General features: G+C 42.6%; 2 protein-coding genes across 3 annotated transcripts; one reads left to right on the top strand and one right to left on the bottom strand.

Annotated features, from left to right (window-relative positions):
• The first annotated feature begins 232 nt into the window (after positions 1–232).
• LOC311067565 (transmembrane protein 100) lies at positions 233–895 on the top strand. The gene has a single exon (XM_084089508.1). The coding sequence runs from the start codon at positions 332–334 to the stop codon at positions 764–766; it is 435 nt and encodes a 144-aa protein (XP_083945634.1). The 5' UTR covers positions 233–331; the 3' UTR covers positions 767–895.
• Positions 896–6472: 5577 nt separating this feature from the next.
• Positions 6473–29644, bottom strand: LOC311067510 (uncharacterized protein). 2 transcript variants are annotated; one of them, XM_084089422.1, is made up of 4 exons: positions 29560–29644; positions 8032–8052; positions 7380–7864; positions 6473–7275 (listed from the first exon to the last, which is right to left on the bottom strand). In XM_084089422.1, exons 2-4 carry the CDS (start codon positions 8049–8051, stop codon positions 6764–6766), a joined length of 1017 nt encoding a protein of 338 aa, XP_083945548.1. In that variant the 5' UTR covers position 8052; positions 29560–29644; the 3' UTR covers positions 6473–6763. The 2 variants fall into 2 exon arrangements, with proteins under 2 accessions (XP_083945548.1, XP_083945547.1); XM_084089421.1 differs by lacking the exon at positions 29560–29644 and adding an exon at positions 10813–10938 and having other exon boundaries at positions 6489–7275.
• Between the last annotated feature and the right edge of the window lie 28319 nt (positions 29645–57963).

Genomic DNA, 57963 nt, shown 5'->3' on the forward strand with positions numbered 1-57963 from the left:
CTACATTTTCATACATGGATATTGATTCACTTAATAGTAGTCTTTCTATAATGTATAACTTTATTTGTTGTCATCACAATGTCATTTTCTATGCATAGGCTATTATGCTGATGTATATTGTGCTTTTGTATCATTTATAGGGAGTATAGAAATGACTGACACAACCCTATGAGGAAAGATAAGGACAACCACAGAAGAAGCACAGTGGACAACTGCTTCCTAAAATATTTATTGTGTTAAAATCATCAATATTTAAGGAGTTTATAAAAAGCATACATCAACAGAAGAGGCAGGCAACTTCGGAAAGATATTACTTTTGTGGAGCACATTAATGATGGCAACATCCGAGGACCTTTCAGCCCAGCCTAACCCGTCCCAAACCGTGAAATATGATCCAAAGTCTCAAACTGTCACGTTACCAAACGGGTTGGTTTCTGTGGCTGGTGTCACGGTGGTGACGGGGGGAGCGGAGCTGTCCTGTGGCACCTGTATGTTGGCCTTTGGGGTTTGGGGCACTCTGGTTGGTTTGAGTATTGTGTCATTGGGTTTATGGGACCATTTGGAGTACAAGAACAGTGGTCCGTCACACCTTCTGGCTCTTGGATTGGTACTGCTGCTTACCAGTTTGAGTCTGGTAGCCGTGATCTTTGTCCTCCGTTTCTTAATGAAAAAGAGAAGAATGATGGCCAGAAGAGAGAGGGCTGAAGCAAATTTAGTGTTGGTTAATGATTATGCGGAGATTGTTTTAAAAAGAGTCACGGTGTAAAAGAGCAGTGAAGAGAAAAAATACATAGCAGTTTTGTTCTCGTTGAATGAGTCAGACTCCCTGCTGCTTCATCCTTCTTTTTCTCCATCACTGTTTGCTTAATCATGTAGGAATGTCACAGGAAATTCATTGGGTTCACTGCAACAGGAAACACTTGGCTATGTCCTGTGTGATTTCAGAACGCTCAAGAGACTTTTCTTTATGCATTCGTGTGTATTTATTAAAAACAGTTTATTTACCACTCTTATTAGACTTACATTTTTAATTTAAGTTTGAATTCATATTATTCCACAGCTTTTTAACTTTTAAACCTAAGCCCTTGAAACCATTTTTGTACTTATTTTGATATATCAATATATTACATAAACTACATTTTCTTCACTGCCAAATGCTGTCAATAAAATGACAAGAGGCCCAAATTAATCACATTTGCATAGTTTAGCAAATATACAGTATGGGGTATCTAAAATTGTTAACAGCTTGTGTGATTGAGAAAACCCACTGCCTTTCTACATATGCATGCACTGTATGTGTTATTTGGGTCATTTATTAATGTTTTTCTGAAAGCACAAGGTGGATTTTATAAACAATGTTCTACTACAAAAAAGGCATTACAGATTTTTTTCAAGCCTGTTGTTAAGTGTTATTTTGTTTAACATTGTTATTCTTACTACTAATAATTTTACTTTATACCATGTGCCAGTGCTATTTTAAATGAATTGTAAATTAAATGAACGAATTGTAACAATGAAATGGTTGAACAGACTTAAAAGATTTTTTTTCTTGCTCTAAAGTATCATTAGGGAGGAAAATTTACAGTAACAGACAAACTTGTGTAACTGCATGTTAAAACATCTTTGAAACTTTACAAATGAATTGTTCAGTGTAAAAACGGTAATATCTGTCTCCATCTGCTGGTCACTTGTATTATTCTTTGCAGTGATTTACTTCATACTGTAAAACGTTATACTGCCTCTCATAAATATGTATATTTACTGAAATAATCAAGATATTATTCTTTTTTATATCATGATGATGATATGTATTATTAGCAGTAGTGGTGATAAATGATTATTGGTATATTATATAATAGTATTATCATTAATGTTTTTAGCACTAATACTAGTGCGAAAATGAACAATGTTACATAAATATGTTATACAATGTAGAAAAAACATTGAAAAAACATTAATCAAAGAAAGCTAATATGCTAAAATATTGGCTACTTTAATCACGCACAGCTTTGCACTGACGTTGGCAAGTCCTTAACTTTTCTCATTTCATGTTCAAATGATCCATCTGTGTGCAATCGGTTGAAGACAAAAATGAGAAGCTGTAAAAACAAAACAAAAGATGATCTATTTGGTTGCAGCAGACGAAGCTCCACTTACAGTTACAGCAATATTAAAAAAGCATGCCTGAAAACTATCATGACTGTCATCTATTTGTCTAATGTGCTGCTCCTAGTGGACACTTACCAAACTACAAATGTATTACCAAACATTACATTTTAAATAAACGTTTTAATAATCCATCAAAGAAAACTTTAGAATGACAATGGCACTCTTTCAAATTATAAAGCCTTTATTATCGGATGGCTACATACAAAAACATCTAAACACTTTTCGGCGTTTCGGCCAATGCTCTCCTCAGCAGCACAACAAACTCAGCAACAGGTGAAAGCAGTATCATTTATTGTGTCTTCTGATTAGTTAAAGGGGTCATCGGATGCCCATTTTCCACAAGTTGCTATGATTCTTTAGGGTCTTCATGTAAAGTTTGTAACATACATTAACATTTGACTTAAAATTCCTCAATGGTTGTGCAACACCCTTTTTACCTCCTCAAAAACAGCTCTGTTCACAGCGACCCGTTTCGGTGCATGTCTCTTTAAATCTCTCTTCCATGGGGTGTGTGGACACAAGACATGTAAAGTGCAGTATACAAACCAGTATACAAATGGCTAAGGGCGGAAATATGCTAATATGGGACAGTCCGTCAGCGGTTGTGGGCGGTGCATGAGCAATATGACATCATATTGCTAAGAAAATCCAAACGGTTTGATTATTGAGTGTTGATTAAACGGCTTGATGATTGAGTGTTTCGGCTTTTTGAGGATTACAAAAAAGGGTTGAATGGATTTTTTTCATTGTATGGTGGTTGTGTCCACACACTGCAAAGACATATTTGTACGCAAACCATATAAAAGTGAATTTTGCATCCGATGACCCCTTTAACACGTCATGTGACCAGCATCTCTTTACAACATTTAAAATTCACCAATACAATGTATTTCTATACTCAAAAACACCACTTCAAATGTAAAAAAAGAAAAATAATATATTTTTTTTCTTTTTTTACATTTGAAGTGATACAAATTAAAAAAAGATTATAAAAATGAGTTAAATCCAAGTCCTCATTCAATCCCAGATTAGCCTTTAGTTGATAAATCCAAAACGTCTCTCTTTGATTCAGTTTAAGTTCTCTGTTCCCTTTCCTAATAGTAGGCCTACAATGATAAAAATGATGAAGTAAATACTACAGAAAAAAAACAATGTAATTTACATGAAAAATTTAGTTCAGGCAAGAATAAAAAAAACTAAGTAAATTCGATATTAGTACTCAATTCAAGCGTGTAGAAATTAAAGCTTAAATATCAACGTTATAAAATTAAGTAAAATTACTCAACTTTTCTGATACTGGTGTTCCCATCATGCACTGGGCCTTGAATAATTAATGAGGTTGATTTTTCACTGTTTTCCAGCTGTATTTACACTGGTTTATCATTGCTCTTGTTGTTAGGATTAGTAACGTGCCATTTTGAGTTCATTTTCTAGTCAAAATGACACATTCAAACAAAAAAAAAAGATCCATCAAATGTTACCGTCATTGTGTATTGTCTACCAAGTATGCTTTCTTACACAATATCTATTGTTTTAATTATGTAGGTATTTTTATGTAAAGCAAACACTTTAAAAGTATAGCTTAATTCACGATTATATTGTCTGAGTGAAATGTATTGCAAAAGAAACTTCGACTAAATAAACATTACTCAACCTTTAACTAGCCAAGTTAAAATTACTTAGTTAAGCAGAGTTTACTTAATTCCATATGTGAAATTTACTTAAAAAAATATGCGTGTGAAATTTCCTTTAAAAATATTTATGCAAAAAATTTAAGTAAAATTAAGTAAATTTGACTTATTTTTTTTTTCCAGTGTGATATTCACATGATCAATACAGTTTTAGGGTAGATGGACTACCATTATGCATTACTTTTTAAATGTTTTGCCATTTGATATTCTTCATTTACCTTCTTGGTGGCATATTTATGTTCAGCCAATCGATCCAGTAAACGTATTTTTGTTCTCCCAAACCTTACATTGAGGACATTCCAGTCTATAGCCTAAATAACATCAGTAGTTTGGCAATTAATAAAATGTTTAATAGAATTTATCTTGTTTGTTTTTACATATAAAAACGTTTTACCTTGCACAATATTATATCACAGTGATTACAATGGTGACATTTAAAGTAACCCTTAGGTTTAACCCCTAACCAGGAGCTTTCACGGTGGTAAATAGCTATACTAATTGTCCACTAAGGTTGTACTTAAAAAAAATAAAAAAATAAAAAACTTATCATTGGGAATATATTTATCTTATCTGGGAATATATTTCTCAATAATTCATCACTCTGCAGAGGTGGGAAATCCAGGGCCCAATGAGTAGAAGTCCTGCCATATGTTTATTCCACCCATAAACTCAGTCAGCTGATTTCACTAATTAGTTCTCTCTCCTGTCTGAATTAGCAAATCCAGGTGATTGGAACAAAATACTGAGGAGGACTTTTACTTTCTGAACCTGGACTTTACACCTCTGCATAGCAATTCCACATGTCAGCCAAGAGCAAAGAAATAAACCAGAACTTGACCTTATCGAAGCCAAAAAAATAGTAATTTCAGCCACAGTCTCAGATGAAATCAACTGAAGAGAAAAGAAGACATTAAATCTGTGAAGATCTCAGCAGAGGAGGATTAAACAACTCCACAAACAGCATTGCAGCTTCACTTATTACTAACCAGACTGACTTTATTTCTGTCTACAAAAGTTTGATTGAGAATTAACAGAGGTTTAACTCTAACGTGTTTCATTTGAAGTCACCATATCAGTGATTAGTGTTTCCATTAGTTGGGCCCTTAACTCTTAATATACATTTTGTGTGTTTTTGCCTGCTGTGACAGTATGTTTGTTAAACACATTTGCAGCAGCAAAGAAAGCTAAAGTGAAATGAGATCAGGTGATGATGGTTAGCTGTTGATGGATTTATAATCATCATGAAATAGACTAATTCACTGAGGTTTTTATAATCTAACAATTACGTTGTTCCTCTAATATATTCACATCACAACCCCTGTGTTACTGCAGCATGAGATCCAGCAATATAACAATCGTTTTAAATCTTTAAACAAAATAAAAAAAATTGGCCTATGGTGACACACACAGATATCAACAATCAGTGTATGAATCTCAACAATGGTGACAATCACAAATATTTAGATAAACAGATTAATTCAGAACATCACTGAAAAGCTACTAATTCACAAAAAAAAAAGCAAATATTTAGAATCAAACTAAATTATAGGACAATTCAGCTGCATAATTTATTCATGTTGCAATGCATGCTGGGAGTTTTGTACTATGCTGGTACCCAGCATGCATTGCAGCAAGGTACTTTTGATTGTCACCATTGTTGAGATTCATACGCTGATTGTTGATGTCTGTGTGTGTCATGTTAAACTGACTTTTTTGTGTGTTCATGTTTGTTAAAGTCTTCTAACTTATTGTTGTAATATTGCTGGATCTCATGCTGCAGTAACACAGGGTTTGTGTTGTGAAAAAAATATTAATGTGACAACATAATTGTTAGATTAAAATATCTCAGTGAATCAGTCTATTTCATGATGATTATAAATCCATCAACAGGAAACCATCATCACTTGATCTCATTTCACTTTAGCATCCTTTGCTGCAGCAAATGTGTTTAACAAACACACTGTCACAGCAGGCAAAAAAACACGACATGTAGGCTATATTAAGAGTTAAGAACCCAACTAATGGAAACACTAATCACTGATATGGTGACTTCAAATGAAACACGTTAGAGTTAAACCTCTGTTAATTCTCAATAAAACTTTTGTAGACAGAAATAAAGTCAGTCTGGTTAGTAATAAGTGAAGCTGCAATGCTGTTTGTGGAGTTGTTTAATCCTCCTCTGCTGAGATCTTCACAGATTTAATGTCTTCTTTTCTCTTCAGTTGATTTCATCTGAGACTGTGGCTGAAATTACTATTTTTTGGCTACGATAAGGTCCAGTTCTGGTTTATTTCTTTGCTCTTGACTGACATGTGGCATTGCTATGCAGAGGTGTAAAGTCCAGGTTCAGAAAGTAAAAGTCCTCCTCAGTATTTTGTTCCAATCACCTGGATTTGCTAATTCAGACAGGAGAGAGAACTAATTAGTGAAATCAGCTGACTGAGTTTATGGGTGGAATAAACATATGGCAGGACTTCTACTCATTGGGCCCTGGATTTCCCACCTCTGTCACTCTGTAATATATATATATCTGTAATATATATATATATATATATATATATATATATATATATAGAGAGAGAGAGAGAGAGAGAGAGAGAGAGAGATATTACAACTTTTGATTTTGTAGCCTGTTTATAAAACATTTTAATGCATAAAATATAACTTAAAATGTTTATCAATATAAAAAAACAGGTAATGTTGTTTATAGATACATGTTCTAATTATAATTTTTACTATTACCATTTAAGATATAAAAGTCTTACTATGATATTGTTTGTCGTTATACAATGCTTTCATTTAGAAATATCACATTTTGCATGTCAAAGTCTTATGCCTCATTCTCATTTTTTGTTTCTTGCCTTGCTTGTAAGATGGTTTCTATGCATTCTACATTTAGATGATTAGTAATAGCTGTTATATTCAGAATTTTGGGTTGAGTTGCACAAAGCTAGCAGTCTTCCAACATTCTCCTTCAAAGTATTTATGAAGCCTGGTACACCCTGACTATAAAGGAGCCGATTCTCTCCAACATTTCCTGCTGCCTTCATCACATCTTCCATGCACTTCATCACAGGCCCAGAGAGGATGAAACGTTGAGTTTGCTTCTCCAATACAGTGGCTCTTCCACTAAGAACACTCAGAAGGTTCACAGCTTTCCTGGTTAATTGCTGATAATCAGCTATGAACTCTAGACGCTGCTTCACCTCTTCAATCTCCCTCTGAATTTTATCCAGCACCTTCTCAGTCTCTTTAATCTCATTCTGTATGGTAGAGATATTGGATTGGTAATTAGACACCTTTATGCTGTTGTCATTCACTTGGGACTGATTTTTTTTTAGCTCATCTTCAGCATCGCGTATAGCCTTTGAGGCATCATCACGTACACATGCTCCCGTAGCCATCATTATTGGCCCTAAAGGAAAGCAAGAAATCATATCAGCCACCAATACTGGTTAGTTTTACTCATTAGGATGGTAATATATAATATATAATAGTGAATCAGAGATGATTTCTCACCAACAATACATCCGCAAACTGGTATTGCAGTCACTGCTGCCCCTGCAATTGCTACACCTTCACCTGTGTTCTTCCTATCTGTCTCTCTATTTATTTCATCTTTTCTTAATGCTACAATTTTTTTAGCCTGCTCCAAAGCTGCTTTAGAATTCTTTAATGATTCTTCGGCAGATTTCTTCTTGATGTTTAATTCATCCATGGCCATGCGTTTTTTTTTGTTCCGTTGCTCAACATTTTCTTTTTCTTTAGTAAGTTGCTCCATGCGTTTATCAAAAGATTTCAGTTTTTCTTCCATCATTTTCTTTGATTTTTTCAGGCACTGATCAGCGTGCTCAATGTGTTTCCTGATTTGTTTGTAATTGGAGAATTTGCCAGTGTTGGGATCTACATGCGCATCCAAGAGGGACTTGCAGATGTTGCAGATAGAGACAATTCCCTCATTTAGAGGCCCAGAAACTGCCTCCATGTCCTGCAAATCCATTACACTGCAAGTTCGAAGATATGGAAAGAAAAAAAAATATTTTGACACCTTGAATGGCATTTACAATGGAAATATTTGTCATTTTTAATGTACAACATCATATCAATAATTGATCATTCAATTTTAATACCAGCAACACTTTGTGAAGAGATTAGATTAAAAAAAGCTTACCGCCTCATTTCGACTGTCATACTGAAACACAAAATGAAAGAAACTTAAATGTATAACATATCTGTGGTCTACACTGAGCCAATTAGTGAAAGGATTAAATAACAATATCACACAAGCGTGCAGTTGTTCTCAGGCACATAATGATAATCTTCTGTCACAAATTATGTATTCCTTGTGCTTTTGTTTTGTGATCTTTTCGTTAGTTCTGTCTTGTGCTTAGTGTTCCTGTTTCCTGGTTCCCTTGCCTGATCATTCTCACCTGTTTGTTGTTACCCTTATTATTAGGGGCTAAGCACTGAAAGTGCGTAGGCAACTCTTGAAATCGTTGGCGTTCTTATTATTCTTCTTCCATCATGGAAGTCAATGGTTAAGCCAAAGTTATGAAATTTGGCACACTGATAGAGGACGATCTGAACTGTCACCATAGCAAATTTGGAGTCTCAATCCCTCTAGTGCCACCATCTGTCCAAAGTTTCACTCATGTTTATGCTAATAACTTTTGAACTGTAAGGGCAGCGCCACCATGTGGTAAAAAAGTTATAACAAAATTTCCAAAAATACTAATAACTTTTGAATAAATTTGCCTATTGTAATGACACTGGTTTCAATAGATTTCTTGGGTTATGCCAAAAACATAGTTACCAATTTTGTCATAGTCAGCCAAACTTCCTGTCCGCAATCTTTATTTTCTTTTAAAACGTCTCTGGTTACTGATGTAACCTATGTTCTCTGAATAGGGAACGAGACGCTGCGTAGCTTAAGACGCAGTGGGAACGCCATCTGGGTGTGCCGATTGTCTGAAGCCCTTATAGAATCGCGCCAATTCATTAGCTGATGGCGCGGGCGCCACCCCAACGCTCTTACGTCGTCACATTATACAGGCACGCGCGCCATCTGCTCCTCAGATTTCTCTGCCGAAAAAGAAGCTTGTCGGCAGCGCGAGGAGCTTGGCAGCGAACGCAGCGTCTCGTTCCCTATTCAGAGAACATAGGTTACATTAGTAACCAGAGACGTTCTCTTTCATAGGTTCACTCAACACTGCGTAGCTTAAGACGCAGTGGGAATGAAATACCAAACTCGCCAAGCTAAGTGCTGCCGTAACTAGTACAATGACCAGATAACTCACACGACTGGTTCAAGCAGATCAAATTTGGGAACTTGGAGTCATGTCGAGATCCAAACTGTAAAATCTGACATAAGTGTGTGGAAAGGACCAGCCTGCCGCCACACAAATGTCTTCCAGGAGGGCCCCTCTAAAAAGAGCTTGAGAGGAAGCCACACTTCTGGTGGAATGTGCCCTGATGCTAAGAGGTGAAGGCAGACCGCGCACCTCATATGCCAGTGAAATAGCCTCTGTAACCCAGTGGGAAATTCTCTGCTTTGATGCGGCAAGCCCGCGACGACCAGCACCAAAACATACCAAGAGCTGGAGGATCCCAGGGACATGGACTGCCCACAGTGAGAGGAACTTTTCCTGAGACCACAGGAGGAGGTGAATAGACCTGTTCAGGCTGTGCGACTGTGTCCGTTCTGACAATGACATGGTGTCCTTTGAGAAAAGGGAGAAAGTGGTGTAGAGCCAGAAAGACAGCTCTCAGCTCCAAGCTGTTTATGTGCCAAGACAGGGTCTCGCCAGTCCAGATCCCACAAGCTGGTCTGCCTTCGAAAACCGCTCCCCATCCGGTCAGAGAGGCATCCGTCGTAATCATCTGGCGACGGAATACCGCACCCATGCTGACCCCTTTCCGAAGAAAGAGGAGGTCCCGCCAAATTGACAGGGCACGGAAGCAACTGCGCGACACCTTCAACAGGCGAAGGGCTGGACCCGTGGGCCAAGCCCCTGAGAGCTTCATCCACCAAAGAAAAGGTCTCATGTGGAGCAGACCTAGGGGTAGCACAGGGGAGGCTGCGGCAAGTGCCCACAGAAACATGATGGCCTAGCGTGAAGTGGGCCAAACATGTCACCAAACTGGAAATCCGCGCAGGAGCCAAGCTGGCCTGCATAAGAACGGAATCCATGTGTACCCCCAAGAAAGCAGTGTGTTGAGCTGGGGTAAGAACGCTCTTCTCCGTATTTAACCTCAAACCGAGAGACTGAATATGATGAAGGACAATGTACCTGTGGTGAGTCACTAACTCCCTGGAGTGGGCTAAAAGGAGCCAATCATCCAGGTAATTGAGAATACGGATGCCCTGGAGCCGCAACGGGGCCAGAGCAGCATCCATACACTTCATGAACATCCTCAGTGCTAGAGCGAGGCCAAAAGGGAGGACCCTGTACTGGTACGCTCTTTCTCTAAAGGCGAACCTGAGGTACCTCCTGTGTCGCCGTACGACCTGGATGTGAAAATAGGCATCCTTGAGGTCTACTGTCACGAACCAATCTCCCAACCGAATGTGAGATATGATAGCTTTCAGCGCCAACATCTTGAATTTCCCTTTGTAAAGGGAGAAATTTAGTCGGCGGAGGTCTAGTATGGGTCGCAGGCCACCGCCCTTCTTCGGGACTAGGAAATAACGGCTGTAGAAGCCCTGTTCGATTTCCCCCGAAGGAACCTCCTCTATCTTCCCTTTGAGTAGAAGAGATGAAATCTCCTGCTGTAGTACAGAAGCCTTTGCGGTGCTGTCAACTACAGTAGGAAAGGGGGGGTTGCGACAAAACTGAAGAGTGTAGCCGAGTCGAACTGTGTGAAGGATCCAAGGCGATACCCCTGGTAGGCGCTCACATTCTTGAAAGAAATGTGATAGAGGAAAAGGGGTGTTGCAGTGCAGAGGACATACCTGAGTCAGGGTGTCGCGCTGATTCTCGTGGGGTGGCGTGGTTGTCCGTGGAGGAGAGCACCTGGCGTCCTGACACGTGATGGGAAGTACCACTGCCTGGATCAGAGTGACTGGGTCTGCCTGCTCCTGAGGAAAACGAAATGTGCCTCCGAGGATGCGATCAGCAGGTATAAAGTGCGTCGGGGGTGAGGGGAGAGAGCAAAGTGCGTCTCCTTCCTCCCACGCCGGACTGAGTGAAAATGGTAAAATAGGGACTGCACTTTGAAACACACTGGGTGGCAAAGGTGACAGTGTAGGAAAAGGATAGAGGCGGGCAGAAATGCTTGCGCGGTCTGTCCCAACCTCGTAGATGGAGAGGAGCTCTCCTTTTTCTGACCAGAGGGTCAGGAACGGCTCGAGGAAGCTGGAGCGGCCGGTTTGTTGGAGCGCTTCAGCTTAAGACGTCTGTGAGGTCGCTGGCAGGGAAACGGGCGACCGCGGGCTCCCCAAACCGTGGTTGGTGGGAGATGAGCCGGGTCACTCCTCCTAGTAGGGAACTCCGCACTATGAGAGGGGCGTTCTCTGGGTTGAGAAGGGGAGGGGTTGGAAGATTCCTTAACCCTCCTAGGCATAAATTGCTTAAATGCAGCCGACTGAGACTTAGCAGCTCGGAATTTCTCAACCACCGTGTTGACCGCCTCCCCAAACAGACCAGGCTGTGAAATAGGGGCGTCTAGGAGAAAAACTTTCTCTTTGTCGCAGATCTCTGTGAGATTAAGCCATAGATGACGCTCCGCTGCAACCGCACCCGCCATAGAACGGCCTACAGCACGTGCGGTGTGCTTGTTGGCTCTTAGGGCCAGATCCGTGGCTTTACGAAGCTCTTTGACAGCTTCAGCAGTCACTCCATTTCCCTCGTCCATTTCCTTCAGGACGTCCGCCTGGTAGGCCTGAAGAATGACCATAGTGTGTAGGGCCATGCCTGCCTGACCATCTGCCATGTAGGATTTCCCGATAAGGGAGGAAGTAGTCCTACATGCTTTAGAAGGAAGGAGGGGACGCGACTTCCATGATGGCGCAGACGACGGAGTGAGGTGATTAGCTAATGTGTCCTCGACCGCTGGAATGGCGGAATAACCCTGCTCCACAGAACCCACGAGGTTGGTGAAGTCAGCGGCTGCTGCATTCGTCAGACGAGCAGAGAAAGGCTGCTTCCAGGATCTGGAAATCTCGTGATGCAGATCATTGAAAAAGGGCAGCTTTCTTCGCTCTGGCCTAGAATTAGGGCCACTAAGAAATCTCTTGTCGAGTTTAGACGACTGTGACTCGCGGGGCTCGTCAGGCCAGTCGATAGCGAGCTTCTCCATAGCGCGCAAAAGCACGTCCATAAGCTCCGTGTAAGCCGCAGTAGGCCGCGTTTCCTGGCCGCTAGGCAGGATAATGTCTTCGGTTAAAGCAGGCCCGGAATCCTCGGAGTCGGAAGCTGCAGTATAAATTACATCTTCCAGCCCGAAAGAAACCGTCTCGCGTGCTCCCGGGCTTAAATAATCATGCGCAAACTCGACTGGCATGCCACGTCCGTGCTCGGGAGAGGGAGGGAGAGAAAGGGCGAGGCCCGTCTGCTCATACTAAAGGTGCTGGATTTCGTGTCGATAGACGAAACCGTTTTTGTATACCACAGCAGCAAAGTTGAGGCATGATGCCAAAATGACTATTCAGGCTTTATCTCTACAATGCCTTGACATATTGACACCAAACTTTGTATCACTGTCACCTCACTGTGAACAACACCACATACATTTCGTAATTGTGCCACCTATTGGTCGAAAGTGATAATCCATTAAATCATATTTTGGTAACGCTTTAGATTACAGCACGGAAAGTACTGCGTAATTAAGACAAATTTACAGCGTAACTTTCTGTAATTATAGTATACCTATAAAGTACTTACATGTATGTATAAGGGAACAATATGTAAAGTTTAGGGAAAAAAGGGTAACAACCAGGAGATTTAAAAAATCATTATACTGTAAGTATTATAGAACTAAGGGGTACTTAATCTACTATTATGATCCAACAATCTTACATTTGGGAGCAATTTAGCGAGAGCATACACAGGGTACCTTTTTGTAATAATGGTTTACCAATAGCCTAGAAATCTAGACGCACCCTAGCGGCAGCAAAATGTATCAACTCTCCATAGACCTTCTAGCTGCAAAATCCTAAATTGGGTCAGGCCAATCACATCGTGTATAGAGTAGGCGGGGCGGGCTTAACATAATGACGACAGAGTTGCAACGGTTTGTTGAAAACAAAGAATGGCGGCTGCTGGCGAACAGTCTTTCGAATCGGCTTTGGCCGCGACTCTGGAGGACTTGGAGTTAAGTTTTTCTTTGAGAAAAGAGCAAAGAACGGCACTTAAGTCATTCTTAAAAAAAGGAAGATGTGTTCGTAGTTTTGCCAGCCAGATATGTCAAAAGTTGAATCTATCAACTAGCTCCGCTGTTGGGAAAACGCTCTGGTTGGTTGAAGCGCTGTCCTATTGCGTGCAGAATGAATTTGAAAGACAGCTGTTTATCCCGCCCCTCGGATTGAGCCGTGTCTATGGTGAGTTGCCAGATCTAACATCTTGATGTAGGTCTGGCTTGACAGGCTAGTTTACCAATACATACTATATAGGCTTTTTAAAATTACAGGGTACATATCTATGCATTTATACAGCTGTTGTTTTTTTATACCAAAAAGATGTTTAAGTCTGGGCTTACATGTTTCAAGGCAAGTAAAGCTAAAACTATTAAAGGGGTGGTACAATGCCCTTTTTACAATATGTCAAATAATTATTTGATGTCCCCAGAGTGTATATATGAAGTTTTAGCTCAAAATACCAACCAAATATTTTTATATAGCATGTTAAAATTGTCACTTTTTGAGGGTCAGCAAAAACGCTCCATTTTTGTGTCTGTCCCTTTAAATGATCAATGACAATCTTATATCACTGACTCAGAAACTTTTATTTGAAAAACAACTTATTACAATTGGTCTGAAGTGAAAGTCTAAAGTTTAAAAAGTATAAAATATTGCAATTTTTCTTACAAACACTTATCGTTTCACTTCAGAAGACATTGATCCATCCATTGGGGCCGTATGGATTACTGCAGTATGCGCTGTTTGATGCTCCAACTTTTAGGAACACATGAGTTTGCATTATATGTATTCCCAGAGATGTTTTTTTCTTTTCTAAAACCCTTCATTCGTGTTAATCTGAAGAAGGAAAGTCGTATACATCTTAGAGTATGCCATGCTGATATTGATCCTCGTTTTAGTTCTCCTTTTGTCCCATAGTCTGCTTGCCATGGTCCATAATGTTTGAACAAAACAACAACAGCGTGCCGCTAGACGTTATCCACTACGCAGTTGTCATCATGGTTACTATGGCAGTACAAGCGGAAACCAGGGATAACGCGGATATTGTTATTGACAGGCTACAAGTAAACAGGGACGGGCACTTTTTAAAATTGTGAATTTCTCTGAATGTGGATCAGAAAGATGCTTATTTTCACATCCAGATATTGCCTCATCTTAGGCCATTTCTGAGATTCGCCTTCGAGGGGCAGGCTTACCAGTACACAGTACTACCTTTCGGCCTGTCACCTCGTACATTTACGAAGTGTATGGACGCAGCACTAACCCCCCTGAGACAGCAGGGAGTGCGAGTGTTAAACTACCTCGACGATTGGCTGATTATAGCTCAATCGAAGACTCAGTTGATAACGCACAGATCCTGGCTCCTCAGCCGTCTAGAATGCCTGGGTCTCAGGATCAATGCTGCCAAGAGCACACTGTCTCCAAGCCAAAGTATTTCTTTCCTGGGCATAGTGATAGACTCTATACAAATGAAAGCGCATCTTACACCAGAGCGCGCGCTCTCCATTCAATGCCTAGCGGCATCTTTCAGCGCGCCCCCCTCAAAAGATTTCAGAGGATGTTGGGTCTCATGGCTTTAGCATCATCAGTACTCCAGCTAGGACTACTGAACATGCGGCCTCTTCAGCACTGGCTGAAAACTTGTGTACCAGCTCACGCGTTGACGCTTCTTCACGCGTCTGAGCTGCCTCGCCATTGGTTTGTGCAGTTGCTGCAGCACAGCCAATGACCGCGCTGGACGCTCATCTGTGTCTGCTGTGCAGCTGCACTGCGTTTTAAAGATTTTTGCTTCAATATTCTCGAGAAAGGGAGATTTCCCATAGCGTCAGCTAGCCTTACGCAATACTCGTTCCCTCATCTCAGGGAACTGAGGTTATGTTAGTATTTTGTGTAAGCATGCATGAATCACAAATGAATCACTCCTTTGAGTTGATTCTGTTCTGTTCAAACTTGATCAAACAAGTTGGCAAAACTGTCTAAATTGGTTCACAAATCAGTTTGAATTATTTGTTCAGCTCCCTGCACAAACTGAATGGTCTGAAGCGGTTTCTCACACAGAGTCGTAACAGGAAATTTAAAAAACATCAAGAGCGTAGGATGAAGTGGGCGTGGACCATGATTTTTTAAATGTCTGCACGCTCTGCTTTTTAAGAAATATTGTAGTATCGGGCTACAGTGCATTATATCAGTTGCAATTCTGGTCCCTCCGTCTCAACAACGCGACATACATTCACATTACATGTTAACGTAGAGGTAGCGGTACTCACGGGACTCTGCAATTCACAAAAGTTCATTATTTGCATGTGCTTTAAAGCCTTGCCGGTTAAACATTTCATTGTGTGCTGATGCGCTGTTCTAACAGGCGCTTTTCTGAGAGCGTACACCCGAAGCGCACAGGTACTAAAAGCCTGTCAGACAGCGCCTGGTTACTGGACAAAGTTATCTTTCGAGTCTTATTGTGCCAATACTGTCAAATACACACAAGGTTTACATAAACACAGTTACACAGGTTATGTCTAAAGTGAAAGCAATCATTTGAGAGAAAATCTGGTGCATGTCATATGTGTGTATATTAGATGCATCCCAGTCTTAAAGTGACAGTAGCCTAATTGTAAACATGCTGCCGTTTGTCCTTAAAGGAGTTTTTTTTAGTTCACCCAAAAATTTTAATTTCTGTCATTATTTACTCACTCTTATGTTGTTCCAAACCTGTATTAATTTCTTTCTTGTGCTGAACACAAAATAGATATTTTGAAGAATGTGGCTAACCAAACAGTTGCTGGTTCCCATTGACTTCCATATAGGAAAAAATAAACTATAGAAGTCACTGGGGACCAGAACTGTTTGGTTACCCACATTCTTCAAAATAACTTTTATTTTCAACAGAAGAAAGAAACTTAATCGGGTTTAAAACAAATTGAGTGAGTAAATTATGACAATTTTTCATTTTTGGGGGAACTATCCCTTTAATGTTAAGAAAACAACAAAACACAAAGAGAATATCACTCACTGCTCTTGACTGAGAACGTACTCGGTTACCTAATGTAACCTCGGTTCTCTCTAGAAGAGGGAACGAGTATTGCGTAAGTAGCTTACGCTTCGGGAAAGTTCTCTTTCTTCGAGATCTGAAGCCAAAAAATTATCCTTAATTTTGCATTTATTGTCAACGCAGTGCAGCAGCAGGCAGACCGAAGCAAGCTGTATAAGCGTGCTCATTGGCTGCCAGGCGGCAACCGCTTCGCGCCCTTCTAACCGTCAAAAAGGGTGTGGCCAGTGTGTATATATTGCGGGCTCACAGGCTGAACTCTGGTTTTCATAGTCTGAAGCGCAAAAGCTCGTGGCGCGTCACGGCAGGTTACGCAATACTCGTTCCCTCTTCTAGAGAGAACCGAGGTTACATTAGGTAACCGAGTACGTTCTCTTACGAGAGGTTCTCTCGTATTGCGTAAGTAGCTTACGCTTCGGGAACCCATTGTCAACGCCGTGCGCGCCGAGCATCCAACACATGAATCCCAGGGAGACCGGGGAAAAACATAGCGTTGAAACAGGTGGCCGGTGGGGCCAACGCCTGTACCAAGCACTTCACTTCACATAAATGATAGAGCGGCATAGCCGGTCTGTATACATCAGTGTAAATGGTGTGGCCGGCAGCGCGGGCCCACACAGTGCATAAACACGTATAGGGAAAGAGAATAGAGCAGAAACACTGGTCTATTTGTGGAAAGAATCCTTCCCCTGGTGCCAACCAGAAAATTAACCAGTATGTGGACATAGTCTGCACTTAAACTGATAACAGTGTAGCCTGCAGGGCGGGAACTTCCAGGTTATAAAACCTCACGAATGTAGATGGGGAGGCCCAGCCCGCCGCCATACAAATATCGTGAATAGAAATTCCGCTGGACCAGGCCCACGAAGAGGCCATGTCTCTAGTGGAGTGGGCTCTGACACCCAAAGGACACTGCAGGTGTTTGGAGGCGTAAGCTGCTACAATCGCGTCCACTATCCACCTGTACAGGCTCTGTTTCGAGGCGGTGAGACCCTTGGTGCGTCCGCCAAAAGAAACAAAGAGCTGCTCGGACCGCCTGAAAGCGGCGGAGCGCGTGATATAAACTCTCAGCGCCCTAACAGGGCATAGGAGGTTATCACTGTCCCCGTTATTGGATATTGGCAGAGCCGAGAGGGAGATGATTTGTGCCCTAAAGGGGGTACCAATCGCTTTGGGAACATACCCGTGTCTCGGTCTGAGAATGACTTTAGAGTCATTCGGTCCGAACTCAAGACATGCAGGGCTAATAGATAGCGCGTGCAGGTCCCCCACGCGTTTTACTGAAGACAGAGCCATCAGAAAAACGGTTTTGAGCGAAAGGTACTTAGATCCACAGATTCAAGCGGTTCAAAAGGAAAAGCCTTCAGGGCCTCCAGGACCAAGGACAGATCCCAAATAGGAACCGAGGGGGGCCGCGGGGGATTCATCCGCCTGGCTCCTCTGAGGAAACGGATAATAAGCTCATTCCTTCCGATTGCCCGGCTGCGCGTCGTCTCAGCGAACGCTGCAATAGCCGCCACATACACTTTGAGCGTGGAAGGGGACCTACCCTTTTCCAACAGCTCCTGTAGGAAGGAGAGCACTTGCGGAACCCCACATGTGCGTGGATCAAAGCTCTTAGTAGCGCACCATTTAGAGAACACAGACCACTTAGACGCATAGAGCCGTCTCGTGGAGGGAGCTATAGACTGCGTGATCGTGTTCACGACCCCTTCTGGCAGGTCAACGGATATCCGTTGATTACCCATGCATGCAGAGACCACCGCTCCGGATGGGGATGCCAGATTGACCCACCGGCTTGAGAGAGGAGATCCTTCCTCACCGGGATCGGCCATGGGGGTGAGTGCGACAGCCTCACCAGCTCTGGGTACCAAATCTGGTTCTCCCAGCGCGGGGCTATAAGGAGTACTGGGTGCTGTGTTTCCCTGATCCTTGTTAAAACCTGAGGTAACAGGGAGATCGGGGGAAAAGCGTACAGCGGGAGGCTGGGCCAGGTCTGGGACAGCGCGTCCTCGCTTTTCGAGAAAAATATCGGGCAGTGAGCGTTGTCTTTCGACGCAAAAAGGTCGACCTCCGCCCTGCCGAATAGGCGCTGAAATGTCTTTAGAGGAGCGGTGCTGCCCGACCGGAAGGAAGCGGCCAGGCGTCGAATGCAGCGCGCGCGCTGTGTCGACAGACGGGCCGTCATTGCCACAGAGTCCAGTTCCAAACCCAGAAAGGAGGTTGAACGACTGGGCACCAATGAGCTCTTGGTCCAGTTGACCGTAAGCCCCAGGCTTTCCAGGTGGCTGAGGAGCACTGTTCTGTGAGCGATGAGCTCGGCCTCTGACTGTGCTAGAATCAGCCAATCGTCCAAATAATTCAAAATCCGCATTCCCCGACCTCTCAGGGGAGCGAGAGCCGTGTCCATGCACTTCGTGAATGTACGGGGTGCTAGAGACAGGCCGAATGGTAGGACGGTGTATTGATATACCTGACCGTCGAAGGCGAATCTCAAGAATGGCCTGTGACGGGGTATTATCTGGATCTGAAAGTATGCGTCTTTTAGATCGAGAGAGATAAACCAGTCCCTCGGGCGAATTTGTGCGAGGATCTGCCTGGTTGTGAGCATTTTGAACGGTCTTCGCATGAGAGCTTTGTTCAAATATCTCAGATCCAAAATCGGTCTGAGAGCTCCGTCCTTCTTGGGAACGAGGAAATAACGGCTGTAAAAGCCCGACTCGCTCATAGAAGGGGGAACCGGTTCTATAGCCCCTTTGCACAGAAGTGTCGCTATTTCTGCTCGAAGCAGATGTGCTACTTCCCCATTCACTCTCGTCTCGGTACGTGCCTGAAAGCGCGGGGGGCAGCGAGCGAACTGCAGAGTATAGCCCTGTTTTACTGTGTTTAGCACCCATTCTGATGCACCTGGGATAGCCTCCCACGCTTCTGCGTGTGCAGCCAGGGGCAGGATGGCCTCCGGGCTCTGATCGCCGCGTATCGCGCGCTCGAGAGCTCGAAACGGAGGGGCGGGTGCAGCGCGCGCGCTCTCTGTGCTTAGACACGGCGGATCGCACACAGCGATAACTGGCCGTTTTACACGTGGTGTCCCGGTGGCTTTGGACGGGGAACATACAGCGTGAGGCGCGACGCGCGAGGGCGGCGTCGGGGGCGAAATGTTCGTTAGTATGTGTGAGCGTAGGGGAGCGGGCACAGCATTTATATTTAGAACATGACCGGTTGTGAATGGCCGTGTGACAGAGCAGGCAGTGAGTAGACGGGGGCACCGTGAGGTGTACACGTGACCTACTTTCAACACTCGAGCGGATTCTACTCGCTTTATGAGAGTAGGCTCTGTGAGAGACACGGGATTTATAGTGCTTGTGTGCAGGGGTGAACACAGAAACGTGGGCACATTCACTGCATTTGAAACACATGCGGTGCGAGCCGTGCAACCAGACATAATGCTCTTTTTGAGATTTCTCTGGGTCGCCGTGAAAACGGCGGTTGTATGCAGGCGAGAGGGTGAGATTACCGGCTCATTGGCTGCGAAATGAGTGTCCGCAGTAACCGTGGCAACGGGGACTGACAGGACATGAAGCTTTAACGGTGGTCCGGCCGCAGCGGGACACAGCCGTCGCTTCTTTCCTCGGGCTAGGAGGTCTTAGCGGGCTCCGGTTTCACCGTAATCCTCTGCCGGGGTCCCCGGGGAGGAGGCGGTCTGTTTCGGCTGGAAGAGCGCGATCTAGGGCGGCCGCCCTGTCGTCGCTGCGATGACGGAGGTCGAGCTGGACGCTGGGTGGAACTTTGCGCAGGCTGGTCGCGAGGACGGCGTGCAGCAGAGCTAGAGCTTCGAGGCAGGAAGAGATTCATAGCCTGTGTAGTCTTCTGTACCTCCGAAAAACGGTCAACGATCCCGCTAACCGCTGGGCCAAACAGGCCGGTGGGAGAGAGAGGGGCGTTGAGAAACACCGCGCGCTCAGACTCTCTCATGTCGGCGAGCGTCAACCAGAGATGCCTCTCTGTAACGGTCAGAGAAGCCATGCACCGTCCGATGGCCTGGGCAGCAGATTTCGTAGCGCGAAGGGACAGGTCCGTCGCGCTTCTCAGATCCGTAATGGAAGCAGATTCCAGACCTTTCTCGTCCATATCACGGAGGAGATTGGCCTGGAGAATCTGCAGCACGGCCATGGAGTGAAGGACAGAAGCAGCTTGACCGGCGGCGGAGAAAGCGCGGCCGACAAGGGCTGATGTGGTCCTGCAGGGCTTAGACGGGAGGGCAGCCTTTGAGCGCCAACGAGAAGGCGGGCAAAGGTGCACTGCTACCGCCTCTTCCACAGGGGGAATGGCATTATACCCCTTCTCAGCGGCGCCGTCAACCTGTGAGAGCGTCGATGAGGCGTGTGAAGAGACCCTCGCGGAAACCGGTGCATTCCATGACTTAGAAAGCTCGCTGTGGAGCTCAGGCAGGAAAGGCGTGGTTCTGGAAGCTGGCGATCGGCGGCGGCGATGGAGAAAGCAGCCGTCGAGCCTGTTTGGTGCTGGCTCCTTAGGAGGAGACCACTCGAGGCCTAACTGGTCAACAGCCCGGGTAAAGAGGCGCAAAAGCTCCACGTCCTCGCCCGCTCGAGAACGGCCAGAATCCTGGACTGTAGAGGAGGCGGTGGACCAGTCCTCGCTGTCAGACGCCAGGATGGAGCAGCTGTCAGCGGCGTGTCCATCAGACTCATTCACCTCATCCCCTGAAACGGCGGCGGCGCGGGCGAGAGCCGGCGGTTGAGCGGCCGGGAGGGGGGGCGGAGAGGGCGAGAGAAGCTCGAGGGAGAGGTTCCGGCGAGCTTATGAACGCCGCATCGGTCTCCGGTGGTAGCTGCGAGCGGCGCTTTTTCTTGCGCGGCCCAACAGGGACATGCGGAGCGACAGCCTGGTCAAAAACCTCAAGTCGAGCCCGCAGGGTCGACATTAAGAGTTCTTCGCACTCAGGGCAGCCGCCCGTAGAGAGTGCGGCGGCGTGATCGCGGCCCAGGCAGAGAGCGCAGATGAGATGGCGGTCTCCGTTGCTGAGCGGGGCGCGGCATGAACCGCAGGAGAAACGAGGCATTTTGATAAAAACGTCTCGCGCTCTTTTAGAAGAGAAAGTGCGTGTCGCAGGGCGAACACACACAACACAGAATAAGCAGAGAAAAAAGGATATGTCGCCGGATAGCGTAGCAGGCACGGATGGCTGAAGGCGGCGAAGGTGGCCGGCTTCCTCAGGCGCTGTCCTAGGCTTGCTGGTCGCTGGTTTCAACGGCGGCGGCTTCTCAAGATCCAGCGATGCGAAGAGCTTCGCTGAAGACAAGAAAATCAGAGTTCAGCCTGTGAGCCCGCAATATATACACACTGGCCACACCCTTCTTGACGGTTAGAAGGGTGTGGAGGGCGCGAAGCGCCCTCATTGGGTGTGACGTCACACCGGGCTCACTGATAGGCTTAAGCAGTTGCCGCCTGGCAGCCAATGAGCACGCTTATACAGCTTGCTTCGGTCTGCCTGCTGCTGCACTGCGTTGACAATAAATGCAAAATTAAGGATAATTTTTTGGCTTCAGATCTCGAAGAAAGAGAACTTTCCCGAAGCGTAAGCTACTTATGCAATACGAGAGAACCTCTCGTAAGAGAACTTTAATAGTAGCTTTAATAAGAATCAATGTATAACTGTGCTTTATGGTTCTCAAACTGGTGGCTGCACAGAAGTTGTTTTTTTTAAGACTTGAATTGAAAATATGTTAATTAAATGTTGAAATGATATTTATCTGCATTTACTGTGAATAGTAAATTAATGATTAAAAGTATTCACTTTTGTTAATGGCTGTGTCGGTCAGCGTGATAACTATAATGTAATTTATAAAATGTATCATACAGTGAGGAAAATAAGTATTTGAACACCCTGCTATTTTGCAAGTTCTCCCACTTGGAAATCATGGAGGGGTCTGAAATTGTCATCGTAGGTGCATGTCCACTGTGAGAGACATAATCTAAAAAAAAAAATCCAGAAATCACAATATATGATTTTTTAACTATTTCTTTGTATGATACAGCTGCAAATAAGTATTTGAACACCTGTCTATCAGCTAGAATTCTGACCCTCAAAGACCTGTTAGTCTGCCTTTAAAATGTCCACCTCCACTCCATTTATTATCCTAAATTAGATGCACCTGTTTGAGGTCGTTAGCTGCATAAAGACACCTGTCCACCCCATACAATCAGTAAGAATCCAACTACTAACATGGCCAAGACCAAAGAGCTGTCCAAAGACACTAGAGACAAAATTGTACACCTCCACAAGGCTGGAAAGGGCTACGGGGAAATTGCCAAGCAGCTTGGTGAAAAAAGGTCCACTGTTGGAGCAATCATTAGAAAATGGAAGAAGCTAAACATGACTGTCAATCTCCCTCGGACTGGGGCTCCATGCAAGATCTCACCTCGTGGGGTCTCAATGATCCTAAGAAAGGTGAGAAATCAGCCCAGAACTACACAGGAGGAGCTGGTCAATGACCTGAAAAGAGCTGGGACCACCGTTTCCAAGGTTACTGTTGGTAATACACTAAGACGTCATGGTTTGAAATCATGCATGGCACGGAAGGTTCCCCTGCTTAAACCAGCACATGTCAAGGCCCGTCTTAAGTTTGCCAATGACCATTTGGATGATCCAGAGGAGTCATGGGAGAGAGTCAATGACCCGAAGCACACAGCCAGGATAACCAAGGAGTGGCTCTGTAAGAAGCATATCAAGGTTCTGGCGTGGCCTAGCCAGTCTCCAGACCTAAACCCAATAGAGAATCTTTGGAGGGAGCTCAAACTCCGTGTTTCTCAGCGACAGCCCAGAAACCTGACTGATCTAGAGAAGATCTGTGTGGAGGAGTGGGCGAAAATCCCTCCTGCAGTGTGTGCAAACCTTGTGAAAAACTACAGGAAACGTTTGACCTCTGTAATTGCAAACAAAGGCTACTGTACCAAATATTAACATTGATTTTCTCAGGTGTTCAAATACTTATTTGCAGCTGTATCATACAAATAAATAGTTAAAAAATCATACATTGTGATTTCTGGATTTTTTTTTTAGATTATGTCTCTCACAGTGGACATGCACCTACGATGACAATTTCAGACCCCTCCATGATTTCTAAGTGGGAGAACTTGCAAAATAGCAGGGTGTTCAAATACTTATTTTCCTCACTGTAAATAGTGTATTCAAACATTGGAGAAATAAGGCTACCAACCAACATAATTGATGTTCCAGCATTGTATAATTTAATATGCTTTTGCTTTAATTAAAATTGTAAGTTTGAGGTTGTTTTGTGTCATGAATTTTCTATGTAGGGCCCCAAAGTTAGGCACCCTACACCTTCATGCTGAAAAAGTTTGAGAACCACTAATGTAGGCTATAATAATCTTTAAGGTCTGTCATCTTTGATGCACAGGCATTCATAAGATTAACCAGTGATTTAGACTAACTAAAATTTATGTTTTTGCAGTCCAGTTTTCTGAAACTGAGGACGAATGATGTTGGATATAGGGATATTGCCAATTCAAATGCAGTTCGCTGACTGAAAATTCACGGTCAAGCTAGCCGCGACAAAAAACAATTAGCACGTATTAGCCTACTATGATTATGGTAATTTCAATTCCAAAGAACAGCAGAGAGAGAGATTGCGCTTGCCATGTTTCGAGATTGTTGTGTAGGTAGCCTACTTCTGTTCATCCTTATACGTAGTGTCTATAGTCCTATTCGGACGGGACTAGTTTAACATGGAGAGGTGGCGTAATGTAGGCTAATTATTACCAGGAGCTTCTCAGTGATTTTAGTCCCGTTTGAATGTCAGTAATCATTAGAGATTAAGATTAAGGCGATTTTTACCTTCAGTAAAAAAGTCCAGGAAAATGACCTCAGGTAACGTTAATAGCCTAGCCTACTAATCCCGTGCTAATAGAACCGCTGTAAATATGTACGTAAATATTCCGTCATTTCCTGTTTAAAATAAGTTATAAAATAAGTAAGGAGACGCTTGAAAAAGCATTCAGTTGCGTTCTAAGCGGTGGGACAAATCTGTGGCTCTTTTACGAGAGTACTCTCGTGTTGCGTAAGTTTAGCTTACGCTAAGGGAAAAACTCCTTTTTCTCGAGAATACTGAAGCCAAAAATTATCCTTAATTTTTAATAATTTAAAGCGCATTTGCTACAGCAGCAGCCCTAGGCGAGGCAGCTCGTGCGCCCATAGGCTGCTCTGTGGCAACTGCTGCAACCTATCAGTGCGTCTGCCATGACTTCAGCGCCAATGGGAAGGCCCGCCAATATGGGTGTGGCCTAAGCCTATAAATACCCATCGCTCAGGTTGCACTATGATTTCGTCTCCTTTCAGCGTTGTCTGCACATCGCTGGATTTTCCTCCGGAAAAAGAAGCCACGCCGTGGAAAGAGCCACGCGTGTGTGTTCGCCGCCACGACACACACGTTTCTCTAAAAGAGCTAAAAGGAATTTTTCAATGCCCACCATGTCCTGCGGCTCGTGTCGAGCCACGCTCAGCGACGGGGACCGCCACACGCTGTGCGCTTCCTGCCTGGGCCAGGAGCACGCGGACCTTGCGCTTGCCAACGGCGGCTGCCGTGAATGAGAAGCGCTGCCTATCTTGACCCTGCGGGCTCGACAGGCAGTGTTTTCCGCCGGGTCTGTCCCCCAGATGCCTCCTGCTGGACCGCGCCGTAAGAAGCGCCGTTCGCAGAGGCCACGGGAAACTTCGGTGAAAGAGGTCTCGCCGACGGTTTCCCTGCGAGTCTCTCTCTCAGAGTCCCCCGTCTCCCTCACTGACGGTCAGCATTCCGATTGAGCGGTGCTTGACGAGATGGACGGGGGTGCCATGGAGGATGACAGCTGCTCTCTCATCGCGTCTGGGAGCGAGGAATGGACCGGACCCCGCCCCACTGACACGTTAGTCCAGCGTCAGGGCTTCGGTCGATGCTGAGCTTCTCCGCCTCCTCACAAAGGCCGTGGAGGACCTCAAAGCGCTCCCGACCCCGCGCCCAAGAGGCTGGATGGCCGCTTTCTGCCTGGACGCCGCTCTTCGCCTGTTCTGAGGCCCGCTCCCTTCCTCCCTGAACTTCATGATGAGCTCTCCAGGTCGTGGGAGCCCCGTATTCGGCCAGGCTGAGATCCTCTGTTTCTTCGGCGCTCTCTGCGGTGGACGGCGCCAAAGAAAGAGGATATCTTTCCATTCCTCCGGTCGAGGAAGCCGTGGCGACTCACTTGTGCCCGCCCTCTGCGGGATGGCGGTCCAAGTTGAGCCTGCCTACAAAAGCATGCCGGACCACCTCGGCGCTGATCGGCCAAGCCGTGTCCGCCTTACACGCTATGGCGATTTTGCAAATACACCAGGCCAACCTTCTCCGCTCGCTGGACGAGGCTGGCCCGACTTTGGAGCGTGTAACGGATCTGAGGAGTGCGACGGATCTGTCTCTGAGAGCTACCAAAGCCGCCGCCCAGGCCATCGGACGTAACATGGCCGCCCTCACCGTTACGGAGCGTCACTTGTGGTTAACGCTGTCCGACATGTCTGATTCTGACCGCGCCACTTTCTTGGACGCTCCTGTGTCACCGTCGGGTCTCTTCGGTCCCTCAGTGAAGGGCTTCGCGGAGCACTATTCTGAGGTGCAGAAGGCGTCTCAGGCCATGAGACATTTTCTGCCACGGCGTTCCAGTTCCGCAGTGGGCCGCGATAAGAAGCAGCCGTCCGCTCGGAAACCAGCGCCCCCACTGCCTCCGTCGCATCCCAGCATCGCCAGGCTCGAGAGGAACGTCAGCGCTCTCAAAAAGAGCATTATGTCTGGTCTTTCTCCGGCTCACGCCGAAGGTGTTTTGTATGTAGGAAATGTGCCCACTACCCAGTGCCCACCCCTACACATAAACACTACCCCCTCTGTGTGTCACACTCATCCAGGGTTAAAATCAATAAAGCTGGCTCATGCCGCTCGACCTATGAGTGTAGGAAAAGTGCCCACTGCCCAGTGTTCACCCCTACACTTAAGCACTACCCACACAGTGTCTCACACCACCCCGGGGTCCATATCAGTCAAACCGGATTCTGCCGTTCATGTTTTACATGTAGGCAATGTGCCCGCTGTACAGTGCCCACGACTGTATATGAACACGACTGTATCTGTGTTGCTAAGCGATCTGCGCCTTCCGCCGCGAGCTCGCACAGCTTCGTCTGTAATACAACACCTTCCCGGTTCCACGGACGGGATGCTAGATACGAAGCCGCTGCACGAAGTGCTGACTGCCCCATTGAATATGAGCTTGATGAACAAAGCATGTCATCATGGCTGGGTCCCCGAGTCTCTGAATACCAGCGACCAGAACCCAGATTTCATTCTATCCCTGGCTATTCACGCGAAAGCGTGGGAATTGATTCCATGGGTCTCGAAATGGGTGCTAGAAATAGTAAAACGGGGCTATTCGCTACAATTCGCTCGCAGATCACCGCACTTCACAGCACGGGTCGAAACCTCTGTGAATCAGGAAGTATCAGGAATCACACCTACTTCGCGCCGAGATAGCGAATTTGCTAGGGAAAGGAGCGGTAGAGACCGTCCCCTTGGCAGAGAGCGAGTCGGGGTTCTACAGCCGTTACTTCTTAGTCCCGAAGACTAAGGCACTCATTGGTGCTATGGCTGGGTCCGTTATACATGCGCACCTTTCAGCTTTGGCTGAGGCGGCGTGTTCCGGCGCAAGCGTGGACATCAGGCTTGCTGCGCCTCACGGTGAATCGGACATGCGCGGCGTCACTGAAACCATGGATGAGAGCCGACTGGTATCAGTCCGGCATGAACCTGGGTTTACCCTCAGTGGTCAAAGTAGTCTTGACAGACGTCTCCAACATGGGTTGGGGTGCCCTTTACGAAGGGAGGCCATCGATGGGCCTGTGGTCAAACACAGAAAAGTGCTATGTGTCTGGAATTTGGGCCTAATGACTCTAAGGTCATCCTCAAACCAAGACATGGTTACGTTCCGAAGGCTGGGCCTCCCTGTCTATATTTATAAGGTTTTACAACCTGGAAGTGCCTGCCCTACAGGCTAGGCTGTTCTCAGTCTAATTATGCAGTATTAACTATGTCTACCCAACCCAGTTTGCTTAGACTGTTGATATATATTGCAATGTCCTGTGGGCCTATGCAGTTCAAGGATGATATATTGTCTTAACTGTATATATGTGTAAGCACCTATCTTCATGTTACCGAGTCGTCACGCCCCATTTGCCGCTATGCGTCTTTCCACTCATACATGAGCCCTGGGCATTCTGCCCTTGGGACATTTGTGTTGGACACTTAGCACGCACAGCGTTTTACATTGGCCTTCCCATTGGCGCTGAAGTCATGGCAGACGCACTGATAGGTTGCAGCAGTTGCCGCAGAGCAGCCTATGGGCGTGCGAGCTGCCTCACCTAGGGCTGCTGCTGTAGCAAATGCGTTTTAAATTATTAAAAATTAAGGATAATTTTTGGCTTCAGTATTCTCGAGAAAAAAGAGTTTTTCCCGTAGCGTAAGCTAAACTTACACAACACTCGTTCCCTCTCTAGAGAGAACCGAGGTTACGTTAGTAACCGAGTGTTGTTTTCCACACACCATTCAGATCAAAAAGAAGGTCGAACGCACTTTTTAGAGGCACGAAACTTCTTTTAGTGTTAGATAAGTGCCTTTTACCAACATATACAATCTGAATTTATTTAATAACAACCGGAGCTAACTGTTTTATATATAGCCTTCAAAGGATATAGATATTGTTTGGAGGTTTTCCTCTCTGTCCTGTAGTTGCCACGCCTCATTTTTCTTTGCCACTCAGTTCCCCATGCAGTTCACCACACCTTCAACTAATTAGCCTCAATCAGCCACAGACTTCATTAGACAGCACCTGTACACATAGCCCCTTCCTTTTGTTCATGCCACATGGAGGAATCCTTGTGTGTTGCTGCTGGAAATGCTGTGTCTCCTGCCTTGTGTGCGTTATTGAACTATGTAAGTTCCATACGTTTCTACTGTTAGATTGAACAGTTTAACTTGGTTTATATTGCTTTGTTTGTAGGCTACCCAGCTAATTTCCTGCATTCTAAGTTCTTGTACAAATGTTTGATTGTCATTCAAATGAATTGTGGTCTTGTATTGTGGCATTATGTAGCTAATTGTATCCCATATTCTTTTCCCTCATAGAAAACACATACACACATACACACATACCTAATAAAGAATTAAGTGTAATAAGTGTTGTATTACTTTGAATAATGTTTTTTTCTTTCTTTAAAGGTCACTTTCTCAGTTTGTGTAAATCTACTTAAGGTTCAGAGTATTTATTTTTTCCCACATTAATTTCCCACGTCTAGTACAATTATGTGCTTTTGTTTTATTAATACAGTGTATACATTTTTCTTGATATACCTCGAAAGAATGGAAGTGAAATGTGACAACATACCCCATAGGTGGGCTACATTGTCACATGTGAGGGGCACATAGTAAGCTAACATGACCATATGACAGCTTAAAATGTAATCTGATCTAATCAAAAAAAAAAAAAATATACAAGACAAACTAAATTGACAATGAACACACTAGAAACGCAGCTATACAACATAGTTCAAAACAATAATAATAATAATAATAATAATTAATCATTTCTGAACATTGACTTTAAGTCTTTATTCACCTTTTTCTCGTGTTTTCTCAATAGAATTCATAAACGTATAGAATAGAAAATAGCATATTTATAATAGGGGCTCATTGTAACACAGTGTTACAACATGCCCCACCTGTGCAACTGGGATTTAAACCCTGTTAGTGTCTTCTGCTGGTTAGATCAGCATTGAAGAATCATATCAACTGTTAAATAACATATTGGAGATTCAAATAATATCAGATTTGTCTAATTTAAAATAAACACCAAAATAGAGATGAAAAAATAACATAAATAAGCAATTTACTTTTGCTAGTTAAATAAATGTTCAGTGATATCTTCCAGACATTTCAGAATTTCGGCGCAATTTTTTCTCTATATAGTGTTCTATCTAGTAGCCTAAATATAAGTTTCGTCAAGCTAGCATGTGGACGTAGGCTATTTAAAACAAGATACATGTGTTTCAACGAGGCCCGCGTTAGTTGTGCCCCGCTCTCCCCTATGTCACATTATTACACTTCAGAGGCATATAAAAAAATACCTAATTTCTAATAAGTAGAAAAAAAATAATGGCCAGCTCTCATCTTAAAACATTAAAACATCAATTTTAAAACAAGCCTGCCTACCTGAAAGTGATACACAGGCTTAGTGCTGCAGTTTCTTCTTTTCAAAGGTAGGCTATGCTTCGTCATTCGTGAGCATTTTGTGAGTGTTTGTGTCCTAGATATAGGCTACTTTTATAACCAACATGCAGAAATCCACTGGTGTTAAAGGACCACCTTCTTTGGCTTAGCTAGCCTACTGTAAGTCACGTGTTTTGAAATAAATGAGATATTCGTTTGCGAATTAATTAACCTGCCAAATACATAAAACCGAATCTGAAACCACAAAATCACGTAAATCATCAAAGCTAAACTTTAAGTGACCGGGGTGGTCGGGTGGTCCTTTAGTGAAAGCAAAAGTTGCAAAGCATTTCGGGGAAACTTGGGGATACATTGACATAAAATATAAAGTAAAGAAAAAAATACAGAGAAATAACAATGACATCTCGCCCAGTGAGAAAAATATGATCATAATTCTTAAGGCACTTGTTGTTCTTGTTATTAATGATTTAAGAGATTTTACAATAAGGAAATCTCAGCGATAAAGATATCAAATATATTGTTATATATATATATATGTATATATATACTGCCGGCAATGCGAACCAAGCTCCTGCTCCGGTTGTACAGGCACCGGACAGCCCTTAGCCCACAGGACGCCGCAACAAGGGACAGTCGAATGCCTTTTCCAAATCCACAAAGCACATGTGGATTGGTTGGGCAAACTCCCATGAACCCTCCAGCACCCTGGAGAGGGTATTGAGCTGGTCCAGTGTTCCACGACCGGGACGAAAACCGCACTTTCTCTTGAATCCGAGGCTCTAGAGTATTGCATTTAATGAAATTTAATGCATTTAATGCTTTTCTTCAGCAAGGGAGCATTAAATTGATCAAAAGTGACAGTAATGGCATTTATAATGTTACAAAAGTTTTCTGTTTAAAATAAATGTAGCTCTTCTGAACTCTCTATTCATCAAAGAATCATGAAAAAATGTATCATGATTTTCACAAATATATGAAGCAGCGAAACTTGATAATAATTGGAAATGTTTCTTGAGCAGCAAATCATCAAATCTGAATGATTTCTGAAGGATCATATGTGACACCAAAGACTGGAGTAATGATGCTGAAAATTAAGCTTTGCCATCACAGGAATAAATTACATTTTAAAATATATTCAAATAGAAAACACTTTCCTTGTTGAGTATAAGAGACTTCTTTCAAAAACATTATTAAAAAAACGTACCGACCCCAAACTGTACCTTAAAATTAAAATGTTATAAATAGATGTGTTGATTGAATACAAACATATCAAATGCATAAATATGTATTTAGTCAAATGTATCATTTTTTTCATCTTTTTCTTGCATGTAAAGAGTCACACCAATATATTTGTATTTCAAAATATGAAGAAAAAAAAAATCTTGTTATATAATATAAAATCTTGTTAATCCAGTCGTTTTCCTAAATTTCACCAGTGTAATAAATGTTCTCCAAGGACATGTTTTCTCTCAGGCAAGAACAGTGTGAGTTCTGTGATTTCAGTGAGTTAAGTGAGCGAGTGCAGTGCTCTATACGACCATTCACATAGTGTATCACTACGTGCAGACCAGCCTGTACCCACCACAGAGCCGGTGAACTGTTGTTTTTATCGCGCCTTTGTGTCCCGAATGAAAGCGATGTCTGTCATTAGACAACATTATGACCCATTAACTTGTATTTTTCTAAGACTCCCTAACTTCCTCAGTTTGCTTTTGAAAACACATTTGAAAACACCTTGATGTCGGTAAACACTTGCATTAGAGGGTGTTTCCTTCCAAATCTTGTGGCACAATTGTTGTTTCAAATGACTGACGAGTCAGCCTGTTTGATGCTTTGCACCTTCAGGAAAGAGTACAACGTATTTTTGATAGATTGTTTATTATGTTGTCATTTGCAATATGTTTAGATTCACTACAGTGACATGAAACCACACTCACATAACATCCACAACAACTATAGGCTAAATATCTAGTCTCAGCAATCCTTGTAATTTGCTTTCAAATTGCTTTCGGTAGTAGGCTACATCGTAGACAGCCTGGATCAGGAACTGTATTCGATGGGGGTCTGTTTTCCACAGCTCTGCCCATGAGATTCTGTGGTCCACTGCATGCTCCCATTTTGTCCAGGCTCCCTGCTGCCACATTCCAACCATCCTGCTGGTCCGCTGAACAATGAGTCATTGCTTTCGGTAGTACATCGTAGACAGCCTGGATCAGGAACTGTATTCGATGAGGGTCTGTTTTCCACAGCTCTGCCCATGAGATTCTGTGGTCCACTGCGTGGTCCACTGCATGCTCCCATTTTGTCCAGGCTCCCTGCTGCCACATTCCAACCATCCTGCTGGTCCACTGAACAATGAGTCATTGCTTTCGGTAGTACATCGTAGACAGCCTGGATCAGGAACTGTATTCGATGAGGGTCTGTTTTCCACAGCTCTGCCCATGATATTCTGTGGTCCACTGCGTGGTCCACTGCATGCTCCCATTTTGTCCAGGCTCCCTGTTGCCACATTCCAACCATCCTGCTGGTCCGCTGAACAATGACCCCATTTTGTTTTGAAGTTTTTGATATGTTTGATATGTTTAGAGAATTTAGAAAAATAAAAATTCATGATCATGGTGATCTTGTAGTTTTGCTCTCTTTCTAGAGCAAATTTTGATGTGTAGGGAGACAGGCACAGGTTATAGTCACCTAGTAGAAATCAGGAAAATGTTTGCAATACTGCAGATGTTTGCAGTCTGTCAAATATATGAAAAATGGTACCAACTGGTGGAAAACAGTAAAAAGTAAATATTTTACCCCAAGGCTTGGTAATGACAGGGTATTTGAATAGAAATTATGATTTTATGATATTATGACAGTGGGTTCAAAAATGGATATTTTAATGGGTTTAAATAGGAATTTGTCCTTAACGCGCTGTGTGATTTAAAAAAAAAAATCTGACGTAGCACAAAAAATAAAAATGCACCAAAAATAATGTTGCTGCTAATCTTTGACATATTCAAGACTGTGATAATCCACAGCCAAGGTTTTCACTTTGCATTTAGTATATGGAAAATAATTACATTTTCGTGTTTTTTCCTCTTATACAAATTGATGGTATCGTCACCAAAACTGGAATTTAATGGGTTAAAATCCTGAAATTAAATAAATATTTGGTAGTTATGATGAGGACTGATGCTGGTTAAAAGATTTACCTCAGTGAAAGTGGAAAAAAATAATAATATATAATAGTTTTATGGCAGTGTTTAGAGTGGACATTTTTGTCCCTTAATGCACTCAACGTCGTAAAATAGGCTATATAATGCAGCACAAGGGTTAAGACTGCAAGGGAAGCTCAGCTTCCCCTATAATGTCAAAAAATGAATGGTGAAATATGTACTATTGTGTTAATATTTTATTGCCTAAAAATGCGTTAGAAAACGTTCATCTCAAAGACGAGTTCGCTCGTAGCGTCACAGTGCATTTCCCTGTTGAAGCCCAGCGTCCATTGACTTCAATGCTGCTTTGAACAGTTTTTTTCAGTGCTTCGAAACTAGACGGTCATTGGATAAATGCTGCGATTATGTCCCGCCCACGGACGCTCAGCGTCTCTGGGGGTGAATGGAGGAGTGGGCTGGCCTGGACTCCGAGCTTCTGCGTGATGATTGGAGGGTCTGTCGAAAGGCTGCGTCTCCTTTTGATTGACAGCGATTTCATACAATAAAAAGTCGCTAATGCTGAAGCTATTCGAGCTCAGTCCCATCGCAGATTTTTCAAGTATACGGTTGTCGAAAGACAAACTGCTGTAACCTATTTCTTGGTATTTGCTTGTCGAAATTGCTAGCCAATTTTCATAATACATTTCACACAATTATACATTTATACCTTTATCATATCATTACTTATTATATTTTTTATATTATTAGTAATAATTAAAAAATAATTATTAAAATAATTAAAAATATATATTATTAATAGTAGTATTATTATTCTTTATTATATTATTATTTATACCTTTATTATATTATTACATTTATACAATAGCTTTAACTCTGCTGGCCATTGAGAGGACACTGGTCAAGTCACTGGAAAAGACGCCTATTTGGTACGACAGGGTCACAGAGAATTTTCTTGAGAAGGAACGTAGAATTTACGTATAAATGGAACATTTTTATGATGTAGGCCGAAAATGAGCTTCCCCTCTTTGAAAGACCAGCAGCCGCCACTGATGTATATATATATGTATAAACTCATTAATAAAAATAAGAACAACAAAGAATTATGATCATATTTTTCTCACTGGTTGAGATGTCATTGTTATTTCTCTGTATTTTTTTCTTTACTTTTAATTTTATGTCAATGTATTCAATGCAAGTGCTGTTTCTTTTCTTGCAACAAAAAAGAAACAACAACAACAACAACAACAAAAAAAGGATAATAAAAGATTAGCTTACTCATTTCAAAAAGTGCAGCAACATAATCTGACTGATTATTATCTCGGGCAAGACAAATATGTAGCTCCGTTCAGTAAATGAATGTATTAAAAATGTAGTTGTTATTAGATGGAAGGTTTTAAAACTTTAAATAGAGCAAATGTGCATTTCCTTAATTTGTTTTGGTCTTTCGTTAAAAAAAAAAAAGATCTCAAAACTATTTGAATCTGATTATAACAAATTTTGAAATAACAGCCGCTTTTGTTTAAAGCTGCACGTCAACTTAACTGCTCTCATAATAAAAAGGCAAAATAACCATATATAGTTGTATAGTTGTCCATGTATAGTTGTCACACCTTCTGGCTCTTGGATTGGTACTGCTGCTTACCAGTTTGAGTCTGGTAGCCGTGATCTTTGTCCTCCGTTTCTTAATGAAAAAGAGAAGAATGATGGCCAGAAGAGAGAGGGCTGAAGCAAATTTAGTGTTGGTTAATGATTATGCAGAGATTGTTTTAAAAAGAGTCACGGTGTAAAAGAGCAGTGAAGGGAAAAAATACATTTTTTTAGCAGTTTTGTTCTCGTTGAATAAGTCAGACTCCATGCTGCTTCATCCTTCTTTTTCTCCATCACTGTTTGCTTAATCATGTAGGAATTCATTGGGTTCACTGTTACAGGAAACACTTGGCTATGTCCTGTGTGATTTCAGAACGCTCAAGAGACATTTCTTTATGCATTCGTGTGTATTTATTAAAAACAGTTTATTTACCACTCTTCAAAGGACTATTAGACTTACATTTTTCATTTAAGTTTGAATTAATATTATTCCACAGCTTTTTAACTTTTAAACCTAAGCCCTTGAATCCATTTTTGTACTTATTTTGATATATCAATATATTACATAAACTACATTTTCTTCACTGCCAAATACTGTCAATAAAATGACGAGGCCCAAATTCATCACATCTGACTGTATAGTTTAGCAAATATACAGTATGGGGTATCTAAAATTGCTAACAGCTTGTGTGATTGAGAAAACCCACTGCCTTTCTACATATGCATGCACTGTATGTGTTATTTGAGTCATTTATCAGTGTTTTTTCTGAAAGCACAAGGTGGATTTTATAAACAATGTTCTACTACAAAAAAGGCATTACAGATTTTTTTCAAGCCTGTTGTTAAGTGTTATTTTGTTTAACATTGTCATTCTTACTACTAATAATTTTACTTTATACCATGTGCCAGTGCTATTTTAAATTAATTGTAAATTAAATTAACAAATTGTAACAATGAAATGGTTGAACAGACTTAAAAGATTTTTTTTTTCTTGCTCTAAAGTATCATTAGGGAGGCAAATTTACAGTAACGGACAAACTTGTGTAACTGCATGTTAAAACATCTTTGAAACTTTACAAATGAATTGTTCAGTGTAAAAATAGTAATATCTGCTGGTCACTTGTATTATTCTTTGCAGTTATTTACTTCATACTGTAAAATGTTATACTGCCTCTCATAAAGATGTATATTTACTGAAATAATCAAGTTATTATTCTTTTTTATATCATGATGATGATATGCATTATTAGCAGTAGTGGTGATAAATTATTATTGTTATATTATATAATAGTATTATCATTAATGTTTTTAGCACTAATACTAGTGAGAAAATGAACAATGTTACATAAATATGTTATACAATGTAGAAAAAACATTGAAAAAACATTAATCAAAGAAAGCTAATATGCTAAAATATAGGCTCTGCACTGACGTTGGCAAGTCCTTAACTTTTCTCGTTTTCATGTTCAAATGATCCATCTGTGTGCAATCGGTTGAAGACAAAAATGAGAAGCTGTAAAAACAAAACAAAAGATGATCTATTTGGTTGCAGCAGACGAAGCTCCACTTACAGTTACAGCAATATTAAAAAAGCATGCCTGAAAACTATCATGACTGTCATCTATTTGTCTAATGTGCTGCTCCTAGTGGACACTTACCAACTACAAATGTATTACCAAACATTACATTTTAAATAAACATTTTAATAATCCATCAAAGAAAACTTTAGAATGAAAATGGCACTCTTTCAAATTATAAAGCCTTTATTATCGGATGGCTACATACAAAAAAATCTAAACACTTTTCAGCGTTTCGGCCAATGCTCTCCTCAGCAGCACAACAAACTCAGCAACAGGTGAAAGCAGTATCATTTATTATGTCTTCTGATTAGTTAAAGGGGTCATCGGATGCCCATTTTTCACAAGTTGCTATGATTCTTTAGGGGCTTCATGCTGTTTGTAAAAACAGCTCTGTTCACAGCGGCCCGTTTCGGTGCATGTCTCTTTAAATCTCTCTTCCATGGGGTGTGTGGACACAAGACATGTAAAGTGCAGTACAAACCAGTATACAAATGGCTAAGGGCGGAAATATGCTAATATGGGACAGTCCGTCAGCGGTTGTGGGCGGAGCATGAGCAATATGACATCATATTGCTAAGAAAATCCAAACGGCTTGATTATTGAGAGTGTTTCGGCTTTTTGAGGATTAAAAAAAGGGTTGAATGGATTTTTTTCATTGTATGGTGGTTGTGTCTCGTCTCTCTTTGATTCAGTTTAAGTTCTCTGTTCCCTTTCCTAATAGTAGGCCTACAATGATAAAAATGATGAAGTAAATACAACAGAAAAAAAACAATATAATTTACATGAAAAATTTAGTTCAGGCAAGAATAAAAATAAAAAAACTAAGTAAATTCTATATTAGTACTCAATTCAAGCGTGTAGAAATGAAAGTGTAAATATCAACGTTATAAAATTAAGTAAAATTACTCAACTTTTCTGATACTGGTGTTCCCATCATGCACTGGGCCTTGAATAATTAATGAGGTTGATTTTTCACTGTTTTCCAGCTTTACACTGGTTTATCATTGCTTTTGTTGTTAGGATTAGTAACGTGCCATTTTGTGCCATTTTGAGTTCATTTTCTAGTCAAAATGACACATTCAAACAAAAAACGATCCATCAAATGTTACCGTCATTGTGTATTGTCTACCAATGCTTTCTTACACAATATCTATTGATTTAATTATGTAGGTATTTTTAAGGAAAGCAAACACTTTAAAAGTATAGCTTAATTCACGATTGTGAGTGAAATGTATTGCAAAAGAAACTTCGACTAAATAAACATTACTCAACCTTTAACTAGCCAAATTAAAATTACTTATTTTCTTTGTTACTTTCACTTAACTTAGTTAAGTAGAGTTTACTTAATTCCATATGTGAAATTTACTTTAAAAATATTTGTGCAAAAACTGTACAGTAAGTAAAATTAAGTAAATTTGACTTTTTTTTTTTTTCGTTTTAGGGTAGATGGACTACCATTATGCATTACTTTTTAAATGTTTTGCCATTTGATATTCTTCATTTACCTTCTTGGTGGCATATTTATGTTCAGCCAATCGATCCAGTAAACATATTTTTGTTCTCCCAAACCTTACATTGAGGACATTCCAGTCTATAGCCTAAATAACATCAGTAGTTTGGCAATTAATAAAATGTTTAATAGAATTTATCTTGTTTGTTTTTACATATAAAAACGTTTTACCTTGCACAATATTATATCACAGTGATTACAATGGTGACATTTAAAGTAACTCTTAGGTTTAACCCCTAACCAGGAGCTTTCACGGTGGTAAATAGCTATACTAATTGTCCACTAAGGTTGTACTTAAAAAAACTAAAAAAAACTTATCATTGGTGTTGTGGCAAAAATTCATTAAACAATCATCAAATGCGTAAAAGAGACACTCTGAAATTCAAATGATCATTAAAAAGTATTTTATTCTTGCAAGAAGGCCCAGTTGCCACACAGAAGTCACCAGTACAGTCTGTGAAACAAGTGCGACGACGAGAGGGAGGGCAGAGTCTTTATACTGCTTTCAAGGTCTTCTGCTTAGGCCCTTATCTAAACAAGGAGAGGCTTCCCTGCTAGTTCCCTTTCGAGGGAACTCGCACTGCGTCGTTGAAAACGACTCTTTGGGGACGCTCCCTTAGCGTGCGCCTCTGAAGTATGAATGAAACTAATCCAATCCTGATTGGTGTTGCGTCATGACGTAACATGTGACGGCATGACCGGATGCATAAAAGTGACGCTGTCACAACACACACTAGCTTTCGCTCTTCAGCAAGCGCTCTCTGTTGTTGTTCGTTCTATTTGGTGTTGTTTGTCTGTGACAAAGAGTTTATATGATGGCGAGTGAACAGTTCAAGCAATGTGTGCACCCCTGCCCTAGATACATCACGGGTGGGGACACACATCAGCTGTGTGTGATCTGTTTGGGAGCGCAGCACGCCCGAGCAGCTCTCGAGGGCGACTGTGAAGCACTATCAATAAGAGTGCTGCGCTCCCGCCTGGCTTGTTTTGATGAACATGATCAAGCTCGCGCTCCCCACGGGGCTGGTCCCGCGTCCGTTGAGGCGGCGCGGCGATTGAGCTCGTGGGGTTCGCAGAAGGATCTTGCAGATGAGAATGAGACTGCTGCGGCACTTTCTCATTCTTCATCTGAGGATCCTGAGGTCCCTGTTTGTGGTGCAGAAGCCCGCGCTGCGGCTTCTTCTGCCCATGATCAGGGCCCGATGCTGCAGCTCTCTGCTTCTGAGGAAGTGGATGTGCTCAGCATCGAGGCGGATGACCGTGAACAAAGCTTGCCGGTTCACGGTCATGCGTATGAGGAGCTGATTGAGGTTGTGACTCGTGCTATGGCCAGACTCAATATTAGCTGGTCACAAGATGAGCAGGGAACGCAAACAAAAAGTAAATTAGATGAGCGTTTCCTGCAGCACAGATCACAGCCTCAGCGCCGGGGTTTACCGTTTTTTCCCGATCTCCACAAAGAGATTTCGAGATCGTGGGAAAAACCCCATTCGTCCCGTATCTATAATCCAGCAGTGGTTGATTATAGTAATGTTTTAGGGGCAAAAGATATGGGTTATGGAAAGATGCCAAAGGTGGAGGAGGCACTCGCTGGATACCTCTCCCCTGAAGCGGCATCTTCCCTTAAAGCCCCGGCGCTGCCCAGTAAACCATGCAGAGATACCTCTGCATTGGTTGGGAGGGCTTATATGGCGGCAGGTCGTGCTGGTTCATGTCTGCATTCTATGGCTATTTTGCAGGCATACCAGGCCGACCTCCTGAAAGACTTAGATGAGGGGGAGGGGCCAACACCCGAAGATATTGCCGAACTTCGTAAAGCCACAGATTTGTCTCTCTGTGCTACTAAAGAGACGGCCCGCGCTGTCGGCCGTTCTATGGCAGCTATGGTAGCCACGGAGAGGCATCTGTGGCTGAATTTATCAGGCATCAAGGAGAAGGATAAATCGTTTCTCCTTGATGAGCCGCTCTCGTCTTCTGGCCTGTTCGGCAACGCAGTTGCGGCTGTCGTCGACAGGTTTCAGGAGACGAAGAAACAATCGGCGGCGTTTCAGCAGTTCCTCCCCCGTCGATCTAAACCAAAGTCGAGTAGGGTGGGGCAAAGAGATCAGCCCCAGCCGTCATCCAGCTCCTCATACCGCCAGGAACAAAAAGAGAGCGTTGCCTCTAGAGCCCCTCCTTCGGGAGCTTGGCAACAGAGGAAACGTTCTCAGCAGAAGTCCTCCAGCCAGAAGGGCGACTTGAGAGACGTCCTTCAGGCTAGGAGGGCTTCGGGAAAGAGGTCCTAGCTGGGGTAATAGGACCTCTGAGGGCTTCCCCCCCCGCTGCAGAGCAACCGGGGTTGTTCTCGCAGCGGAGCCCTCGGGGAATCGATGTGAGTTTCCTGCCGTCTCTGACGCTTCGGGCCGCATCAATTTCCAGCGAACGCACACCGTGTCGTTCGTGTCAAAAAATAGAAAACGAGCATCAATTGAGGTCACGAAGATCGTATCGACTAAATCCTGCCGATCCTTCGCTTCAGGAGGTCGAGAACAGTGCTCGGATAACACCCGAGACCAGCCTCGAGAGGCTGGTTCCCTTAGTAGGTTTTGTAGAGGCATGGTGTCATCTTCCCAACATATCTGCATGGGTCCTGCGTATAATAAAATTAGGATACAGACTGCAGTTCGGGCACCGCCCCCCCAAATTCTCTGGGGTGGTGCAGACTACAGTGGTTCCAGAGCAGGCTCAGGTGATGGAACAAGAAGTGCATTCTTTGCTGTTAAAGGAGGCCATAGAACGTGTTCCTCCTTCAGACAGGGAGTCCGGGTTTTACAGCCGGTACTTTATAGTTCCAAAAAAGGATGGAGGGCTGAGGCCAATTTTAGATCTAAGACATTTGAACCGTTCTCTGAGGAGGTTCAGGTTCAAAATGCTCACTATTCCCATCATCGTGAATCAAATCAGATCCGAGGACTGGTTTGTCACGATAGATCTAAAAGACGCTTATTTTCATGTGTCCATCCTTCCATGTCACAGGAGGTTCCTGAGGTTCGCTTTCGGGGGCGAAGCTTACCAATATCGGGTCCTTCCGTTCGGCCTAGCACTCTCTCCCTGCACGTTCACCAAATGCATGGATGCAGCACTAGCTCCATTGAGACTTCAGGGCATCCGCATACTCAATTATATCGACGACTGGCTCATTTTGGCCCAGTCTCGAGAAATGGCGGTTCGGCATCGAGATGTCGTCCTTGGCCACATTCAGAGTTTGGGGTTGAGACTCAACACAAAGAAAAGTGTGTTGGAACCATCCCAGAGCACATCGTTTCTGGGCGTAGTGTGAAATTCGGTTACGATGCGGGCACGGATGTCTCCTGCGCGTATCGAGTCCATTCTGGCAATGGTGTCCAGGATAAGGCTAGGCCAGGCCATCACTGTAAAGCAATTTCAAAGACTGTTGGGCTTCATGGCAGCGGCATCCAACATTATTCCTTTGGGCCTTCTACATATGAGGCCCCTTCAGTGGTGGCTGAAAGCCAAGGGGTTTTCCCCCAAGGGGAATCCGTTCCGTATGATCAGAGTAACGCGCAGATGCCTTCGTTCTCTAGTAATATGGAAGAAACCTTGGTTTCTGTCCCAAGGGCCAGCGTTAGGAGCGTCGTGTCGCCGGAAAACCGTTTCGACAGATGCCTCCCTCACTGGCTGGGGTGCGGTCATGGACGGCCGCTTTGCCAGGGGTCTGTGGCAGGACCATCATCATTCTTGGCATATAAATTGCCTGGAGATGTTGGCTGTGTTCAGAGCTCTGAGGAGCTTCCTCCCAGACATCAAGGGTTACCATGTCCTGATACGATCGGACAATACATCAGTGGTAGCTTATCTGAACCGACAAGGGGGACTCAGGTTGCGCCCTCTATCCAGATTGGCGCATCAGATTATCCTTTGGTCCCAAGGGAAACTATTGTCTATCAGGGCAATGTACGTTCCGGGGGTTCAGAATCAAGGAGCAGACATCCTGTCGAGGCAGGGGCTGAGGCCCGGGGAATGGAGACTTCACCCAGAGGTAGTGAAGTTGATATGGGAGAGGTTTGGACCGATGGAAGTGGATCTGTTTGCGTCTCAAGAGACGTCCCACTGTCCACTTTGGTTTTCCCTCTCGCATCCAGCCCCACTGGGGTTGGATGCTATGGTACAGGCCTGGCCGAGGCTACGCCTGTATGCTTTTCCCCCGATCGCTCTGCTCCCGGGAGTCCTGGAAAGGGTCCGTCAGGAGGGCATCAGTCTTCTTCTGGTAGCCCCGTTGTGGCCGGCCCGGAGTATGGTTTTCAGACATAATTTCACTCCTGATAGCTCCGCCGTGGCAGATTCCTCTGAGGAGGGATCTGTTGTCTCAGGCGGAGGGCACAATATTCCACCCTCGTCCAGAGCTGTGGAAACTGTGGGTCTGGCCCCTGAGGGGGTTCAGTACTTAGATGCTGGTCTATCAGCCGGGGTGGTTGAAACCATACTTAGCTCCAGGGCTCCGTCTACTAGGAGATTATATGGCCTCAAGTGGAATGTGTTTTCCACTTGGTGTAGAGAACATGGGTTAGATCCAGTTAACTGCCCTGTGGCTTCAGTTCTGGAGTTTCTTCAAGATCGTTTCTCTACGGGTCTCTCCCCCTCCACACTTAAGGTGTATGTGGCTGCCATTGCGGCATTCCACGCACCATTGAGTGATGGGCCTCTGGGGAGGCACCAGCTGGTCATTCGTTTTCTCCGTGGTGCATGGAGGATGAGACCGACAACCAGGTCCAGGGTTCCTGCCTGGGACCTGGCGGTGGTTCTCGAAGGGTTATCCCTGGCCCCCTTCGAACCCCTTCAGTCGGCTTCGCCCAAGGACCTGACGTTCAAGATGGCTTTGCTCTTAGCTATTACCTCTCTAAAGAGGGTGGGAGATCTTCAAGCTCTGGCAGCATCACCAGCTTGCTTGGAGTTTGCCCCTGGGGGAGTTAAGGCCATTCTGCACCCGAGACCTGGCTATGTGCCTAAGGTGCCTTCTAACACGGCACGGTCTACGGTCCTGCAGGCATTTCATCCTCCACCTCATGTGTCGGCGGAAGAAGAGAGGCTCCATCTGCTCTGCCCTGTCAGAGCTCTGAGCATTTACCTCGAGAGGTCCTCTTCTTGGAGGAGGTCGGACCAACTGTTAGTTTGTTTTGGGTCCCCTAAAAAGGGGCTCCCGGCGTCTAAACAAACTATTAGTAATTGGATTGTTCAGGCTATTGCCTCGGCCTACAAGGTGCGCAATTTGCCCTCACCTTTGGCCATAAGGGCTCATTCTACTAGAGGCATGGCGTCTTCTAGGGCCCTCCTCTCGGGAGTTCCCCTCCAGGAGATCTGTGAGGCAGCCGGTTGGGCTACCCCGCACACCTTTATCAGGTTTTATGGTCTGCACCTCCCTAGTACGCCGGGTGCATGTGTGCTCTCGTCCTAGCTGGGTGCCTGAGATCAGTTTCACTCCAGGGCAGGCCTTTTATCGGTGCGTGGCCTAGTGGGGGGCATTCGTTCCCCAAAGAGTCGTTTTCAATGACGCAGTGCAAGTTCCCTCGAAAGGGAACGTCTCGGGTTATGACTATAACCCTTGTTCCCTGAGAAGGGAACGAGACACTGCGTCGTCCTGCCACGCCCCTCAAGTGCCTGAGAGCGGCTTGCTTCATCACTAGGCTAGTGTGTGTTGTGACAGCATCACTTTTATGCATCCGGTTATGCCGTCACATGTTACGTCATGACCAGGGTGGGAATTATACCGCGGCCACGCGGCCATGGCCGCCGTTGCCCTACACTTTGGCCTTCATGCCCCGTGAAAAAAAAATCATCGTACGGCCACAGTGGCCTGTGTGCCCTGGCCCTGTCCAAGTTCCACCCAAGTAGTCTCTGAACTTCAATTAGTTTGTGGATTCGCGCAGGTGCAGTGTCATAATCACATCGATGATCTCACGCATCAAAACAGCAGTGCAAGAAGTAACGTCAGCACCAACAGAAGAACGACACTCTGTTGTCGACACTGGTGCATAGATATATACACTAGATTTCGCCTTGGCTACGGCATTCGTTCATGAACTGCCGTAGCCAAGGCGAAATCTATATGTCTATCTATGCACCAGTCTGCGCACACGTCACACAGCAGGAAGCGCGCGCGCCCTCAGATCACTTGGACGTCGCTGTGTTACAAGAGGTAAAAACGATATAAATACTGTTCGTTTTCTCACACAAACCGCTCGTTTCGTGTCTTAGGCCATCAATGTGTACTTACGATGGGGAATTGTTTTAATTTGGACTCTGTGGATGCTCTTTGAGACCCGTGACCATAGACCTGCATTGACTGACAGACAAGAACGGTTTGACCTAAAAATATCAAAATCTATTTGCTAGTAGATAAGTGCCCTTTTCAGAAAAGGGCCCTATGCAAGGTTCCAGAGGTAACGGCGTCGGCGCACTGAAGCGTTTTTTTTTTTAATAGTTCAAAGTTACTATAAGATTTAATGTTATTACCTTGACAAACTATAACTTACATCATTAAAAAGATATAAGACTCACGTTTCAGTATTTGACCACTATTGTATTCTGAGAAATTTATATTGACAGTTATGTCTTAATTTGTGACAGGAGTTATGAAATGCAAAAATGAGTCGATACCTTTAATATGAATTATGAGCGTCAGACGCTCCCATTCATAAAAAACTCCTGTGCTGTCGTCATGAAAGCGATTCACAAAACAACGTCCTTCACGGCTTTTAGCTCAAAAGTGTGCAGATTTGGAGAAATATTGATATATTCTCAGTTTACATAAGATTTCTATTGACAGGAATAATATTTTATTGAATTTATAGCCAAATGCGTCGATGTAATCATTATGAGCGCTGTATACTGATGTGCTGTGTTTTCAATTCATACCAGCAGCCTGAGGGCGCTCTACTGAACATTATAGTCCATATTTGAAACGCATGAAGAAGAGCGTTCGACAATGCAGTAAATTATTAATTTATTGGCATTTGTGTTGTTTCTGAATGCTTTTATTGGCATTTGTGTTGTTTCTGAATGCTTTTATTGGCATTTGTGGTGTTTCTGAATGCTTTTATTGGCATTTATGTTGTTTCTATTGTTGTGTGAGGGTGTATACCTTCTGGATGTAATGGCGCTCTCTCTCTCTCTCTCTCATTAAATGTTTTTTTTTTATTAAAGTCATAATCCATGTCTTATTCCAAATTAGGATGTTATGCTATCAATCTGAATGGGAAAACCATCGAATTGTATGATGGCCTTTGTGCCCTGTCATATGGCCTTGGTGCCCCTAAAAAAAAAAAAAAAGGTGGAGGCCAAATGGCCTTGCCCCTAAAATTACATAATTCCCACCCTGGTCATGACGCAACACCAATCAGGATTGGATTAGTTTCATTCATACTTCAGAGGCGCACGCTAAGGGAGCGTCCCCAAAGAGTCGTTTTCAACGACGCAGTGTCTCGTTCCCTTCTCAGGGAACAAGGGTTATAATCATAACCCGAGACGTTTTCTGATACTGCTAAGCAAACTCACAAGTTCTAAATTGGGCGACCTCTGACCCTAGAAGTCAGAGGTCCCTTCTCATTCTGCCGCCTCCTGACGTCCCACCTGTTACCCAGCATTAAGAGAAACACATACACGTCAGTTTTACCACGTAGACCACGTATAGAAGGTCATTTCAATGTTTTACTGAAAGTCAATGAAAATCAATACTGCAAATCAATGAAAATCTAAATTTTCCATAACAATTCCCCCTTTTTATCATTCATTGATAACTGATCAATCAAAACACATCAATCAATAATAATAATAATAATAATAAATGAACCAAGTTTAAGTTTTACATCACACTTACACTTTTCATTTCTGATTTTCATATAACTGATCACTCTTCTTTAAACTTGTAGGAAAAAAAGATTAAAATTAAATAAGCTTAGGCTGTTTTTTGTAAGGATAGGCCCTTAATTTTATAGCAAGCAAATAAAGGTTTATTCTGAAACCGGGCTAGACGAATAAGCACTGTTATTGCATCCCCAACACTATAGATCGGACCCTCAGTCATCTCATTATAAACAAGAAAAAGTGTAGTTTATATTTAGTAGGAAAAACATGTCAATTCAACCCCCCTAGTTAATTCAATGAGCCATAAAAATACAAAAAGATAAAAAGTAGATTAAAAAATCCCTCATTTTCAAACCCTGTCCTTGTACGCCACCTCGTGACACGGATGACTGCTGCTTTTAACCCTCTTTACATATTATCATCGTCCTTAGAAAGAAAGAATAAGAAAGTAAGAAAATAAGAAAATGAAAAACACCCCCCAATTTACCACGTTACTGTAGCTTCCGCTACTTCCACCGTCTGCCTAATTTTGTTCATCCTTGGGATAGGCTGTCATTTTCGCCAATTGAACAGACATTCCAGTACTCGTATTCACCCATGAATAACAAAATTATCAGAATAACACATACAATCATAACTCCTATACATTCAGCCTTTTCTATTAATCCACACCCATCTACATTTTCCCTGACCATTTTCCTAACCATATTTTGTTAACTTTTAATTCAATCGGGCAATGGTTTTACTTAGTAAGCTCTATTTAATACCCTATTTAATAAAATGTAACCAGAAGAGTTTTATGATTTTATCCATTCTATCCAATGTGTTTGTTAAAAATTAACTCTGACTTTTCCATTACAGACCGACTGTCTTTTTGCTTATTACCGTACTTCACATCATTGAATAGATTTTCCACTTTTCCTGAAAACATTTGCACCAATCAAATCATTAGATATCAATCAAATAAAATCATCAAAATCGTCACAAAACTATTTATTCTGCTAAACTTAAACCATTAGTTGGTCCACATCTTCCTCCAGGTGTTGGTCATCTCGTTGCCCCATGTACGTTCCATTTTCACCAATATGACACTTTGCGTGCCGTAGAGAGGATTTTCCCTCGTAGGCAAGGGAGGTACGTTACCAGCACGTTCCTTGATCCCTCACTTCCCTCCGCTTCGGTGCGTGGGGTTGCTGAGGTTGGTTGGTGTAGTCTAAGGTGAGAGGCGTGGACCCAGGTCTCACACTCTCCGATCATTTTCCGATCCTTACAAGATTTTCCCTTAGATCCCGACCGCACCTCCACTGGAATGAACCATTTCCTGTCTGCTGTCACCTGTGAATGCAGACCCTAGCTATTTTGTTATTGACCGCTTGTCTAGCTGGTCGTCCCTTTTGGTGTGACCTGTTGAATCAACAGCCTGAAACATATTGTCACCCGATAATTTTGCTCACTGAATAGCACTGAAAAACCTGAAAGAAAAAAAAACACTCAACCCACTTTGCTCATGTTAACAAAACAATATTTATACGTTTGGAACAGAATCAGTTCTGTTTGACATAATCCATCCTGACATTCTGCAAAAGGAAAGTTATGCGCTGCGCAAGGTGTGGCACCTCTCTGCCACAGTAATAACCCAGGCCAGGATAGTTTAGCCAAATTCATCCATAGCCATTATTTTACTGGACACAGTCTGCCCTGTATCAAAAGTCTGCATCCTCTGTAAAGAAAAACAAACGTCGAGGTTATTGTCAGATAGTAAAGTACACATAGTTTCTTTTGTCTGCTGTGCTGCCGCGGCCTTCGCTACCACATCTGCCCTGGCGTTTCCTGTTGAAACAGTCCTTGTTATTAGCACACTTACAGACAGCAATTTTGTTAGGCAGAAGAATGGCTTCTTGCAGGGCTTTTTCCCAATTAAACCCCGTGTCCTCCCAACATTTATTGTCCCACCTGTGCGATTGCATTCATCAAATTTGAACCCCTTGGTATGGCAATTGTTACCATCCCCCTTTTGATTGCATGATCCAACTTGTGCATCAATTTAACTATGGTGTTTGGGTAAACAAAGTTTTCAACACTAACCCAAATGTTGTCCTTCAGCCAAATTTCCCCCAGACATCTTTCTCTGCCTCTGAAACAAAACATTACGTAAGCCACAATCTCATCTTCTTATCTAATAATTTGAAGGGCACCGGCCCTGAGTCTCACTGCTTTTCAGGCCTGTTATTTGGTCTCTTAACCCTTGTATGGTGTTCGGGTCTGTAGGACCCGTTTTCATTTTTCATCAAAAAGAAAATGATACGATAAATTATTTTTTCAACCTCAGACTCATTGGCCTTGGCTCATTTCTGTGAAGAACATATATATATATTAGAACACATTTTCAATGACCAAACACTGTACACCCCCCCTACACATTTATATTACACACAGGATGTTCGGGTCCACTGGAACCGGGGCTAATAAAAGTGTGGAAATTTTAGATCCTGTGTACCTTTATTCTGTCCTCCTCCTGTCAGGGCTTGCTGTTATTGTGTGTGTGTGTGTGTGTGTGTGTGTTCTTGTATATGGTTTATGAGGACACAAATGTGTATAATGACATGGGTATTACAACGTGTATACATCTGTGTCCTCGTAAACCAAACGGCTTAAAAAAACATACTAAATGGTGTTTTTTGAAATTCAAAAAATGCCAAAAGTTTTCTGTGATTGGTAGGTTTAGGGGTAGGGTTAGTGTAGGGGGATAGATTATACAGTTTGTACATTAGAAAAACCATTACGCCTATGGAGAGTCCCCGTAAACCACATATTCAAGTGTGTGTGTGTGTGTGTGTGTGTGTGTGTGTGTGTGTGTGTGTGTGTGTGTGTGTGTGTGTGTGAATGTGTGCGTGCATGTGAGAGAGAGATTGTGTGCAAGTGTGAGAGAGTGTGAGTGCAAAAGTGAGTTTTGTTTCTACCCCTGCACAAGATTGCAATTCTTAAATGTGATCTAACAAAGGTAAAGGGAAAATATTAACCATATATGCTGTTTATATTGCTTGTAATTGGGATGAAGTAAACATCTGTTGAGTATTTTAACATAAATTGTTTGATTACGTTGAATTAAAAACCCAAAAATGCAGCGGGTCCACCAGACCCACAAACACTGGCTGAGTAACAAAAATATGAACACCACACAAGGGTTAAGTCAGTCATCTACAAACATTTTCCAAATGTCAAAGTCATCAATTGTTTCTATCAGGTCAGGTCGTGGTGTACAGACTTGGTCAGTATCAGTCAAACAACATTCTCCTCCCTTTGTTCACAATAATCTACAGAGCTTGATGACCAAATTTCTTTCAAATTTGTCATTTGCCTTAACCCATCTGTAATGATAAAACTCTCGTTCCAGAGGTTAATGACACAATATACACACTATGGAGACAGAATAGCTCCCCTAAACTAACACATACCAAACATGAATCAACACTCATAAAACATACAATGCTGTCACCATCAAACACACACACACACACGCATACCTGACTATGAACCACTCATAATCTCATATTCACATCTTTTGATGTTAACTCTAAAAATATTTAAATTTTAAATAAGATTTTAAACTTCTAATTTTCCTGTAGCTTTTATCTAATTTTACACGGTCTCTTAACCAGTTTCAAAGCACGTCTGTTCATTATTCATTTTCTCTTAGAAAAGTCAGCTGGATTGTTTTGGTTCATTATCATTATTTTGCTTCAGCTTGCTTTAGCAGGCCGATAACAGAAAGACAGACAGAGTACCATCCCTTCCTCCACTCAGCAGTCTCTCTCACTATAAACAAATAATCTTTTCAACAGCCTCCTAAGACTGTAACTTAGACAAAATCTAATAATAAATTCATTACAATAACCTTTGACCATTCACCTTTGTTATCCAGACTTTTCTTGAATCTACAAAAGCTGTCTTCATCTTTAGCCACCAACATATCTAACGACCTTCAGGAGTTAAAACTATCTTACAGACATATTATTTCAATATCAACACTTCTATAATTTTTTTCCTTGCCCATAAGGCAACCAGCATTGGCAGCACATTAATTTTCATAAGTTGCAAAGAAAATCACTCAACATATTCTAAGGGGTTTTCACAATGTTTCTGTTTGACTTGAATCACATTTCTTTGAAGTCAAAGCTTCAGAGCACTGCTGCTTACAGCATTCGCTCTCTTCTGTCTCACTGTTTGTTTCAGGACTCTTCATAAAGTATAAAATGTGTACTGTATGCCATCAATTTCATTAAAACTAGGTTGAAACAGTATTCCTCTATCAAATGGTTAGGCTGCAGATTCAACTTAACGTTATCATTATTTTCTCAGTCCCACTTATCTCTGCTGTTTCACAAAAACCAAAATATCATATTACTCATATCTCAATCCCTAAATTGCACAGACAGCCATTATAGCTGCTTGCTCCTTCAACTCTTGTTATGAAAATTCTGGAGACATCACTATTTTACCACTAAAATATATAATTGTTCCCCATTCTGCTTAATAAAACTTTCTTTTCGCTCTGCCTCATCTAACCAGTACACGATTGTTTGCTTACAATCCACACACACGTCTCTCACCGCTGTCAGCAAAGTGACACTTAAGATTCCCTCCCTGGGAAAAACATGGTACTTGATCAACTTTTGTATGTTCTTTTCTATTGATTCTTTTACGACATTAAGTCTTATCTTACTCAAGGTCCCCGCCTCGGGGAAATCGTGATATTTGATCAGTTTTTTGTATGTCAACCATACATTTACCCCCATAACTATTTCTCATTTGACAGAAAATAGGTGTGTAAAAATGGTCTAATTTACTGTTAGATGACCCCATTTTGGCTGAATCTCCTCTCTTGGATTTTTCCTTTTGACGCGTGTCCTACTAATCTGTCAAACGTCTTCAACAGATCCGATTTTTTCACCCAAAATCGGCCAGGTTTTAGCAAATATGCTCTGTGATTATCTGTGACTCTTCCGTTCACCTATTTAATCAACTGTGGTACTTCCGTCCACCTACGAGCTAGTTTTTTGTAGAAACCGGTCTGATTTTGTCAGATCAATTTCTCCCTCAAAACTTTCTCTGCTCGTACCAAAGAGACAGTTTCAGCCAATGTGGTTCACGTTCACTCACAATTATCAATTTACACTCAACATTTGACTGTCTCTTACCAGAGATGCTTCTATTGCCACCGGGTTCTTTCTGATTCCAGTGGAGTTCCTCCCGGCCCTGATAGCAGTTGGCTCTTCTCTTTCAATTCTGCGAGGTAAGACTAAAGCCTGGTGCTTCAGGATGATCAATCGTCAATCCGCTTTACTCAGGGCCAGAAGAAACTGCCATGGAATCCCAACTTCTGACACCAATTGTTGTGGCAAAAATTCATTAAACAATCATCAGCTGCGTAAGAGACACTCTGAAATTCAAATGATCATTAAAAAGTATTTTATTCTTGCAAGAAGGCCCAGTTGCCACACAGAAGTCACCAGTACAGTCTGTGAAACAAGTGCGACGACGAGAGGGAGGGCAGAGGAGTCTTTATACTGCTTTCAAGGTCTTCTGCTTACAGGCCCTTATCTAAACAAGGAGAGGCTTCCCTGCTAGTTTTCTGATACTGCTAAGTTTGTTCTTACAAACTCACAAGTTCTAAATTGGGCAACCTCTGACCCTAGAAGTCAGAGGTCCCTTCTCATTCTGCCGCCTCCTGACGTCCCACCTGTTACTCAGCATTAAGAGAAACACATACACGTCAGTTTTACCACGTAGACCACGCATAGAAGGTCATTTCAATGTTTTACTGAAAGTCAATGAAAATTCTACATTTAGATGATTAGTAATAGCTGTCATATTCAGAATTTTGGGTTGATCTATCTATCTATCTATCTATCTATCTATCTATCTATCTATCTATCTATCTATCTATCTATCTATCTATCTATCTATCTATCGGGTAAATGAGTTCTGGGCCAGTTGATAAAACTGTCACTGGAACTGAACATACAGCATACATAGTACTGTAATCATTCATGCACATCCAGATGTTCCTCATCAGTGAAAGCTGAGATTCACCTGAGTGAAATTGTTCAATTTAGGAGACATTTTTAGAAAGAAAAAAAAGATTTAAAAAAATGTGTAAAATTTGTTTGACAGATTTTGACAACTAGTTCAACATTTTTGTATGTGATGACTCAAGCAATGAAATGAGGACTATTAGTTTTATATGGAATGACTATTCAGCATTCACAAGTATAGTTAATTTTTGACTGACATGACATAAGCAAAGGATAATGTTATAAAACAGCAGAGAGTTGTATGAAAGCAATTGATGCATGTCCAAAAGCATTTGCAATTTGTTGGAAGGAATGAGAAACTGCTACTATGATGTGCACAAATGACAAAATGTTGTGGAGGTTGAATTAAATGTTGTGCAAATGTAAATAGTGATGTGAGAAATGCACCAAAGCGACTGAGAAAAACTGTAAAAATGGCAGTAAATAAATATGTGATATAGTAGTAATTTGGGTTTTCTTTGAATCAACCTTGCAGGTAAACTCCAGAGAACCTTTATTTACAGAACTTTCTAGGTGGGCGACATATTTTGTTTGGATCACAGCTGACTGATATCAAGAAATACTATAAGGCAATCGTAAAGAACATAAACAAATTCACAAAACAAGTAAATGTTTATTATTGTGAAAGAAGATGACTCCAAATCATTTCAGCAGCAAAAGCGCAGTGGTAAACTCATTAACAATGAGTCCTGAATATACAGTCATGTCCTCAACTGACAGTCTTAGTCCTCTTAATGAGACATCCATGCCCGTTGGCACAGAAAGCAGCATCCAGACAACCAAACTGGCCTTTTGTGACTGTAAGGTGGGCGCCAGCATGTCTGGGCTACCCCTCGAGAAAAACAAAAGGCTCTCATGAGCAGGGACGTGCACAGGAATTTTGAGGGGCAGTTGCTCTGACCTGAAAAAAGGGGCTATATGAAGGACTTTTGCCCATACAAACTGCCTTATCTGACCGTATTTATGTCCAAACTCAGTGCCTCATATTATGGTCTTATTATTATTTATAAAGATTGCAAAACGCCAGAGATGACAGGTTTATGATATACAACTTTGTAAACAGTATACAAAATGTATTAACAATATGTTAAATGCTGAGAAAAAGAGTTCCTCATATTATTGTTTATTGTTTTTCTGTTTTGTTTTTTTTTGTCGTTTTTTTATTGTTTTAAATTTGAAAATAAATAATCTGGATTGAATTGACAGATATGGGGAAAAACTCGCTTCTAAAAAATAAAAAAATAAAAACCGCTTAAATTTTGGGAAAAAATACAATCCTTTTTTAACATTTTGGCTTCCCGTACATTCAGTTGTGCTTCTTGCTCGTATTCAGTTCTGATGGTATGTATGGTAACTGGGCAACTACGCATGATTTGTAGTATGATTGCGTAAAGGGAACAGGAATTCCGGGTAGGGAACAGAATCGACTGCTACACCGGTCGCGTGCAGCGCTGCAGCCACGTAAACAGAGTTTGCCCTTCGCCCCTTCCCCTACTGACTTTCACTTTCAGTGCCCGAATGGAAGTGAATGAGGCTTTGTGATTTTTTTTATTTTTTATCTAGGCCTACATGAAATTCTGCATTCATTGTACGATTTTTTTTTTTTTTTTCTCGGAAGGGCAACGTGAGTCGAGAAGGGCATATGGGCAGTTGCCCGGGCAACCTGAGCAACCCCCCTGTGCACGTCCCTGCTCATGAGAATTAACATTTGAACTCTCTCTTGCAAATGTAACAGCAACATCCGAGATGCAGCACACAGCGCAGCTCACACCTCATTTTTATAGTCTCATCATCTCCCCCTGCTCCCCCTCTTCTCCTCCTCACTTAAAGCTCACCAAAAAACAATGTTAAGTGTGTACAAAAAAGTAACTATACATGTTTGGTATCATTTAAAGTGTCTCAGTGCGCCTGGTAAAATGGTCTCATTCTCCCAGCCATAATGAAAAGCTAAAATAAGTTATAAAATATGAGAAATGTGGTGTGCCCCTTAAAAGTGTGCCCTCCCCCAGATCCTCCATTCAAACTACCTCCTGTATGGAAATAAGTATTCTTCTACAGGTATCATTTACATTCAATTTACATTCGTAACATTCAATTACAAATTCTGATCTCACAGTTGTGAACCCCCCAATAGGGGACCAAAATCTAATTATAATGACAGACCATTTGGTAGGCATATTGACTTATCTGAGTTTATAAGAAAAATTGTTTGTGGAGTCTGTATAGGTAGACTTCCCACACGATCGACGTGTGTAGTTTTCATTGCCAGGTAAATATTTCTATAATTTGTAGCCTAAACATTTGATTTTATTCTGACTGATTCTGAAATTGTTTTCCCAAGTAGATTAAACAGATTCGTATGTTAACGCAAGTTTTGCGTCAGATTAGTGACGACTAATATTTGGCATCAATTCAAGTGTACTTGGTTTGCAAAGACAAGAAGTGAATTTCCATTTAGAACAGCAAATGCTGCTTGACCAATCTAAATTTGGGTGTGTCTTACCTCTGTTTTAATTTAATGTTACTTTAGATAAGTGTACGTGGGAAACCACAGCATGGCCAATCCAAAGCTATTATAAGAGAAGTAATGTTGAGAAATATAGCAGCACCTGCTATAGGTTTTATATGGCTTTTTAAAAAATCAGCTTTATCTGTTTTATTTGAAGAAGCATTTACGAACTATCCTTTGACACTTGCACATAAACTGTTGTTACCCCAATAAATTCATGAGGTCATGTTTGGTTTAGTGACTAGCTGTTTTAGTAGCAGCTGTGTTTAGGTTCATTTGTAAATATCATTAGATTATTGAACCTGTGACACACGGCAATTCTGTTAGGTCATTCTAAATAAATACTGGCAGTATTTTAGCTGCGTGTAGCAGACATTTACTTCTCTCTGGGCTTTAGTGACACACCTCTTCCATAGTAATATTATCGGCCACATTGCTTTTTATATCATAGTGTTGAAAACTTTTTCTCCGTCGAAGCAGAAAACCAGGAGACGTTTGGGATCACGTTCAAGAAGTAATTCTTTACTGATGACTTTGCGTTGACCGTGGCTACAGTTCTTCCAAAACACTGACTAACGTAACTTTACATGGTTTCTTTATAGGCATTTCAGTGGGCTGTCCCTAAAGGTTCTGAACTTATACACAGCCTTTAGGGATGACTACTGCTAAAAACAATAGAGGCAATTACCCCCAACTGAGCTGATGGTACACCCCAAATTGTATAAATAACACATGGTCACGAGAACGAAGACTTTGTAACATTCACATATAGTTCAACTCTGAGTAGGAAGATTAAAGACTTCCCCAAAAGGTATAAACAACAAATGGTCACGAGAGCTAAGACTATGTAACCTTCACATACAGTTCAACTCTTAGTTGGAAGATCAAAGACTAACAAAACCCCTGACTATTACAAGGTTTAGACAGCTGACCTAAAGCTGACTTGCATTAAAGAGTAAATTCAATTTGATATTCCACAGTCCCCTTTTAGAGAGTTCTTAAAATAACTCTCACAAAATACAAATTTAAACACTTAAAAGTTAATTCTTGTAACTTGAAAAATTATGTTCTGTGTTGATTTTCTGTAATTGCATGTTGACACAGAAACAAACATGCACTTAGGGTCCGCGAAGTCTTACGGGTAATATTCTTTTATGGTTGGACCAGTAATTTTCTCGTGCGAGGTGTGAGTCATTTGTTGAATGAAACACTTGATACTGTGGAAGCATACGTAGAACGCCAATAGGAGAAATAACAGCAGAATTGCTATTTCTTTAATCCACAGCCAGGGTTTACCAATCAAGTTTCCGAACCATGAAGAATTGTCTCCAGTCATCTGGTGTAATTTTGTTGAAAGATCAAGAATGTCTTGTTGGATTTTGTTCAAATTCTCTGTTGGATCCATTAACCCAGTGCAGCATTCAGGGCCGATGATGGTGCAGGCTCCCCCTTGCGTTGCAAGAATGTAATCCAAGGCCACTCGGTTCTGTAAGATCATTATCTTGTGTGAAGCTAGAGTGTCTGTGATGTTACCCAGGGCCAAAGCCGTATCGTTGGCCAATTTCTGTACAGAATCCGACAGGCTTCTGACTTGATCGAGAGCCTGCATGACACCATACGATGGGATTAAGGCTCCAAGAGTTCTTGACCACCACGTTTGAACACAAGTGAGTCCTGGAATGCAGCCATCTTGGTTGGTAGAAGGAGCTGAATTATGTAACTGTGGAGAGCTTGGGGTGGAGTGTGTATTTTCTCTGATAGCGGGCAGAACATACACCAGGGTGCACCTGCTGTTGAATTGGCTGGGTAGGATGCTGTAGACAGAAGCTCCACATAACCAAAAAGTGCCAGTTGGTGGAGGAATCATACACAACTGATTTATTGCAAAAAGTTTCGGTAGGGATGGGTTCCTGGAGAGACACTCGTTTAAATCATTTTCCTGTTTCATTTCTGTAGTAGTGACGTACACATGGGATTCATCTGTTCCTCTTTCAATCACAAAACTGCAACGTTCACGAGGAATTTCACCCAGTGAAGTCGATGCTGGAGCATAATTTTCTATGCACCAGTGGAACATCATTGGCAGGAGTAGATCTGTCATGATGGGAGTAGCTTAAGTTAGGTTGCAGGATGGTAGTCCAGGAATGCAACACTGAGAAACTGGAGGAATGGTTACATTGTGACATGTATCCTTGTTGAATAATCCACTGGTATGATGATCGAATAAGGTACACGTGTCACATTTGGAGATAGGGTGTGCAACCCAAGGGATTCCGGCTCCTACTGAAGGTGCATGTGGCATGCAAACGTTCTTTCCAGCAAACAAGGCATTTCTTGACATATTCATCAGCTCTAAGAATATGTTGTTTCTGGGGTCTACACTTTGCGCTATGTCCATGATGGTTAGTATTAAGGCAATCTTGATCATGTTGCTGGATGACTGAAGTTCCCGTAGGTTTGTCTCTGCGTTGTGTATTTTTCTTCTGTGTTGGTTGTAGTCTCTGCAGTTGGTCTAGTTGTTTCCTGGAGGTTGGGTCTTCATATGCAGGTGTGTAGGTCAGTGCATATGGTTCTCAGGATAACCGTCCAGTGGTATCTGCACAGAGTTAAGAAAAAAAAAAAAAGAGAACAACGGCAAAAGAGTATTTGTTGTAAAGACTGCAAACATTAGGGTTGTATCCTCTGTTCAGTCTGATTCTGCTATTGTTGTTCCTTCTTTCCCTATTTCTTAATTCATGAGACACCTAAAAGGAACAGTGAGGTAAGGATGGACTAGTGGTTGGGAAAGGCCTATAAGGGAATCTTCACCGCAGGATTGGCCCCCGAAGCCTGTTGCTTTCGGTTCTTCCCTGGGCTCCTCACTGGTCCGTGTCCTATCCTATCCCTGTAGGTGGAGGAACAACTTTACAGTGTGAAACATGAGTCCAGGTTTTCCTTCCCTGACACAACACTGCAGCTGCTGTAATCAACATAACTTGATGTGGTCCTTGCCACTTAGGCTCTAATAGTTTGTTTTTGAATGACTTTATCATGACCCATTGACCTGGGACGATTGTGTGTCCACCTTCTGGTGGAGTCTGCCAACAAGACTCAACTCTCGCTTTGGCACTCTGTACTGCCTTTGTGAGGTTTTCACAGTAAGCGATCAGGGCATCTGAGGCAATGTGTACATCAGCATTTCTAAGATCAATCACACCTGGAATTGCATTGGGCGTCCAGTAATAATCTCATGAGGACTCAGTCCTACTGTTCTGTTAGGTGATGCTCTCATACTACACAGTACTGCTGGCAGTGCTTCAACCCATGGTACTCCTTCCTGATGCATTTTGCTTAACCTGATTTTGATTGTTCTATTTGATCGTTCAACCTGTTCTGATGCTTGTGGCCTGTAGGGACAGTGCAGATTCCACTTAACCTTCAACATTCTGGACACCTCCTTGACAACCTGTCCTGTGAAGTGTGTACCTTGATCTGAGTCAATGCAATCTGGTAATCCCCATCTGGGAATGAAATCAGTGACAAGGCATTTAGCGGTATGTGCAGCTGTAGCACGCCCTGTTGGATAAGCTTCTATCCATCTTGAGAACTTGTCTATTACTACCAAAATGTCAGTTTTTCCCTTACAACGAGGCAACGATATGTAATCAACTTGCAAATGACGAAATGGTCCTGGTGGAGCTGGGGTATGTGCTGCTGGTGTAATGGCTGCTGGTACATCATTATTTTTCTGACATGTAACACACCTTTTGGCTGTTTCTGTGGCTACCTGTCTGAATTTTGGATTCCACCATTGGTTTGAGAACCTGTGATTCATCGTTGCTGGACCACTGTGACCCAAATTGTGTATTTGTTGAGCCAAATATGGCAGCAGTGATTCGGGAGCAATCCCCTTTGGTCCAGCAGCCAGATGAATCAACGGTGGCTCCTTTGTCTAACCATGTCCATGCTTCATATAGAGGAACATCTTTGTACAAATCAATGATAGATTCAGGAGGCAGAATTGTCTTCTTGCTGTACTACCTGAACACACTTGTACAGTTACATAGGAACAAGCCTGTTTAGCTGCTACATCTGCAAGAGCGTT

This window comes from Abramis brama (genome assembly GCF_963993115.1).
Source record: "Abramis brama genome assembly, chromosome: 17".
Taxonomy (NCBI): Eukaryota; Metazoa; Chordata; class Actinopteri; order Cypriniformes; family Leuciscidae; genus Abramis; species Abramis brama.

Bases quoted from the DNA above. Each gene is read 5' to 3' on its own strand.
- LOC311067565 (XM_084089508.1), top strand. From the start codon at position 332: ATGATGGCAACATCCGAGGACCTTTCAGCCCAGCCTAACCCGTCCCAA.
- LOC311067510 (XM_084089422.1), bottom strand. From the start codon at position 8,051: ATGACAGTCGAAATGAGGCG. The intron at 7,865-8,031 runs GTAAGCTTTTTT...TCGAACTTGCAG, and splicing joins ATGACAGTCGAAATGAGGCG to TGTAATGGATTTGCAGGACA. The intron at 7,276-7,379 runs GTGAGAAATCAT...GCTTTCCTTTAG, and splicing joins AGTTTGCGGATGTATTGTTG to GGCCAATAATGATGGCTACG.